General features: G+C 39.0%; 4 protein-coding genes and 1 long non-coding RNA gene across 7 annotated transcripts in view; 3 read left to right on the top strand and 2 right to left on the bottom strand.

The window, feature by feature from the left end:
* Positions 1 to 1819: 1819 nt before the first annotated feature.
* LOC112450244 lies at positions 1820 to 20523 on the bottom strand. Its single transcript, XR_003038794.2, has 3 exons — positions 20404 to 20523; positions 17542 to 17589; positions 1820 to 2271 (listed from the first exon to the last, which is right to left on the bottom strand). It is a non-coding gene; the product is annotated as an uncharacterized LOC112450244 (long non-coding RNA).
* wdr45 (WD repeat domain 45) lies at positions 20512 to 24958 on the top strand. Its single transcript, XM_017407540.3, has 10 exons — positions 20512 to 20634; positions 21344 to 21418; positions 21631 to 21735; positions 21954 to 22059; positions 22138 to 22232; positions 22315 to 22394; positions 22472 to 22680; positions 22766 to 22867; positions 22961 to 23106; positions 24568 to 24958. Exons 1-10 carry the CDS (start codon positions 20586 to 20588, stop codon positions 24675 to 24677), a joined length of 1077 nt encoding a protein of 358 aa, XP_017263029.1. The 5' UTR covers positions 20512 to 20585; the 3' UTR covers positions 24678 to 24958.
* A 4401-nt stretch (positions 24959 to 29359) lies between these two features.
* LOC108230954 (EKC/KEOPS complex subunit Lage3) lies at positions 29360 to 31420 on the bottom strand. 2 transcript variants are annotated; one of them, XR_001808390.3, is made up of 4 exons: positions 31325 to 31420; positions 30549 to 30677; positions 30135 to 30465; positions 29360 to 29594 (listed from the first exon to the last, which is right to left on the bottom strand). XR_001808390.3 is itself a non-coding variant. In XM_017407594.3 (3 exons), the coding sequence occupies exons 1-3, from the start codon at positions 31369 to 31371 to the stop codon at positions 30351 to 30353; spliced, it is 291 nt and encodes a 96-aa protein (XP_017263083.1). In that variant the 5' UTR covers positions 31372 to 31420; the 3' UTR covers positions 29360 to 30350. The 2 variants fall into 2 exon arrangements, 1 of the variants encoding a protein (XP_017263083.1); XM_017407594.3 differs by having other exon boundaries at positions 29360 to 30465.
* Positions 31421 to 33365: 1945 nt separating this feature from the next.
* Positions 33366 to 55602, top strand: LOC108230933 (cGMP-dependent protein kinase 1). Of its 2 annotated transcripts, XM_017407567.3 has the most exons (21): positions 33366 to 33554; positions 33989 to 34216; positions 35234 to 35369; positions 35485 to 35551; positions 35628 to 35727; positions 39791 to 39904; positions 46099 to 46204; positions 46300 to 46363; positions 46475 to 46552; positions 47393 to 47487; positions 49648 to 49713; positions 49803 to 49877; positions 50826 to 50922; positions 50995 to 51134; positions 53194 to 53283; positions 53609 to 53750; positions 53843 to 54006; positions 54183 to 54305; positions 54549 to 54611; positions 54686 to 54752; positions 54829 to 55602. In XM_017407567.3, the coding sequence occupies exons 2-21, from the start codon at positions 34012 to 34014 to the stop codon at positions 54925 to 54927; spliced, it is 2091 nt and encodes a 696-aa protein (XP_017263056.1). In that variant the 5' UTR covers positions 33366 to 33554; positions 33989 to 34011; the 3' UTR covers positions 54928 to 55602. The 2 variants fall into 2 exon arrangements, with proteins under 2 accessions (XP_017263056.1, XP_037835261.1); XM_037979333.1 differs by lacking the exon at positions 33366 to 33554 and having other exon boundaries at positions 33980 to 34216.
* Positions 55603 to 60428: 4826 nt separating this feature from the next.
* The window catches only part of stc1l (stanniocalcin 1, like), a 4031-nt gene continuing 2252 nt past the window's right edge, over positions 60429 to 62207 (top strand). Inside the window, exons 1-3 of the mRNA XM_017407588.3 lie at positions 60429 to 60648; positions 61785 to 61927; positions 62007 to 62114. Of these exons, the coding sequence (XP_017263077.1) occupies positions 60516 to 60648; positions 61785 to 61927; positions 62007 to 62114 (384 nt within the window). The 5' untranslated portion in view covers positions 60429 to 60515. The remainder of the gene's footprint in view (positions 60649 to 61784; positions 61928 to 62006; positions 62115 to 62207) is intronic.

The raw sequence follows: 62207 nt of genomic DNA, 5'->3' as shown, positions 1-62207 counted from the left end.
ATTAAATGAAATAAACATTTGAAATATATGAGTTTGTATGTAATGTATGAATATAATATACAAGTTTCACTTTTTAAATGGAATTACTGAAATCAATCTACTTTTTCATGATATTCTAATTTTATGACCAGCACCTGTATGTGCTGTTTCCTATCGCAATCAAAGACAATTTCCTGTTCTACATTCAAGCAGATTGACTGTGAGACACAAAGATAAAAAAAAGAAAAAGAAAACAGGAAATGAGGAGAAATTACTCCCTGCAATGCAAACAGAATCACATTTAGAAACAATTTACTGACAGCATTTTTTAAGAAAGACTTTGAATGCAGACTTGTGACCAGTCAATGCAGACATGATTGTGCAGTCAGGTTCGAACACTCGGATATAAAACTCATTGAACTTTCACTGTGTGAGGGTGTTCAGACCGTGTGAGAAAGGTGACTGGCGCGACCTCTCGTTTAGGAAATATTGATTGTTTAAACTTGAAAGCATGGGTAATGCAAGCAGCTGAAAGGAAAGGAGACATTTGGGTGCACTGAGTGCAATAACAGTGACAGAGAATAAAGTAAAATTATATCTTCAACCAAATATGCATGCTATAGTTCATACTCATTTTAAGCTAAATCTATTGTTTCTGTATTATTTCTTGTTTTTGTTTTTTAAAAATAAAAAAATAAGAAAAAAAACTGAGGAAATGATAATTGGACCATTCTGGCTGACATACTTTATAAATTATATTCATCCATTTGCTTATCCAAGGTTGAGTCACTGTGAGACCAGATTTAGCAGAGTATTTCAGTGGTCCTTTGGCACAGCAACAATTTCCAGTCTTGTCAGATGAATATTGAGGCATTCCCAAAGACAGTTAAGTTTAGTAAACCCCTGAATCTCCTCTCAGCTGGGAATGAAAACCCTAAAAGGAAGACTGGCAGTGTCCTAATCAGGATGTCTGAGCCCCTCACCCAATCTCTAAAAATAGATTAAAAGAAATATTTTTCTAAATTGTTGTGGTAGTTTTAATTCATTGGGTTATTATTTAGGGGGTTTTAATGACTCATTTGAACAGTTCTTTTCCAGGGTGGAATGATTCTGGAACAAACAACTTTAATGATTGGTTGTTGCAACAGGTCAACAATCGCAAACACACATCAGAGCTGGTTTCTGAGTAGATAAGGCAGTATAACATTAAGTTTCTTGAATGACCTTCTTAAATCCCTGACCTCAACCCTATTAAAAATGTATGGACTATACTTAAAATCCAGGTTTGTGCAAAAGAAACCAACCAATTTCAAGAAACTTTTCCAGTTCCTCCATGACGAGTGGTCAAATATTGAACCAGAATTATGCCAGAAGCTTGTTGGAGGCTACAAAAAGCAGGTGGTCGAGGTGCAGCTTGCTAAACGACATTTGACCAAAAATCAGTGGAGGTATATACTTGTGAGCCTGTGTGGATTAGAGAAAATCCACAATAAATTTAAACTTGTTCATCCAGTTCTTGTTTTTTTATTTATGATGCATAATCAAATCACCCTCAAAGAAGAACAGTCAAGCCCCAAATTAATAACCTCCATGTAAAGGAGTGTATGTAAACGTCTGACCACAGCTGCACTTTCACAGAGTTGCCACTTATAGCAGTTGTTTTTAGAAATATTTGGAACAGTCTGAACTATAAGATATTCTTTGTCATGTTGATGCTGACTGCTGGGGATAGGCACCAGCTCCCCGTGACCCAGAATGGAGAAGCAGGTAAAGAAAATGGTTTGGGTTTTTTTTGTGTGTCATGCCAAGACATGTCTTGTCATGGCATTTCAGGCATACCACATAGAGGAGATGGCTACGTGTGCCAGGGCAGATTTGCTCTACAAAAATTATATTTCAAGATGAAATCTTAAATGCATGCCTTTACTTTATTGACTCTATACTGAATCTAGCATCAGAGTAGGCAGGCCACATTGTTGTAATAGTAATCTGTTTGTATGACCTTCAACCATCAGGATTATTTGTGATTCGATACATGAAGGTGCGTGTGTGTGTGTGCATGTGTGGGTGGGTGAGCGTATGTGTAGCAGAAAGACTGAGTGTGTAGGAAAAAGAAGAAAGAGTGTGTTCATGTTGTGTAGGTGTATGCCACCTGGAGATGCACAGTTAACAGAGTGCCAAGAACAGTAGAAGGTCCTCTCTCTACAGCACCCTAGAGCACCAAAGGACAGCTGGATCCAGCGCCAGATGTCCCAGTGTTGATGCTGTTGCTGATCTTGTAGCTTTGCTTTGCTGTGGAAAAGACAGAAGTTATAACAAAGATCTGCTTTGTGAAACTAAGTGGTAAACATGATCAAGATTGTCCAGGAAGGCTGTTGTCTTTGTTTTTTTACTCATGTTTTTTTGTACTTTATATTTGTGTTAATGTTTGCTTTTTCATATGACACGATTGTTGTTACGGCCCCCGTTTCAGCACATATCAACTTTCCTTCGATCATCATTTCAGCAAGCAGTAGCAGCTGTACACTGACGGATTTTTGGGAGGACTGCATGCAAACCCATCATGGCTGGTTGAACACCCGTAGTCATTCACACTGCATGTGGTGCATTAGATGCAGACACCTACTCACAACTATGTCCCTTGCTGTGGAAGCTCAGTTCAGATAGTTGTACTTGCAAGTGTTTCAATAAATAAATAATAAATAATAAAAAACTGAATTCCTTTTGCCCTTAATAAATGACATGGGCTGAAATGATTTTATTAAGAAAAGTCCATTACAGTATGCACCTAACCACTGGGCAAAGCATTTTAAAGTTTAATCAGGTGCAGTCACATAGAAATATGGTCACTAGGGTGAGTACATTGAATCACAGCCAGCACAAAATAAAGAAACTCGGCCAAGAAAGACATTTTGAAGGCATTAATGCAGTCCCCCAGCAAGCCAGTAGTGTGACATCCCTGGGCACAGTATTAAGATTTACATGTAGAGTAAATTTGAACAAACCAGTATCTTATCAAAAGTAGACAGCAGTCAGAGAGATTTTGGTTTGGAGAATTGATGAATCAAGTACAGCTACTCAAATGATGTAACAGTGCATTTCCCCCCCATGTAAGGAAACTCAAACCACAAAATTGCCCTATAAGCAAACACTTTGTTGTGGATGTTCACACTGCATTACTTATACGGTTGAGAGCTGGGTAACAGTGCATTTGGCAACACATTTCACACGGAAAATATTGCAATGTTCACTTTAAGTAACTGTTGTCATTTGTATCCAAGTAAATAACAATCTGATGCAAAAGCGACAGTGTAAACTTTTACAATAGAACATTCACAAGAACCACTAGATAGAAGGAAAATGCCCTGGAATAGGTCTTCTGTTCTGGACATCACTGGACAAATACTTCCACAATTCATTGTCTGTTAACACAGTTGCTGTGTCATCCACTAATGCTGGTTAAAGCTCTATAATGCAAAGAAGAAGCCATATGTAAAGATCAACCAGAAGCACCATCTTCTCTTCTGGTCCGAAGCTCATTTAAAATAGACTGAGGCAAAGTGGTGAACTGTTCTGTGGTTAGATAAGTTGAGATTTGAAAGTCTTGTTTAAAACCACAAACACCACGTCCTTCATACTAAGGAGGAGAGGGACCATCCAGCCTGTTATTAGCACACTGTTCAAAAGCCTGCCTCTCTGATGGTATGGAGGCGCATAAATTACCTTATGTTTTCTAAAAATAAATTGTACAATTTCTTAGTTTCACCATTTGGTATGTTTACTGTTCTATTGTAAATTAAATATGGGTTTTACAAGATTTTCAGAACATTGCATTCTGGTTTTAATTTAAATCGTACACAATGTCCCAGTGCTTTTGAAATTGAGGTTATATGAGTGAGCATAAAAAAGATTTGCTTTAATCTCAGATGTCAAAACATTTTTCAACATACTGTTGTCTGATTTATTTAGTTCTTTTAATTAGAATTGTGTATATATTTATTTTATTTTGTGTATTTGTATTCTTTTGTAGCTTTTATGATCATATTAGTGCACGAGCATTGTTAGTTTTTGTCTGTTTGTGTATTTTATCTCACATTGTTTTACCATAAAACTGCCAGGGTGTACAGATGAAAATTAGAGCGCATGGCTAAATCTGGCACATTCACAGAGTAAATGAGTACATTCTCCCTTTTAAATAAAGAGAGAAAAAAAATAGTTGGGTAAAGAAATAGTTTGATATGGTATGATTTTTCAAGTTGGTTCTCCAGAAAAACAAGCAAATATAGAGCCTGCATTGTTTTGTTTTTTTTGTTTGTTTTTTTTTTCCTGTAATGCAGCATGACTTTAAGGACCCATCCACTCAACTGCAGATATTTTTAAAAAAAGACCTTTTCCGTTGCATTTGCGTCTCTCATAGGTGTGCAAATAGCATTTTTGATAAGGAAAACTGAGGCTTTTGTCTTTAAATGCTTTTTATAGTTGAGACTTCTCAAAACTTTGTTTTTGGTGTATTTGTGTGGCTTTGAGATATAAAGCTTTTAATAATCAAAGGTGTAGCAGCCTATTTTGTACATTCCTACAACCAATTTGTGCTCAAGAGATACAACAATGGAGCCATTTTTAAGGGACTTGGATATTTCAAAGTTTTTGATGGAACTGTTTGGATGGATTTGTATTTTTTATAAACCAATAAAAACATAACTGTTTAAAGTATGTGGAGTAAAGTAGATTGGCCTCGGATCAATATATTTCAGTGGACAGGAGGTTTGTGTGTTCAGCACGTTTTGTGCGTGCTGCAGAGGGGGCAGGACTTGGCAAGGAGAAAAGTGAATTTATTACACTGTCTGCTTTAGAGTAATCTATGTGCTTTCCATACACTAACTATTAGGTCCTCAGTCGTATCCATGTGTTTTAATTCCTAACATCAATTATATAGTTAGTACTTTGTAAAACATTGACATAAAATGAAGTAAAGTTACTTTTAAAAGCAGAGCAGTCCATAATTAAACTTAGTTCTGTTACTTGGCAACTAACCGCATATTGTGCCATTGTGTTGCATGTTATATGTGATGCAACACCTCGTAATGTTATGATAAGGAGTCAAATTTGTGAAAACAGAGGCAGAGAACTAAGTGCAAGTGAACATCTTTACTAATATTAAAGGCCTAGCATTCCTTGGAATGTATATCATCTGCCGCCTCTCATGCCAGAGTTTTAAATAAAGATGTTTTTATGATGAGAAATGACAGAGTTATTAGGCATTTTGGTCAAACCTTCTAACTTAAGTTTTGGATAATCTCACACAATCTTGCACAATCTTGTGAGATGTGTTAGTGCTTGGAGTATGTGTTGAGGATGAGTCTCAGCTACCGCACCAAATCTTAGCTCAATACGTCTAAAAGTACTTGAGTTATAGACATTTTTGTGTTGACTAAGGTTGATTAGCCACAGGAGCCCTCTTTAATTACAGTGACTAAAAAGCTAATCAGTTTTCAATGTGTATCCAAAAGTTCCTTTTTGGGAATTTTACAAATATCTGTCCAGTAGTTAATGAGACTTTTTGCAAACAGACAAACTGGGTTTGATGTTTGAAGGAAAGATATTCCATAAAGGGCAGTGCTCTGCATGTGTTGGAAATGACTCTCATCTACCAACTAAATTTTAGCTCAGTAGTTGTAAAATTGACTGAGCTGTAGCCATTTGAATCCCAAGGTTTCTCAACGGAGTTAGACGCTTAGAGGCTAACTGACAGTGTGCACACAAATGTCTGAAGTTAGATTACAAAGTCTACATACAAGAGACAAGGTTAAGCTTTAGGCGGGAATACAAAACGGCATTGTTGAAGTGTAGATGCATCTGACAGTGAAGCCCACATTGTGAGAGGACATTTCCTGCTTTATAAAGTGTGAGTGAGACTATGAGGAAAATCTGTCAGGAGTTGTAGTCTTCAAATAACCGACTAGAATTCTTAGAATAAATAATCAAACCATTACCATAAGTTAATTAGCATGCAGATCCCAGCTGTCCTTTGAAAAAGTGGCTGTGTAGGAAAAGTTTTTTTTAGTTTTTTTTAGTTTTTCTTTTTTAAATTAACCTTTAGCACTGAGGAGACCGTTAACACTGGAGACTGGCTCAGTGCCTCTCAGAGCGTAGGAGGGAAAATTCATCTTTTCAGAAGTAAGGTTCTTTTTTTTATTTCTGTTTCATCTAAAAGGATTATCAGAGATGTGTGAGAGTGTCTAGATAATTCTTAGGGAAATGTGTTCTTTGTTCTCCCTTCATCAGTGACCACAAGACAGTATCAATTTATCAACAGCTGCCCTCCTTCTGTTTCTTTTAGCTGTAATATTTTTTTTAGAAATGCAATTTCTTCTTTGCAAAGTTTTTTAAAGTTGAAACTCCTCATTTGTTTTTGCTATCACCCACCTCCGAAAGGCAATAAGCAGGGAATAAAGTTTTTGCATGTCTGTGAGTGTGAGTATGTGTTCATGTGTCTGTTAGCAAAATATTTCCTGAACCACTGGATGGATTTGATTGAAATTCTCAGAAAGTAATAGTTGATAATACATCTACAGCTGATTAACCTTTTGAGCTGCCCTTATTCACAATGGCCACCACAGCTAATCAGACTTAGCAAACACAGAAATAGCTATAACTCAGTCACTTGTACAGATATTGAGCTAAAACTCTCTGGTAGTAGCTGAGATTAATCCCCAATACATACTTTGAGTGTGAGACGTTGCATAAGGATCATACATAATGTTACTTTTAAAGTTTGACAAAAACGGCTTTAACTCTGTTATTTTTTTAACATAAGATGATCCTATTTTAAAATTCTGGCATGAAAGGTGGTGGGAAATATGCATTATTTTAAGACATACAAGTTATAGCTGTTAACACTTTTTCTGCAAGAGTTTGTGAGTTTTTTTGGCTCTGTGTGTTGGATGTTCGTCTTGTCAGAGGGGTTTAGGGGATTATATGATATTCATCATTACTCTGACATTATCTTAACCTATTTTGTCAAGTTTTGGACCTCAGAGTTTGGACACTAATTGCTGTCTTCATGTTCCTTTTCTGGTTTACAGTCTTCTGCCCAAAAGACAAAAGCATGAGGTCAAACAGCACAATTCATACAAAAGCAAATGAGCCTTCATATTTTAGCAACGCTGAAGTAGCTTTTCACAAAAAATTTTTTTCTTGTTTTTCAAATCCAGGAGCTTGATTTGTTGGCCACTCTTTGCTTTAGATCAAATTGTCAGAACATGCATCCACTTCTTCATGGGAGCTGTTATCACCTGTGACTACCATATTTGTCATCTTGTTTAGTTTCCCTGTCCAAAATGTCTGTACCATGATGGTTTGGTACAAATATATGCACCATTACATCCTGGATTAAAAATGTTAAGGTTAGCTAAGCAGTTTAAACCAATGTCATAAACACAGGCTCAAGTTGTGGCCAACTGAACTGAGATTTGCTGTGCTTTGTAGGGGATACTTATATTGAAGGTTGCCTCTATATCCTTAATGCTGTGTGCAAAACCCAAATTGATTGTGCCAAAATGAAATTGATTGGTATATTTCATCATTAGTCAATAATGTAGTCTGTCCAAGCAATTAAATTAGTTCTCAAGGGTTCGATCCTTCTAAAAGAGTTGGCAGCCAAACCTGTTTGAATATTTGAAGAGAAAGAGGCGTGTAGTACAGTTTGTGCTGGAACTGGTAAAAAGGCTTCACTTTAAAATGACTCAGATTTTTATATTGGCAGTAATTTTCTATCAGTGATTTATGTCAGGGCAACACCAGAATTTACCTCTCACTTTATGTCCCCGCCAATTCATGATAAGTAGTTGTTTTTTTTTTTTAATTTTAGTTTATGTGTAACATTTTCTATCATCCATCCATCATGTCAGCCATCCATTTTGTTTATATCTCCCCAGTGATACTCTCCAGCTCCTCCTGTGGGCTCCCAAGGCATTCCCAGGCCAGAGAGGCTACATAATGCCTCCAGTGAGTTCTGGGTCAGCTCTGAGGACTCCTCCCAGTAGAACATGCCTGGAAAACCACACATGTCTAACTCTGTTACTCCGGACAAGGTCCAGATCTATTGACCCATATCCCGCTCCGTCCTGCCATTGACTGTGGACAAGATTCCCAGATCTTTGAACTCCTCCATGAGAAGCAAAGATTCATCCTCAACCTGAAGAAAGCAGTGCACCCTTTTCCAGTTGAGAACCATGGCCTTAGTTTTCTCTCATCCCAGTCACTTCACACTCCGCTGTGTACACTGATGGTCATGGCTTGAAGTTGCAAACAGAGTCAGATCATCCTCAAAAAGCAGAGACTCTCAGTTTCCCAGGACTTGAGATCCTGTCCATGAACATCACAAACAAGATTGGTGACAAGGGCAGTCCTGGCTTAACTTTAAGTGAAGGCTGCAGACACAGCTCTTGCTTTGGTCATACAGGGTCCGAATAGTACGGTGAACCCAGCACCCTTTACTTCCACAGCTACCCCCACAGTATACATCGAAGAACACAATTTGAAGCCTTCTGTAAAACCTCAAAACATATATGTGGACTGGGCAGTTTTATAACCCCCTTAGCAACAACGTAAGAGTAAAGATCTGGTCCACTGTTCACTGATGAAAGCCAGACTGTTCCTTCTGAATCTGAGATTTGACAATCGGTCAGAGCCTCTCTTCCAACACTCTAAAGAAAAGTTTCCTGGGTATGTTGAGTGTTGTTCACACTTTCTACCCTTGAACCTCAGTTTAAATTTGTATTATTTAAGCATCAACTCTAATTCAGAATGTGTGGATGATTATTACTCTGAGATCAGGTTTGACAGAGAGGTCTAGAAAGATTTTCTGCTGCGTCTGTGCCTCCCAAAACAACAGTGTCATCATAATTTTTATTGTTAGCTGAAAAGGTTAATTAATGTTAACTAAAAAAGAGGAAACTGTAAAAGGTACTGAAAATGTGATTTAGGAGAATTTTTAACAAAGCTAAGCATATTCTTTCTTTCTATTCTGATTCCCAGTTAATGTGGATGTTAGCACCACCTAGTGGCATGGCACGGGTGTTTTAGCATTTTAGTTAAAATCACATGATTGGGCTGCAAACTTACCCAATAGTACCAAGTGGGATGAAAAGTACTACTACCTGATAAGAGGCCTGACGTAATAAATAGCCAGTGTAATAAAATGTAGTTTCATAAGTAAAACTATGAGTATGTACAAAGGTAAAAACAATGTACATCTAAGTTGCTGTGACATTGAAGGCAAGAACACAAGCCTGATATCTATTTTCATCTTGTGCCATAAATGAAAGCTGACACTTCTGCTCACTCATTTTCTGTACCTGATTAATCCTGTTCAGGGTCATGGAGGGGCTGGCACCTATCTTCAGGGGTCAAGGGGTGAGAGTTGGTGTTCACCTTGAACAGGTCACCAGTTTATTGCAGGGCGACACAGAGACACGTGAAGCAAACAGCCATACATGCACAACACTCACACCTAAGGGTAACTGCTAGTTAATTTCATGGATGTCTGTTCGTTAATTTAACACAAAACCAACTCATGCACAGGGAGAACTTGTAATTGGTACAGCAGAAAGGCTAATGCCAAGAATCAAACTTATGAGAGACAGCGAATCATACAGATACACCATAGATAACTGTAATTAGCCAAATCTCAGGCAATTTTACCAATAATGAGATAAAACCTGATGTGGTAGTGGCTGACAATCATTCAAAACAGTGATGAAAGGCAACAGGTGATTTACATTTCATCAAGGAATGCTACGTCTAATTTAATGTGTCCCAGTCTGTAAAGCTTTATAATAGATAGATAGATAGATAGATAGATAGATAGATAGATAGATAGATAGATAGATAGATAGATAGATAGATAGATAGATAGATAGATAGATAGATAGATAGATAGATAGATAGATAGATAGATACGCCTGCAAAATTATGAAAACAATATCCAATGACTAACGAGAAACAAAATGCCCGTACAAATCTGGAGAACTGGCAACTGAGATGCTTAAAATTATACTCGATTTATCATTGCCTGCTTCCAAAAGGACAAAGGCAAGCAATGATGTTGTTGCCAGTGTCTATGTGTGTTTGGGGGAGAGGGTGTGTGTGTATACGTGTTTATTTGCCATGTTAGCTAAATGTCTCTGAACCACTCCAAGAATTTTAATGAAACTTTCAGAAAGTAATCATAGGACATGGATCTACAGTACAACTGCTTAACTTCTGGAGTCAACCCAGTTCAAGATGGCTGCCACAGTTAATTGACTTTAACCAGCATAAAATGTCTCTAATTCAGTCAATTTTACAGATATTTAGCTAAACTTAATTATAGTTGTAGATGAAAGTCATTTGCAACATTCAAACAGATCATGTGAGGTCTCAGTATATTGAGTGAGATCATACATTTTAGATGTTTGACCAAAGCAGCTATAACTCAATTCTCTACATACAATGATCTCAGTTTGAAACTCTGACAAGAAAGGCAGTGGGAGGTATGTAGTCCTTCAAGGAGTGCTAGGCCTTTAATTTAATTTTACCTCAGCAGTGGGAAGTCCTAACATTTGTCACTCTGGGTTTTATTTTCCTTTTTTTTTTTAGTTAGAGAAAGTTTAAAAAAAAAAACAGAAATTTTTGATTATTACATGTTTACAGAAATTGCAGACTCTGCTATTAACACATACAACCTGCAGAAATTTCTGACTGATGGCAATAACAACAAAATTTTCCAAAGTTATCAAAAAAATCTTCAACATCAGCACAGCTTTCCGTCAAACACAAACAGAGAATCAATATGGACGCCTGGCAGGACTTTAAGGAACCTGTCGTTCATAGACAAATAAAGCACTGAGAGGAGCTTTATTATAAGCATCATAGCAAATACTGATGAAAATGTCAAGTCAATTTATTTAAAAAGCACATTTATAAACAACAGGTCATAACCAAAGTGCTGTGCAATGATAATTGTATAAAAGACCAATGCAAAGGTAAAAATAACAAGAAAACAAGTTAAAAATTAATTAAGAAAAAAATATAAAAAAAAAGTAACTAGTGAACATTGTACTATTAAAAGACTAAATCAACTTATAATAATCAATGAGAAAGAGGAAAGAGGTGCTGAATAAGACAGAAAATGTCCAACATGAACACAGAAACTTTTGTCACTCAAGTATGAACAGAACCAATCTAATGCTGCACCCGCGGCCCAACCCAGTATTTTTAATGAGAAATAAGAATACTGTGGTCAACAATGTCAAAAGCTGCAGTTAGATCTAACAGTATGAGGATCACAGAGTAGTCAGGGTAATTATCTAAAAGAATATAATTACAAACTCTTAACAAAGCTGTTTCAGTGCTGTGTGAATGTTTAAAACCAGGCTGGAGGACTTCCAGGTGCCATTTTTACTCAGGAAAGTATTTAATTGAATAGCAGCTATTCTCTCCAAAACTTTTAAGAGGAAGGGACGTTTTGAGATTGGTCTAAAATTTGTATAGACTGAAGGGTTGAGTCCAGGTTTTCTAATGAATAGATTTCCTTTTGCTTTTTTAAAAGCACCAGGGACCACATTGGAGGCAATTCTGCTATTTGTAACAGCAAGAACAGAAGGTCCAATCGAGGGTAAAACCTCTTTAAAGCAAGATGCAGGGACAGGGTCGGGCACAAGAACCTGAGTGTTTCATAACCACTTCTTTTAAAAAAAAACGTAAAAGAAATGGGCTCAAACTGATTAAAGACAGGGGAGCGGGGGACAAAGATGGAGGGGTGAAGTGCTGAAAGTGGGATCAATGACCTGGTCGACTCAATCTTATCAACAAAGTAATGGAAGAAATCATTACAAGCATGTGCAATTATATAAACAACAAATAAATAAAAGTAATGAGACAGCAGCTCAGCTCCAAAATTAGACTAAAGTAAAATTGATAGACGTCTTGTTTTATGTTTGCTGGCCTCAGCAGCTTTAGAGCTTTTCCTTCAACTGCTCAAATAAATGACACTAAAACTAATCTAAAAGTTTCTAAACATGTTCAATACTGATAATTACATAAATTAAATATGGCTGTCGTGAAAAGTAGTTTTCACATGACAAATATTTACCCATCCCTGTGAACTATTTCAGCTGTTTTTTTTAGTTTTTCATTTCAGAAAAAAAAAGCTTGAATAACATTGTTTCAGTTGCTGTTGCTGCATAATTCTGCCATGTACTACATCAGGGGTCTCCAATCCTGGTCCTCGAGGGCCACCATCCTGCATGTGTTACTTGTTTCTCTGCTCCAACACACCTGATTCAGTGGTTAAATCACCTCTTCATCTTCTGCAGAAGCCTGTTAATCACCCATTGATTCAAACCAGGTGTGTTGGAGCAGAGAAACAAGTAAAACATGCAGGATGGTGGCCCTCCAGGACCAGGATTGGAGACCACTGTACTACATGGTGATATTTACTGAGTTTATGAACTGTATGATTTTATGCTTTCAAAAGCAAAATGGTTGACATCTGTTGAGAACAGCAGGTACAGCTGATGGTCCGGTCTGTAGAATCCGAGCCACGGAGAAAAATAAGACCAGACATGGACTAGTTACCAGGATTAGATTGACTTTCAAGCTAAAACCTGACAGGCCGTTTTAGTATCTATGATCTCGCCCTTTAAATCTGATCGCAAGCTACTGCAGGGTGCTTTTTTTTTTTGACTGAGTGGATGCACTTTGCAATAGTTTCAAAGTCACAAATCCAATGAAGCTCGTGAAGAGTTTGCTGCGTGTGTGAGATAAGCTCATTAGCAAATCGGTGTTGTGCCAAATTACGATTCCCTGCCAAAATTCCACCCACATTCCTGGACCATTTAATAAATTAAATAAATCTTTCACATGCATCTTGTTATATGTGTGAGGGCTCTGAGGTTATCTTTGGTTGAGCGCTCCAGATTTTTGTTGGTTTTTAGCTGATTTCTGAAGTTGCTGACCTGTATTTTGTTTCCATATGTTTCCAGTCAGCCTATTTGTGCTTGACTTTGGTCAACTGTTTTCCTCGTGCACTTTGGTTGGCTGTCCTTTTTTATTTTGTGAAAACAAAAATATTAGGTAATATTAATAAAATAAGATGAGAACAATTCCAGCTGTTTATAGATGCAAAGCAGGAAAATGCATGTAAAACTTGTGCTGCAGCATAACATGAAACAAGGAACACTGAGCAGCACTGTTCTTTATTCAATAACACAGCCTGTTGGACTCTTATGAAAAACATTGTGGTGGGTCACACTGGGCTCCACCACAATCTGTGTGTTTCTGTTAGTCAGCTTGTGCCAGTTCACATTAATGTAGAAAATTTAAAAGTTACTCTGAGGATTGTCATTAAAAACCTCTCAGAGAAAAGCTCCAGGGGGCTCACTCAGACATGAAACTGTCACACTCGGTTTCTGTAAAACTAATGGCTCTAAAAGGAGCATTAGATAGTGCTTAGAACATGTTGTTTGGATGTTATTTCGCCATTTTATAATATGTGTTACTGAAGCAGCTTCAGATGCCATATTGTAGGGATGTTCGGGACCTTATGAAGCGACTCTGCGGAAGAGTTATGAACAATTAATATCTTACCTGTTGTAGATAGATTTTTGAACATCCTTAGTTTGGACCAACCCGACAGGACGGAATGTGTCGTGGCAGAGGAGATAAATGACACCCAGCTTGTTGTTTTTTAACCAGCAGAACATGTCTAACCTGAAAACTGTAAGGTATTTCCTTTTAAACAAAGCTTATCAGAAAAACAAAGGACAAGGCCACCAACAGTCCCATCTGTGCTGCAAAGCTGTTTCGCATGAAAGGCAGCATGACCTAACATTGAATTGTAAACTGACCTACTTCACACATGACCATTCTGTTGCAGCTAACAAGGAGATCTCAGAAGACCTATTATTGAATCTTCTTTTCCAAAACAGAATAGTGGACTCCTGGCTGGCGCCGTTATGTGTGGAGTTTGCATGTTCTCCTGGTACATGTGTGGGTTTTCTCCAATTACTCCGGTTTCCTCCCACAGTCCAGAAACATGCCAATTAGGTTAATTAACTACTCTAAATCATCCCTGTGTGTGAGTGTTTGGATGACTGTGTATCTCAGTCATCTCTGTGTGTCCCTGTGATGGACTTGCGACTTGTCCTGATAATACCCTGCCTCTCACCCAGTGACTGGAGATTGACACCAGCTACCACAACCCTAAATAGGAACAAGCAGGTGTAAAAAATAGATGGATGGATGGATGCTCATTCTAGCAGAAATATTATGAAATTCCTGCCAGACGTGCCCCCAGGCTGCACTGGACAGTGTGTTACAGCTAGTCACTGCTGCTTTATGCACTTGCAAATAACCATATGACAGAGTGAATTCTGAGTCAGTGTGCACACTGTTATTTTCCTGTTTAAAGTTTCTTTCCTTAAGTTTTTCTTGTTTTTTTGTTTTTTTTACTGTAACTTCTTCAGGATACTTTCTGCTTTATTAATCATTTATATCAAAAACATTCATTTAGGACATTGCAATTATGATTTTCTTTCATAACATTTATAGTTTTTGAAATATTTACCTTAATTCAATTTATTTATTCATTAAAAATGAATGGAGAACTCTTCAAATCCATGAAAAACATCATGCGTTTTGAAATCATGCTTTTTGAACTGACTTGCATCATTTTGCAATAGCTTTTAGATACTGTTTTGCTACTATTTTGACAGTCTCAGCTGTCAGCGACTGTTTTTGACAATTTTGGCTTTGTTTAGCTCATTTTAGTATTTATCCCGATAATTTAAATTTTAATAGTTCAGTTTCAGCTTCAACAAGTTTCAACAAAGTTTTCAGCAGTCAGTCAGAAAATGCTACCTGTCTAGTTCTGTTTAAATAATCATGTAAAACCTACTGCGGTGGAAAGGTTTATGAAATAGAGTTTGCATGAACCGCTATGAAACTTTGGAGATTGGAGTTGTTTTAAGATGGCAGTAGTTCACTTTAGTACTAGCTGCATTCAGGCTAGCCTTTAGCTAATCAATCCTTTTGGACCTAAACTCTATTTTTCTAAATTGAGGCCATTCAGAAAGCTATATTTACAGCTGGTCAGATAACAATTTTTCATAACTTTTCCACAGAACTCCACTTCAAAAATGTTGGACTATCTTGTAACATTTACTCAATAAAATGTGTTTATTTCAAGCACAGGTTCAGCCTTAAACTTGACACAACATTATTTTTTCAGTCATTTCTGTTTGGTTGAGAGCTTGTTTTGTCATTGATTTAGGTTGTCTCCTGTCTTCTGATTAAATATAGCCTTTACAGTCTGGAGTTGAGCCTTGTGCTTGTAAAAGGTTAGCAGAAAAGGCTGAGCACACTTTGTTGATACAGAAAACGTCTGGATATTTATTGTGGATTTCGATGAGTGCTGGGGGGCTTTTATGACCTGCAAGTCTTTTTATTTGCTCCGTTGCAAAGATGACAGAATCTGTAGCGGTGCTCAAACAGCAGTTCATTAAATTTTTCTGACACCATCTAATAGGGCCGCAGTGAAATAACGGAGCTGAGCAACCTGCAGTTCAACACAAAGGCCTCATCAATGCCAAACGATCTCTTCCGCTGTCAGTCAGCCGAGGAAAACAGGCTGGGAGGTTAAAAAGAGAGCTAACTCATTAAACTTGGAGGAGATATGAAGCAATTTAGCAGGTCTGGGCATCTGTAATAACTTATCTCTCACAAATGGGTCACATACACTGTATTCTTCTATTTTAATCTCTGCACTGCCCACACCATTATGTAAATCCAGTTAAAAATAAGCTCTGAGTGAGATAATACACACTGTATATTTATACTGTTGCCTTTGAAAAATGGATTAATGAGAAATTCATCACCTCTAGGTACTTTAATGTTTTCACATCTATCTATCTATCTATCTATCTATCTATCTATCTATCTATCTATCTATCTATCTATCTATCTATCTATCTATCTATCTATCTATCTATCCATGGTTCTCAACTGGAAAAGGGTGCACTGCTTTCTTCAGGTTGAGGATGAATCTTTGCTTCTCATGGAGGAGTTCAAGGATCTGGGAATCTTGTCCACAGTCAATGGCAGGACGGAGCGGGATATGGGTCAATAGATCTGGACCTTGTCCGGAGTAACAGAGTTAGACATGTGTGGTTTTCCAGGCATGTTCTACTGGGAGGAGTCCTCAGAGCTGACCCAGAACTCACTGGAGGCATTATGTAGCCTCTCTGGCCTGGGAATGCCTTGGGAGCCCACAGGAGGAGCTGGAGAGTATCACTGGTAAATCGATGATAAATCGAGTATAATTTTAAGCATCTCAGTTGCCAGTTCTCCAGATTTGTACGGGCATTTTGTTTCTCGTTAGTCATTGGATATTGTTTTCATAATTTTGCAGGCGTATCTATCTATCTATCTATCTATCTATCTATCTATCTATCTATCTATCTATCTATCTATCTATCTATCTATCTATCTATCGATCTATCTATCTATTATAAAGCTTTACAGACTGGGACACATTAAATTAGACGTAGCATTCCTTGATGAAATGTAAATCACCTGGTGCCTTTCATCACTGTTTTGAATGATTGTCAGCCACTACCACATCAGGTTTTATCTCATTATTGGTAAAATTGACTGAGATTTGGCTAATTACAGTTATCTATGGTGAACACAAAAATGGCTATAACACACCCAATCCCACAGACACTAAAGTAGAATTTAGTGTGGTAGTGGCTGAGCATTATCTCCAACTTTGACTGCAACACTTTGCACAGTTAAAACCTTGACATCAATCCTGTGTGCCTGTTATCAAAATACTTCATGAACCACTGGACGGCTTCAATGAAACATTTTAAACAGTCATCACTGGATGTACATCTCCAGTTGATTAACTTCAAGAGTCATCCCAGTTCAAGATGGCTGCCACAGCTATCAACCTTATCCAACACAAAAATGGCCATAACTCAGCTAGTTTTACAGATGCCAAGCTAAAAGCTGGTGTGGTTGTAGCTAATAGTCGTTCATAACACAGACTCTGAGCTCTAACAGATCATGCAATATTCAAGGTTTCAGCAAAATGGCTACAACTCCATTTCTTCACAACCTAAGATGATCTTAACTGAAAACACTGACATGAAAGGCGGTGGGCGGATATGCATTCCTTTAACGACTGCTAGGCTTTTAATTTAAAATTATGTTTTGATACATAAAACTTTACAGCTGAAAAAGAATGTACTTGCATTTTTTTTTCCCCCTTACCACGACAGTAATTATTCTTCTGTATCTGACAGACAGAATTTATTCTTCACACTCCATTCTGCATGTTCAGTCAAAGAGCTATCACACAAAAGCATGAAACACCATTGTCCACTTGTATTGTTAAGGTAAGCAGACAGTAATTAAAAGAATGTGCCATATTGTGCAGCCTCCTTTCTCTGAGCGGCTGACTCCGCTTTCAATTTCTGCTTTTAAATCACTTTAGCTAAGAAATGTGTTCTTTACCTGCCCTCGTCTTTGTGCCTCCGTCACCTCCTCAGAGCACAGATTGACCTGAAGTAACAAAAGAATGACATTTTAATATTTTTCTTCCTCATTTGTTTCCATCATATAAGTCTATGCAGCTGCAGAAAAAAAGGTAAATGAATTTCTGGAAACAAGTGGTACAAACAGCTTCAAACAGTGATCACCCGCAGAAGCCCAGAAATTGTGAGTATTTATCATCGACCACAGACAGGCAATAGGTGATAATGGCTTTGCCTGTGTGTGTATGTGCATGTGAGCATATGTTTGTGTGTCTTTCTGTTGGCAAAATATCTCATGAACCACTGGATGAATTTCAATGAAACTCTCAGAAATTAATCCCTGGATGCACATCTACAACTCATTAACTTTTGGAGTCAACCCAATTTGAGCTGGCCGCCATAACTAGTCGAACCTAGCCAACACAAAAATGGTTATAACTCAGTCAGTTTTGCAGCTATTGAGCTAAGTTTCCTGTAGCAGTGGCTGAGAGTCATCCTCAACACGTAGAGTACTTCAAGTGCCAACAAATCACACAAGATCTCACAATATTGCACGAGATTGCATATAATAAGTTCATTTACAAGGTTTGACCAAACTGGAGAGTTTCATTCAGATCTGCTGATTGCTTCATAAGATATTTTGCTAACAGTCAAACTGGGTTTGATGGCAACAGATGCTGCCAATGTCTTAGGTAAAAACATTACACACCGTGTAGTGCTGAAAGTATGTTGGGGATAACAGTCAGTTGATACCAAACCAAATTTTAGTTTTAGAGTTTTAGCCATCTCATAAGGTCAGTTATCTGTGGTGGCGATCTTGAGTTAGCAAAAACATAAGCCAATGTTTACTTTTCTGCAAATTTCATAAAAATTCCTCTAGTGGTTCATGGGATAGTTTGGTACCAGACAGACTCACGAACAGATACATGCACAGATGTAGACAAAAAACATTGTTGCCCACCTTTGCCTTTCAGTGGTGGACAATATTATCAAAGAAATGGTGTTCTCATCACTCATTTTCTAGCGAGGCAGACGTGGAAATGCAGTTCAACTGTCCACATATTCAAAGTGTTACTATCTTGTCTGAGCTACAAATGTAATATGATGATGACCGAACTGTGTAACTCTGTCCTAAATATATACATTCTTGTCACATTTAAACAATAATAGTGTGAATTAATTATAACTATGACCATGCATTTTTAATCCCTAATTGTTCCCAACTGAGAGCAAAGTGAGGAAGTGAGAGAACTGCAGGAAACGTGTGGGGAACACTGGGAGATCTCTGACTCAGGATCTGTTGCCCAGAAGTCTGCCTCCCACCACCCTCTGCTTCCTCCTTATGAGAGTCTGTGGTCACATAAGTTGTGTCAAATGAGAACATCATCATATTGTGGGGCATCTAGCGTGATGGATGGGTTCTAATTTGGCCACACAGTCGGAGATGAGCAGACTGAGCAGCATTAGGATGAGCAGGCAGCTTTTGGGAGGGTTAGAGGAAATGTCTGTTTTCTGTCTGATGTTTTACTGACACTGAACTCTGACTGTGATATTTCTGTCGGGAAGGAGTTGGTCATTTTCTGGCAATATTATAGTCACCCACCACAATGAATGGTGGGTGTTCATGTAAGTACTTGTGTGTGTAAGTCTGTAAGCAAAATATTCTCAGAAAGCGATTACTGGATGTAAATCTACATCTGTTAAACATTTGGCAATATGCATTGTTTCAGGGAATTCTAGTTTTAAAATTATTATTATTATTATTATTATTATTATTATTATTATTATTATTATTATTATTATTATAGTTGTTGTTCTTGTTGTTATTATTATTATCAAATTAGTGACAGCAAAAGAAATAATGCATTCAAAGAGTGTTATTGTTGCCTTATACACAAGACTTTGAGCTAAAGGCTAATTTGATGACAGCCCCTTGGCTTTTAAGAAAACTACATTTCCAAAACTACAGACTCAAAAGGCTAAAAATAGTATGTGTCTAAACATAAAATATTAGAGATCAGAACCAGAACCAAGAATGGATGAAGGACAAGTAAAGTATGAACTACTAGCTAATCTTGTTCTTGTTCATTTTTTCATCTGAAAATTAAAAACTTCAATTCTTTCATTTGCTGTTGGAGAAATATTTCAACTTGAGGATCTTGAAGTATTTTAGGACACTTTGACACTGACATGTCTGGGGATTAAAACTTTAATCTGGTTGGAAGACAACTGGGGCCCTCGTACTCCTGGCTTTTAAGATTATTTAAAATGCCTCTGGAACACTTGAAACCACGTAAAATCAGTTTTATGAAGAGAATTGTATCAAGGTATCTCAATGGAATAGATTGCACTTTTTATATATTTTACAGGCTTGTTCTGTACATCACAGGTTTCAGGATTAATTTAGTTACATGGTAAAGTGTGACAGAATCATAGCACACATTTATAACTGAGCGAACATGATTTTATAAAACAAAATAATACGAGATTAGTTTTGATAGTTCTACGCAATTTTGTAAGTCAGTAGTTTTAACACAGATTTACCACGTTTAGGCGTTTATTTGATTTTGTTCTGAAAATTTCAACAGGAAGCGGAACTAAACCGGAAGCACGTGCCAGTGACGTTATTTGTTGAAAAACCAAAACAACTCTTCGGTGTTTTGTTGCGACATCGCTGTCGGATCTATTCGTCCTGTTTTAAAAACAATTGTTTGAAAAGATTCTTGGCGTTTTGACTCCGTATTGATGGTGAGACTTCGGCGGATAAATTCAGCGGTTTGTTCGATGTTTGTGTGATGTTTATTTAAGTGGAAAAAAAAAAAAAAAACCTAAACAAACAAACCTGGTGTTAGCTAACCGCAGCTAACCTTACAGCGGCTGTTGCTCAAACTGGCAGCTGGGACATGAAGCTTTGTGTCTCTGAGCAGGGGCGGTGTGTTTGTCTCCTTTGTCTCAGGTTGTCCCCTGGTTCCCCCTGAAGCTGTAGTTCGGTGATAGCGGCTCGGTACCGGAGGCTCGGCAGCCATGGCTCAGCAGAGAGGAGTCAACAGCCTGCAGTTCAACCAGGACCAGAGTAAGCCTCAGGCTCACTTCATTTCACCGACGTTCAAATGGACACTGTATTTGTTACATAAATCTACCCCAAAAGTATTTATTAGTAGGCTGAATATTTAAAGTACTTATGACTATATAAGTTGTATTATGTGAAATATTAAGTGAAAAGTGGCGATGAACTGACTTGGCTGATAAGTGGATGTTTCTTTGTTTCTGCCTCACCTTGTTACTAAGATCTGTAATCTCAGTTAGTGTTATTAACACTGCCATGCAGGAATATTCTGCTATGGTTATTTAACCAGAGAGAAGCCTCTAACTGTTCATCATTACTTAATTTTTGCTTCTTGCTAACAAAAACAGCCTAAAAAGATGTAGATTTCACAATAAGTACAGGACTTTATGGGGCCTTGTGTTGACTGTGACGTGACATAAGTATGTGTTTTTTTTAAGTGTGATACATACGTAAAGATTTTGTTTCTTTATACTTTAGCCAAATCGACCCAACCAATGACTGAATCTAGTACTGAACAGTCAGAAGCAAAGACTTCCTCACTTCCAAGCTTTTGTTTGCGAAAAGATGCATTTTATCAGATGCTGTAAATCTGTTTTTACCTTAGTGTGTCTTCAGTATTTAGAAGATTTTTAGTTAAAACTGAAGGACTTCCTGGCAGATCAGATGTAGGACTAAAAAATAAAGCAAATAACGGTTTGCTTCTCGTCCTCGACAGGCTGTTTTTGTTGTGCGATGGAGACCGGGGTCAGGATTTACAATGTCGAGCCGCTGATGGAGAAAGGTCACCTGGGTGAGTCTGCTTCCTGCTGTCAGATGCTTTTAGACAGCACTTACTCCTCCAAGGGAGCTGGCTGTTTGCAGCAGCACCTCTCAGTTGTTTTGTTCACAATTTATCTTTTTGAACACCTGATGTATTTTAACAATCATATGAATCGTTTTTAAGATGGTAATTTTTCAAAACAAATTAGCATCTGAACGGATCTTGTTTGGCTGTTTTTGCAGACCATGAGCAGGTGGGCAGCGTGGCCCAGTGCTCCATGCTGCATCGCTCCAACCTGCTGGCCATAGTTGGAGGCGGAGTCAATCCCAAATTCTCTGAAATATCTGGTGCGTTGGATCACAGAGGAGCATCTCTTTAAATCTTACCTGGAAGCATTTCTCTCAGCAGAATCTTTCTCATTTACTTTCTTTCACCTCATAAATGTTGTGAAAGTCAAATGCACATTCTTTCTCTCTTTTGGTTTTTATTCTGCTGTCAGTATTTTTTTTCTGAAAGGTGACTTTGAGCTTTCATGTGTGCAAAACAAAACATCTGCTCATTTTAGTTCTGATCTGGGACGATGCGCGAGAGTCACGAGATCCGAAAGAGAAGCTGGTGCTGGAGTTCACCTTCACCAAACCTGTTCTGGCTGTGCGTATGAGGCATGACAAGTGAGTTTCCTCTGCTGCGAGTTTCGTTTCAGTCATAACAAACAGATGCATGATCATTAAAAACTATTTTTCTTTTAGGATCATTATTGTGTTGAAGAACAAGATCTACGTGTACAGTTTTCCAGACAACCCTGTCAAACTTTTTGAGTTTGACACCAGAGATAACCCCAAAGGTGACAACTGTCTTCTTCTGGAGATTAATTTCTCCTCTCTCACATTGCGCCGATTTAAACTACGTTGAACTCTTTCTTTCAGGTCTGTGTGATTTATGTCCCAGTCTGGAGAAACAGCTGTTGGTCTTTCCAGGTCACAAATGCGGCAGCCTGCAGCTGGTTGTAAGTTACAGATGCTCGGAAACAATTGCTCCTCTCATTCAAATGTTCAAGTAGTGACGAAACCCCATCTCTTTCAGGACCTGACCATCACCAAACCCGGCACATCGTCTGCCCCGTTCACCATCAACGCCCACCAGAGCGAGATCGCCTGTGTGGCGCTGAACCAGCCGGGGAGCGTCGCAGCTTCGGCTTCCCGCAAAGGGACCCTCATCCGGCTGTTCGACACCACCACCAGAGACAAACTGGTGGAGCTGCGCAGAGGAACCGACCCGGCCACCCTCTACTGGTACTCTCTGTTCACCGAGTGACAGCTACAACAAAGATGAGCTCAAATCTAACGTCTTCGTGTACTTCTGTTCTCGTACTTTCAGCATCAACTTCAGCCACGACTCGTCCTTCCTGTGTGCCTCCAGCGACAAAGGCACCGTCCACATCTTTGCTCTTAAAGACACCAAACTGAACCGCCGCTCAGCGTAAGACCTTCACCATCTGCTCACGACCTTTATAAGCCCTCAAACTGCTTGTGTAAACGAAACACATCTTTGTTGTTTTTCCTTTTCTCACAGCCTGGCACGTGTTGGGAAGGTGGGTCCTGTGATTGGTCAGTATGTGGACAGCCAGTGGTCGCTGGCCAGCTTCACGGTGCCTGCCGAGTGCGCCTGCATCTGCGCTTTTGGAAAGAACACATCCAAGAATGTCAACTCGGTCATCGGTGAGGAAACATATTCTAATCTATGTGTTGTTTTGTTTTGATCTGTGGTGATTGAAGTGCAGCCAATCTTTAAAAGGCGTTAATTACTACTGTCATCCACTCCTGCTCATTTACACTAAACATTACATGAAACAAGTTTTCAGATTTAAGGACTGCTGATGGCCTAATCTTGTCTAAATTATTACAAAACCTTTTAGAAATTCAGATAAGCTTTCACTATGTAGATATAAAAAAAACACCTGATAACGATCAAACACCATGTCATTTAGAAATGTGGAAAACAAAGGAAATATCACATAACTTATGGTTTGTATTTTTACTAAGACAAAAAATACATCATTATAAAAGTATCTGTATCCATAAAAGTGTTTACAGAGTGCTACATGCAGCAGCATCTTAGCCTTCCTATGTGGTGATGGATGTGATCATCGGAACTCACTAATTAAGCCACTATTTGCAGTACCACTGACAGCCACTAGGTGTTGACTCTAAAACACCTCCAGTAGAACTTCCCTTCAAACAGTGTCAACATTTTTCTTTGAACACTTAGTCAGTGCGTTTTGTTTTGTTTTCCCCATATGTCATAATGGTGTCATTAGGCTCCTTTCACTTTGACTGAAGACCCCACTACACGCTCCCAGGCTATCAGAATGTGATCACAGCACAGTAATCACGATACTGCGAGGCTCTTTGCACTAACCGAAAAGGTTTTTCCTCGCTGCTTTCTGCTTCTCCCAGGATCCCGATATGCTGCCAAGGTGATAAACCACCACAGCTTCTCTACAGAAGTTTTGTGCATCTTAAAAACCATTATGAACTTATCATCATCACACATAACGAGGAGCCCACTGCATTCTTAATATGCACCTCAAGACCTCCAATACCCCAATGCATCTAAAACAGGAAGAAGAGATCAAAGAGCACCAAACAGCAGCCTCCTATGAACTGAGAATGACTTGGAAAAAGTCTCATAGTTTGTCAAGTCAGAGTTGCTTAAGAAAGTTTTGTTAGGTTTATCTGATCAGGCCCCACATTCCATTTAGTTTTAGCTGCCATTTGCTGATCCACGTGAAAAACTTGATCGTTTAGCACTCTGCCAATTTAAGGAGGGTCTCTACAGTGATTTCTGCAAGCAGAGATAATGTGACATCCTCTGTGAAATATATGTCGGGGGTTTTAAAAAGTTCAGATGGCAGGGACAGTTGCGAATCAACCAAGTGCATAAAAAAAATATACTGGACTATAATACAGCTCAGCCTGTCTCTGCTGGTCAGAGGGAATGCAAATGTAATCCCCTCTGTACAAACAGTTTAAGATGAAGCTGTGGATGAAAATTATCTCAAAAACATTCACTTTTCAGTAAATTCCAGCCTGTGAACAAAATGTTGATTTGGTGTTTTTTTGTTGTGGTGTTGTCTGGAAACAGACTTTTATTGGAGTTTTCTGTCTCTTCTCCTGCAGCCATATGTGTGGACGGGACCTTCCATAAGTACGTCTTCACACCGGATGGAAACTGCAACAGAGAGGCGTTCGATGTGTATCTGGACATATGTGATGACGATGACTTCTGAAAGAGGAAAAAACGACGAGGAAGAAGAGAAAGTTTATATGACCCGAAGAGACTGTTGTGGTCTGGAGAGGCTGGGAAAACGGACTCAGCGCTGTGGCCTGTTTTATAAAGTATTGTATATGTAACCTGCTGTATCTATAGTGTGTAGCAATGTGATTACAGATACACTTTTCTATGAGCCTGAAACTCATCAGGCTGCCTGGTTGGTTAGAAATACACCAATAATGTGTTGTATTCATAAAAGTTGACAATTAAAGTCAGAATAAAATGAAAAAAAAAACATTATATACACACCCTTTAGTTTTTTTATTACATTCAATTATATTTTTGCAAGACTTTTAGGTTTGTCTTTTACCTTCCCAAGATTTAAAGACAAATGTACTGACTTTATAACGTGTCGGAAAGCTGCGTTTTTAAAAACTAAGTCCAGCCCTACTGCTTCCACAGGATTTGAATAGGGAAAGTAGCAGCCTGGAGCTTCTGATCAAATACACTTAATTAACTGATCATCATCAGTGTGAGCATCTCTATAAAACCAGGGCTTTTGTCAGTTTGCTGCTCTGGAGAGTGTGTGTGTGTGTGTGTGTGTGTGTGAACACGATGCCATGAAGGAAAGACATCAGCAACGACCTCAGAGAAGCAACTGCTGCTGCCCATCTATCTGGGAAAGGGTTAAAGGTAATTAATGAAACATTCTGGAGTTCATCGTTTTACAGCACTTGAAATCATCCACCAGCAGAACACAGTTAGGACAGTGGCCAATCTCCAAACAGAGCATGTTCACCCCCAAGGTCAGACTGTGCAATGCTCAGAAAAAAAACTTCAAACCTCTCAGACTTTACAGGCCTCGGGTAGCAGGTTAAAGCACTTTGGATCGCCTTGCTGCTGAAAAGTGCTTTATAAACAAATTTCACTTCACTTCACTAAATATTAACATTCATATGACGGTGCGATTAGAAATAAATAAAACTGAACAAGTATGGCTTGTTTGGAAGGGTTGCAGCAGAAAGCCTCTTCTCTTTAAAAAGAAAATGGCAGCACGGCTTACTGCAGGTTTGCAAAGTTGCATGAACCACAAGACCATCCCTTGGACATAATGAACAGCATTGGAGGAAACCAAACAGCATACCAGTGCAAACACCTCATACCAAGTGTCTAGCATGATGGTGGTGGTGGTGGTGTGTGTGTGTGTGTGTGTGTGGAGCAGTAAACACCTACACTTTGTATCGCCTTGTTGCTGAAAAGTGCTGTAGAAATAAATTTGACTTGACTTGCCGTGATCTAATGATGTTTGCAATCAGAAAACGGTCACCTCAGCTGTGCGTGTTGTAGTTTGAGCTTTCAGAATTGTGACTTCTCCTCCTAGTTGCCATTATAGTTTCCCATCTTAGACGCCCTAAGTGTAGACGTAATACCCTGTCAGTTTCAGAGCCTCCGGTTCTTAAATTTGTGTTTATGCAAAGAAAAACCGAGCTGTGGCCGCTCTTGTCACCCAGACTGAAACACTTGCATTGAAAACTAACACTCAGCTGCTGCCGTCCCATCCAGCTGACAGTCGTATTCATATGAAGTGGAGCTGAATGCCAATTATATACTCCTCCGTTTTGCTCAAACGCCAGATGTTAGCAGCTGTTGGGCGGCCTCGTTGAGTCAAGAGTGTGTGCTTCAGCCTGCTACTACAGCACAAACACGCAAGAGGTCAGAAACTCTCGGTTCAGCTGGGGTGGCCCAGTGACCCCTCAAGAGGGAGGGGAGGGAGAGGGATTTGCGTGTGAGTTATACAGCTCACGAGAGAATGAACAGTTCAGACAACACAGTTTAAAAGCCCGAAACTCCTCACTTTTTGGCTCAAACTCAGAAATCTCCTCGGGTGAGAAGCGAGGCGTCTTTAAAAATCCCCCCACCCCCCAAAAATCCAGTTGCCTTTGAACTTATTAAGATCTTCATCTCCTGGATGAGTGAGAACCTTCCCCAGCATAATCCTCTAAAATCCCTCAGCGCGTCCCGAATCAGAACCGGCTGCACTGAAAGGCTTTTTGTCTAACCTCTTATGCTCAGCCAGCTGCAGCTTTTCGGCAGCAACCAGGCTGCCATAATCACAAGCGTGTTTGTTTTCTTTTGAACATTAAACTGACTAATGTGGACTATGTGGAGAAGGTGTCACAATAAGAGAAGATTATGAGAGGATACTGTGTATGAGGGATTGCTTATACAACCCCAAGTCCAAAAAAAAAAAACTGTTGGGACACTATGCAAAATTTAAATAAAAACAGAATGAAATGATTTGAAAATTCACAATGGAACATGGTCAACATGTGATGTTAAACGTAATAAACTGTCCCATTTTATTGGAAAAATGAAAATAAAAAAATCTCAAAAAAAGTTGGGAGAGGTCTATGTTACCACTGTGAAACATCCCCTCTTCTTTTACCAACAGTCTGTAAACATCCAGGAACTGAGGAGAGAAGCTGCTGGAGGTTTTAGAAGGTAACATTGTCCCATTCTTGCCTGATGGAGGATTCTAGCTGTTCAACAGTCCTGAGTCTTCTTTGGCAGATATTTTATTTCATGTTGCATCATATGAGGTCTGGACTGCAGGCAGGTCAGCTCAGCACCTGGACTCTTCCACTGAGAAGCCATTCTGTTGTAATGGATACAGGAGGCAGTTTAGCATTGTCTTGCCGAAATATGTAAGGCCTTCCCTGAAAAATATGTCTGGATGGGAGCAGACGTTGTTGTAAAACCTCTGCATGGATGCCTTTCCAGATGTGTAAGATGCCCATGCCATAGCTACTAATGCACCTCCATGCCAGCAGAGGCAGGCTTTTGAATTGTGCACTGATCACAGACCACATGTTACCTCTCTTCTTTAGCATGGAGGACATTGTTTCTAAAAAATAACTACATATTTCAATTCATCTGACCACTTAACAGTTTTCCACTTCACTTCAGTCCATTTTAAATGAGCTTTGGCCCAGAGAAGATGGCAGCGTTTCTGGATGGTTCACATCTGGCTCCTTCTTTGCCTGATAGAGCTTTAAGCAGCTTTGATGGATGGTACAGTGAACTGTGTTTACAGGAAGTGTTCCTGACTCCATGCAGGGATGTCCAGAACAGAATCAGAGCTGTTTTAATGCAGGACCTGAAGATCACAGACATCCAGTCCTGACTTTCAGCCTCATCGTTTGAGCTCAGAGATTTCTCCAGATTTTAAACTCTTCTGATGATATTATGAACTCTAAATGATTAGATATTCAAAGCCTTTCTAATTTATGACTGAGGAACCTTATTCTGAAATTATTCCAGACAGTTTTTTTGCAGAGTGATGAACTTCTGCCCATCTTAACTTCTGAGAGATTCAGCCTCTAAAATGCTCTTTTCATACCCAGTCCTCTTACTGACCTGTTGCCAATAAACCTAATTAGCTGCAAAATGCTCCTCCAACTATTTCTTATTCATACCACTTACTTTTTAAGCATTTTGTTGCCCCTGTCCCATCTTTTTTGAGATGTGCTGCTGGATTAAAATTCAAACTTACCTTATGTTTTCCCCCAGAGAAGTAAAGTGTTTTAGTTTAAACATTTCATGTGTTTACTATGTTCCACTGTGGCTAAAATATGACTTTATGGGATCTGCAAATAGTAATTGGGGTTGTACCATGTGGGATGTTTAGAGTCAATATAAGAGGGTTCATTTTTATTAAAGTTGACAAGAACAACTCAGAACTGCACTGGAGGAAATAAGTGATTTTTATGTTAGAACCAGCCTGAAGAAATACCAACAACACATCCTTACTTCGCAGCACAAACCGCCAGTAATAACTCCCCAATGAGGCTTTGTTAGTCTGCAGATGTTGCGACAGATGTTGCACCCGTTACACCTCATTCATTAAACGTTTCTGAAACCCGTCGAACCTCCAGCTGCACGACCGCTCCCCCGTTCACATTTCGAAACATAACCTTGTCTCTGTCCTCATGCTGATGTTGATACATTCAAGGTTTAGTTTTAGCCGCTGTTGTCCCGTGACAGCGACCTCCCTCCAGCTTTTACAGGCCCTTGTTATTTGAGTAAGTGGGTAGATGTTTAAATGTCAGTGATGATGAGTCACTTGTTGAAAAATAAACCCAATAAAATGTACATTTCAGGATTTTTGGTGATAAAAATGTGTGTGTGTGTGTCCAAATTAAATACTTTACTCTTTGCTTTGCTTTTTCCTTAATCTGCCTTAAGATCACAGGGACTTGATCCAGTAAAACGGGATTTTTGAACTTTTCTCTTATATCTGATTTCTCAACCATTAAAGTACCAGGAAGGTGTATTATGCTAAAAATGTACTTTTAAGGACATAAATACATTACGAGCCATTCTTGCAAATCACAACATAACTTTTATTGTTGAATACTTCCATCATCACTCTCCAAAATGTGAAAAGAAAATGTCAAACTGTAAAATTAAAGATATGATTTGAAACACTTATAAAGAGCTGTTTTTATTGACATTTGATTCCACATAGGATGTGCTGTAACATCAGGTTGAGCTCAATTTTAGCTTGAAATATTGAGTTATCACTACTTTAAAGAACAGTCTGTTTGATAAAGAAAAAGAACCATAAATAAATAAAAAAAATAAATTTATCAGAGTCTCCTGAATGATTTAAGGCCTGGTATTTATTGAAGGAATGCATATCACCCACCGCTTTCATCTAAGATTTCATGTTGAGAAATGATGGAAATGTAGCCATTTTGATCAGACCTCGACAAGACTGATTTTCATTATATTTGGATATCTGCAGGAAGACATTTCACTTCATGTTAGGTTCCTTTTGCTCTGAAGCACAACGTTTTGCAGGCGAGCAGCGCCCTCTGCTGGCCTGTCCCCACACATTACAGCAATCAAGTTGTGTCTGGATGGCATCAATCTTACAGGAAAAAAAAGAAATTTTAAATCAATTTTTGGACTTAACTGGAAATGTGTTTAATTTCAACTAGATTATAACACAAACTGATTAGTTTCAAGCCATTTTAATAAATTACTTTTAATGATTTTAAACATCTGTTTCATTTTTTTACCTTTCTTTTATTTTAATATAACTCACAACACCAAGTCCTCATTTGTTATACCCGACACTACACCGTGCTTAGGAAGTAATCGTTCTTACATTCGTTCTATCAAAGTTTTATTTGTTTCTACTTTTTGAAATTTAAATCATGACAAAAAATTTCAGACATCAACTTCCTTTCTTTTTATTTTGAAAAAGACGGATGATTAAATGTTTGTCTGTGAAAACCATTTCTACACTAATAATATTACCCATCCCAACTGGAAGAACGTTACAGTGAAATTGGACATATTTTGTTTACAGCAAATCGAACTTTGAAATAAACATTTGTGTATTCTTTTGGGTTTCTGAAGAAAATAAATGTTATCAAACATAAATAATCAGTAAAAAACAACATACCACCCAATGAAGCATCTCTGGGGTGGATCTTTAAATGAAAACCAGTGTAGATCCACTTTTACCAGTGCTGTTTTATGGTTTTATCTTCCAGTTTCTTAGCACTTCAACACTTGCGCGAACTTGCGTTTTGTCGAAATGGTGTTCCAGAGTAATTTTCCTCAAGGGAAAGCTGACTGTCAGGATCTAAAATCAGAGTCCAAAGACTTGTGTGCTGCATCACAGGGCAACAGGGGGGCCGAACATTTCCATAGTCTCTATAACGAGCGACAGGTGATCGAGGAAAGAGTTGACGGACACTCGGAGGATTCGAGCTTCGTCTGCGCTCCACCTCCTGAAACACAGAGGCACGGGCTCAGTGACATGATCACACACTTTCAGACCGATTCGCAGCTGAAAGGAGAGACGGTCGCTCACACGGACAGCGTGCTGCCGGACACACTCAGGTGTTTGCTGATGCCGCCTCTCCTTGGCTCTCGATCGGGCGACAGGGACCGCAGGGCGATGGTGGCCTCACGGGACGATGGGAAGGGGACGTCCAGAGAGCTGCGGGGCAGTCAAGAAAGACTGAACTACAACACAAAAACCTAAAAAGTACTTTTATATACAATTACAACAAAATTACTATCACAGTGGGTTACAAAAGTAAAAAAAATTCCTAAAGAATAATAAAACTAAAGCAAAATAACTTAAACTGTTCAGCAGTATCAGGAAAAAAAACAGCCTTGAAGCCCACTTTTTTCATTTAAACTCATTAAATCACCTATATTTATACATATAAACATGCATATATGGGTACATTTTGAGCTGTATAATAATGTAGTAAAAAAAATGAATAGTCACAAGTTTACATATCATAAAGACTGAATGCACTGGAGTACATTAAGGTGCGGTGACAGATTCCGAGATTTACCTGCAAACCTGAGTAAAGATACTTTACTTTTCACCACTAAATGTTTTAGCTGTAAATAAGTTCAAACTATTGGCTCTAATATCACCAACACCAGAACCCAGCCTCTGTAAACCACACGGTGCTCTAAGCAGCACTCAGCCGACAGAAGCAGCTAAACGCCGCTTTGTTTCGGTTTTACCAGCTTTTTTTTCTTTAAATGTTGCTCATTTTAAAGAGCATAAAAAGCCACAGCTCTCCTGTGCCTTCGAGGTTAAAGACCTTCTGTGAAACTAAAGGATACAACTCCAGTTTGCCTGTTTCTGGATTCGTTTCTCCGTCCGCCGCCATCGCGGTTGTTGTGTTGAAGCGACTGAACCGGAAGCAGAAGTGTTTTAATGTTGTGTTGGAGTGCGCTGCTGCCCTCCAGCGGCGGTCTTCAGTATTACAACACGAACGTGAACTATACTGTTGGGGGAAAATATTAGAAATGATATTTACTGGTCAGAAAACACAAATAATTTATTTCCGGCTGGTGTGTCTCTCAGGTAGTATAGAACAAAATAATACAATATCACACAATAATGCATAATTACCAGTACTGCACAGTGCAAACAGTGTGCTTAGGATGAGTCTATAAGGAGCAGATATCATGCAGTATGAATAATTCAGATAGTCTGATATTACATGAAGTAATTTTACAGAGACTAGTTAGTTGTTTCAAAGGGGGATGGCTTGTGGGATGCAGTTAGTAAACAGAGTAATTAGCTCGGTGGTCAGTGTTGTAGACTTGTAATTCTGAGGCTGCAGGTTTGAGTCCAAGTTGCATCTGGTGTGAAACAATTGCCAAATTTTGCTTGTGAGTTCGCTCACTGTGAAGACTGAACAGATATGGCTTGTTGGGAAGGGCTGTCAGAAGAACACCTCTTCATGGAAGCACAGCTTAGGTTGACAAAGGTCAATTTAATAAACCACAAGCTTGTGATTTTTAACAGATGAGACCAAAAAGAAGATGTTTAGCTAACACAGCATATCAGCACAAACATCTCGCATCAACTGTCAAGCACAGTGGTGGAGGGGGTGATGCTTTGGGCTTGTTGTGAACAAAATACATAAACGTCTCTGCACATGTTATAAAGTCATCTATTTAACAGCTAAAGCTTGACACAGATTGGGTCATGAAACAGGAAGATGATCCCAAACCCAGCAATAGATCTACAACAGAATGTCAGAAAAAGAAAAGAGAGGTGAGGATAAACAGATTTCTGCAAAACTCATTGAACTGAAGCAATGCTGAAAAGGAAAACAGGTGAAAATGTCTCCACGGCAACACGAAGGACTGAAAGATCAGGCAGTAGATTAAGGTTTTCACTTCAAATGTGTTCCTATAAGTGAAAAACTTGCTTCTATGTTTTGACCTTGATTTTTGTCAAGCAAATTACACACCACATATTCATCTGAAGTTTATTTACTTGTTTGTTTTAATTAAAATTAGAGCTAAATTTTATTGTATCCTGTCACTGAAATATAGCAGTTTTATTTTAACAAACACTACTGTATATCATCAAAAGAATACACATTTTCTGTGTTGTTTTTTTTCAATCTTTTTGTACTAAATTTGCGAAAATTTGCGAGAGATTGTTGTATTTTCTGTTGTTGTGATCTTTACCAACAATCTCTTTGAGATAAAAAAGATAAATCTTACAAATTCTTCCTGACTAGCAGCATCAGCACAATTATCAAAATGAAGCTTGTTTATGCATAGACCTTCAACAGCTTTATAAAAGACACATAAACATCCCTCACTCTGACGGTAGTGGTGTTTTAAACCAGCGGTTCCCAAACGTTTCATCTTTTGACCAACAAAAACAGTTGCAGAAACTGACTGTTGCTGGCTGAAGTAAACAAACACAAATAAACTGTTTAACAAAGAGCCTCATCAACTCATTTATATTCATTTATGACTACTGTTTTGATTTTTTTATACCAGTTAAGACTAAATCAGACAATCTTTTTTAAAACTTAATTTGAATCCTGTAGACCTCCTCAAGACCCCAGAATTGGTGTTTCCTGACCCACACTGGGGTCCCAACTTTGGGAACCAGCGCTTTAAACAATCTCAAAACTTTTGTCACAAAGTCAATCCTTTCTTTATTTAATTTAGGGACATTTTTAACATGTAAGTACACATAAATGTTCAGTTAAGGATGATATTCATATCCCTTCCTTTTGAGGGGGGGCTAGGATACGCTTTTTGAAACTTAGGATTTTCAAAACAAAAGTGTGCTGTCGCTTTTATTTTGTAGGAGCGCTGTCAGGCTCAGCTGTGCGCGCGGCTCAGCTCGAGTCAGTCCCACTCCGGCTTCGCTGTTATTCAGCAGACGGCACTGGGGCCGTATTTATGAGCTTTGGAGATTTATTAATTTACTTTTTTTTTGTGCAAATAAAATAAATAAAAAATAAACCCCCTCCTCCCTCGGGACTCCTTCATAACCAGCAGCATTTTAAAGATCATCGAAGTTGGATCGAAACGAGTGAGTACAAACTGAGAGGAAAGTGTGCACAGGAGTGTGTTCGTGTTGCTTAGAGCGCGTGAGACTCGTGTAAGACGGGGCACGTGGAGGCAGCAGAAGTTCTGCACTTACTAAAGATGGATAACCTAATTTCATCAAGATCTGAAAAAAATAAAAAATGTGTCTTAGGAAGCAAATTGGCACGGCTCTTATTTTGAAATGTTATTATTTTAAACAGATAAAATTGCTGATTGGAATTAATTGCTGCTCGACGAAAAGATCAGCTCTTTATTTGCTAATGTCCGCTCCAGATTTAGTTAGAACTGTTCTCCAAACGTCCCAGGTCAGCATCTGAGTCTGCACACACACACACACACACACACACACACACACACACACACACACACACACACACACACCTACACACACCGCTCCATCCTCTGCGTCTCGCCCAGGATCCTCGCGGACGCACGCGCCCATGGCCGTGCCGAAGAGCGGCGGCACGCTGCGGGACCTGCAGCTGGCCCTGCAGCTGAAGATCGAGGAGCTCCGGCAGAGGGACGCGCTGATCGACGAGCTGGAGCTGGAGCTGGACGCCAAGGACGATCTGATCCGGCAGCTGCAGGTGGAGCTGGACAAGCACCGAGGCGCGTCGCAGCAGCGCGAGGACACGGCCACTACAGGTGTGTGTGTGTGTGTCCGACACACTCCTGGGAGACAAATCACAGGGCAAGGGTTAAATCAGTAACATGAGAACCAAAAAAACAAAGAAGTGTTAAAGACAGACTGTAAAAATTCAATTTAAAACCAAACCCTTTAGTCGTAAAAATAGTCCCTTTTTTAGAGCTTTTACGTTAAGATGTTGCTTTAAAAAAAACAACAAAAACAAAATGTGAAATTTTCTATATGTGAGATTTCAAATAACAACAGAGACTCAAAACAATACAATGAAATAAGTACAGGGAGTGATAAATATTTCCAACAGGGAAATGTAAAATAATCGCTGAGAGACACAAAAAATGAAAAATAGCAAAATAAATTCAAACAAAAACATATAATTACACTTTTCTAACTTAAAAAAAATCAATGCTGAGAATGGCTTACTTGTGATTGGCAGGTCTTTAAAGAAATTGTTATAGACAACAAAATTATATTAAACATATCTGTAAAAATAACACTAGAAGCAGTCAGAGAGTGCAATCCTCCGCCAAGGCCACAGTGTGATCAAAAAATAGTGCGACCCTGATCATAATCTGGATCAGCACCAGAATTTATCCTTTTGTTTTTTGTGACAATCCCAACATCCATCCATTTTCTTTACCCGCTTCTCCATTGGGGGTTGCGGGGAGCTGGTGCCTATCCCCAGCGACAACCCCAACATTTCCTATAAATTTCCTCCAAATCTCTTTTTTAGTTTTTACCTGATCTTTGCTAACAGACAGACAAACGAACCAACGAACACAACTTCCCTGGTGGACGGTACAAAAAGGGTCACATGTAGGAGCAGAGACAAGTTTTTAACTTGTTTTTGACCCCATGAACCCTGAAATCAACAGTGATCACCCTTGACCCATGAGGTGTCCAGCTGTGCAGTTTGACGTCCTTGTTATATAGCTGTAGAGTTAGAGCACGGGCTGATCTGTGATCTTGTGCGGCTGTTTAAGTTTGCATTGCCTGTTTCTTTGCTCGTGGCTTATAAGGCTCAGAGGTTCAGACTCCGGCAGCACCTGCTGAGCCTCAGCGCACCAAGAGACAGGCCATCTCTGCAGAGCCCACCGCGCTGGACCCCTCCCAGCTGCCTGACATCCCCCTCAGCAGCTACTGCAAGAGCAAAGAGTGAGTCTCACAAAGACAAAGCACATCACGTACGAGCCAAAGTGAGCCCTGACAATACGTACCGGACAGTTTGTGATCCACGTCAGCTAAGAATGATGATTTTGTGAACGTTCAGGTCATGTGAGCTGATCCACAGGGCTCTAATGAACAACGATTACATGAAGCACCTGGAAGGCGGGCAGGTAACTGTCACATCGATGCTGAAGTTTAGAAAATATTGTCTTGTTTTGGTGCTCATCTGTCACCTTACATGTGCAGATTCTCACCATCGTGGACTGTATGTACCCCACCAGCCTGGCCGAAGGCTGCTGTGTGATTCGAGAGGGAGACGTCGGCTCGACGGTCTACGTTCTGGAGGGTAAGGCTGCCTTAGTGAGGGTAAATGCTGTGGCGAGAAGTTTACATACACATATCTAATAAGGTCCATGTGTCAAACTCAAGGCCCGTGGACCAGATCTGGCTCTTGTTAGCATTTTATCTTCTTGGCAGAATTGGCACAGATCTTTAAATTTATTGATTTTGTTGTTCTGACTCATCTTTTAATCTCCGCCCACAAATTTTTAATCAGGTTAAGGTGAGGACTTCAAGGATTCCATTCCAGATGCTTAATATTAGCCTGCTTTATTCATAAAGAAACCATTTCTGATGTGTTTTTGGGATCACTGTCCAGTTGGAATGCCCAACTGTATCCACTGCATGATGCTGCCTCCACCATGCTTGACAGCTGGTACAGTGTTCTTAGGTTTAAATAACCTCACCTCAACTCCTCCAACCATATAATTCTTGTCATAACAGCCAAACGGCTCAACCTTTGTCTTGTTTGACCATATTTTGCATTTTCCAGAAGACATTTGGCTTGTCCACATGGGCGGTGGGAAACTTCAGTTGAGCATGAAGGAACAGTTTTGGTCAGAAATGGATTTAAGAAAATCCACAATAAATTCCAACTTGTGCAACCCAATTTGTGTCATTGAAGTTGTCTGCTGAGTAATCATTCGACCCTGGAAAAAGAGCAATTCAAAGAAATCCTTGGCCCAAAAATGAACGACATTCATGCCTATGATGGGTGGATGCAAACTTCTCTCTGTAACTGTTGGTCTGTGGCGACAACGATTTGCACTGACATAAACCTGAGAATAGCAGTAAAACTAAATGGCAAATGTAGATGTTTTGATTGCTTATGTTCCCTTTGTAAATTTAAGCCTGTTCTGCTCAAAGTTACTAAAGTGAAACATTGATTTGGACAGATATGGACTGACAGCCCTTTTGTCTCATGAGCTGCACAAGATAAAACAGCCACCCAGCATAAATGGAGGCTCTATCAGCTAAAAGAAAGGAGGAGAAAGCTTGGAGAAAATAAACTAGCAATTAAAGAGCCTACATTTTGCCACTAGGTGAGGTATTATCACAGTGAGGTCATTGTCTGGTTTGTGATTTGTGCGGGAAGTGATAAAATCTCGTGCACACACACGCACGCTGCAGGAGAATGCTGTTGCGTTGCAGCTTTACTGGACTTGCCTTATGTTTCTGACACATTCAGGGACAGCCAGCCTTTCAGGCGCTGCTCCTGTGTTGTTTCAGAATGCTGATTCAAAAGCCTCTGCCTAAAGTAATTAATGAAAAAATGCTTCTAGTTTCGATTATTTTATTAAAAAAAAGAAAGGATTTCTGTCTCCATCAAATCAAGAGAGGAATGTGATCACTGCTCTTTGTCATTCAGCAGGATTACACAGAATAAAGAACTAATAAAGAGCCAGTTTCATTTCTTGGAGCATTAATAGAGGAAAAAACATCTCTTTGTGGCTCAGGACAACTTTTATCAAAAGAGCGAAATAAAACAAGGGCCTTGACAGAAAATATACTGCTCTCTCACTCTCTTTCTCTGTCTTGTCGTTACATGTTTTTTTTTTGTTTTGTTTTGTTTTTCAGAAAATTACTGGAATATTTGAAATGACATTTAGTCCACACATTCATGATCCCCACAGACTAAACTATAATTACTTTGATCTCCCTTTCATAAAACAACAAAGTAGGACATAAGATAATTTATGTTTTAGGATTTTTTATTCATATTTTAGGAAATGCATTTAAAGACACAAAAGGCATTTCATGTCTTCAAACATTCATTAACTCTGTTTTGAAAACAGCAAACCCCTTAACGAAGCTTAAAATAATTTTTGCTAAATGTAAGAAGTTGTTTTTATTATTTTGCTTTTATCATCTTTTTCCTATATAACTGCATGTCAAAACTCATTAATGAAAATGTGCCAAATCATAGATTTCCATAAATCTGATCACACTTTATGTAAGTGTGATGAAATGCATGGTCATCTATTACTATATAGTACTTTGTGGAACTCATATCAGGCTAAAAAGGTGCTATAAATCTCATATACAGTAAGTATATGAGGTATATTCACCCACACTCACTCATAATACATACATATGTTTTCATTCTATCCATGAAACACTTATCGAGGTTAAAGACACTGACTTGTGGTAAAGATGAGGACGGATTTACTAATCTCCTGATTAAAATACAATCACTCCACTCAAAGAAAGAACTCCTGCACCAACTCAGAGTCCGGAGCCTGGCAAAGTCCTGAGACCATACCTCTCCCAGTATACGAGACAATGGAAGCTACAACCTCAACAACACACATTTACAAGGCTGGAAACCACCCTAGGAAATAGAAGGGATGGTAAAAATGAACTAGGACTTAAAATGGTCTATAGCTACAACTACCCAATGAATTATGGGGTGAATATCAAAACTCCCTCTTTGAAAACAACCACAGTAGGAATGCCAACAACAAAATACACGTGTTACTTGTAAGTCTTGAAACCTCTCTGGCAGTAGGCAGTTGAGCCTGAACATTGTGGAAATGTGCTGAAGGATACCTGAACTGGGTTTGGAGGAAGTATTTCTTACAGTTTTTTTCTGCTGAATCAGTATGCCACCATAATCATTAATAAGGACGTGGTAAGGGGGTGGAATGGTCCCACAAAAGTATTGGCAACCAAGTTGACTTTGGAACAAATAAGCAGTTCGCTGGACCATTACGTGTCTGAGCTTTGATGACAAGGTCTTCTGTGCAGAGATCCATGACAACAAAACAGCTGGCAGACAGGATGAGCTCAGCTTCTGTTAGCTTTTCTTTTCATGTAAATAAGACATCTGACTTCACATTACTTATGCCTGGAGAAGAGGTTAGAGTAATGCTCCCCTCGAGCTGGGATGCCATCTTACCCTTATATATACTGTACCAACACTATTGGCTCTGTGACTACCTCCTTTGGCGAAAGTGTTTTGTAAAAGGGCCTACAGAAAGCACTTGGCTAACACTTTCTCTTTAAGGATGGATCTTGATGATGTTTATCTATGAAGTCCTAACGAGACATCAGTGATTTTCACACGTACAGCTTTCCTTAATATTTCCAGGATGTAAGTTGTGCAGCAGTCAGAGTAGAAAGAAAAAGGCTAACGCTGCAGGTGAAAAGACTGACAGGAGCTGAAATCAATGGAGTAAAGCTTGTAATCATCAACAAAGAGTGGAACTGAGGACTGTTGAGGAAAATTGGGCAGAAGCAGGTTGTGAAGTGGATGAGTCAATCAGTTAGCAGAGAGCGGGGCAGGCAAATTTAGAAGTTGTGTAAGGTAAGAAGACAAAGCGGTGCAGAGCCTGAGTACTGTTATGCAAACCTTCGAGCAGCTGTTCATGATAGCCCATGAAAAAAAATTGCTTTTAGTCTTGTGTTCATAGTGGTGTCAGTCTCTAAATCTGTTGTGTTTATTTCTATCTCCAAAATGTCTTGAATGCTCATTTTCATAGCTGTACGCACAAAAAGTGAGACTGCCAGTGAAAATTCACCTATTTTCTCGCAATTTTGAGTCACCAACCAACAGTCACAGCCTAGGGAGATATTTGCTTAACTGATGGCAGTTTAGGATGGTTTATTGTGAACAGGCTTGGGTGGGAAAGTATCTTGAGAGTGGCTTTGCTTGAGGACTTTCTCCATAAACAGACAGAGAAACATTCGCTCGATTTGAGAATTTACGAACAGACTAGGTTGGCTAATTGCCTTTAGCAGTCTACAAGCGTCATCCAGGTATTTTTGAAGGTGGTGACCAATGAAAAGCAGGTGAAACTTGACTCCACATACCAGACACTTCTTCTCTAATTAAGCACAAAAAAGGTGAAAGAGGAAGAAAGGGAAGAAAGGGAAGAAATGGAAAACTGGTCAATTTGAGGCAGCTCTCATAAAATATTTACCATGAATCATGCGTGTGTCTCCTTTGGCTTCGTAGGTCTGTGATGTGCATGTGAAATTATTACCCATTAAATAAAAAATCAGTAAGAAATTACCTGCAAGAACAATGCTTCAATCACAAATTAATTAATATGTCTGTGTGTTCACAGAGGGAATGGTAGAGGTGACCAAACAAGGGAAGAAGGTGTGCATCATGGGCCCGGGAAAAGTGTTCGGCGAACTGGCCATCCTGTACAACTGTACCCGCACAGCAAGTGTTACAGGTGAACACAAACACGTATTACACACCTCAGCCAGTGAGCCAGCTGCCTGCACCAATGAGCCCATCACTCTGAACAAAAGGGCTTGCCTTTTTGGCACGACAATGTGATCATACACATGTGCTGAGGATCCAAATAAACACATCTTAATACTGGGCGCAGTTTATCGGATTTGCAGATATCGACAACACTGGTGAAGGCAACCTCATCCATTTGGGACAGAAAATTCAGACAAAAGCAAACTGCAACGGCGATCAAACAACTATCTGCTGCTGCCTCTGTTGAAAAGATTTAACAGTTTTAATGCCAAACACATCACAACATAACATGTGTAATTAAATATTTATCATCTGTGGTCCTGACTATAAAAGTAAACAATTCTGAATGTTTTTTTTTTTTTTCCTGGCTTTAAATGTTGTTGAAAGGAGAATTTGGTCGCTTTAGAATCAGCTTAAAAAATGACAAGAAATACAACTGAAGTCCCCAATCTGCTTTGCTTCAGCTCTGCCTCAAAACTCTCCCTCCTGCAGGCTTAAGATAGGATGGCAGCCATGACAGCTACAGAATCAACTGTAATGGTTATTTAATAGGAAACCATCAGTCTGACAAAGGCATACGCTCTCACTAGGCTGCAACCGTTTGCAACAAATTGCAAACAGCATTCACGAGGGAGTCTCCAAAATGTCTTGTAACCATTGCAAGGATTTTCTATTTCACAGTGCCTGGATGTTGTGTTTTGAACATGAGGCAACTTTTTTCTCAAACTAGTCGAAGAGTCTGGGACTTGTCTTGTCCCTTCTCAATTTAGTTTCTGTACCTGTGCTGTTTTTTTATGTTTGTTTTGCTTTTGCTTTGTTGATATAAATGCAAACTTCTTGTGAATTTTGGCCCAGATGTCACTGGGAGTTCCTGCAAATTTGTTGTCCACTGTGATACTAAGTGAAAATGTTCATAGTTTCCTGCAATTTTGTGTCTCCAACTAGTCCCTAACAGTCTCGGCCCTGTTCTTGCAAAACACATTCAGAGCCCTATGTGAAACTAAACAACTTAGATTTATTTTCAAAGATATCAGTGATATTTTTGGGTATCAGTGTCATTTATTGCAAACAAGGAAGTCTGACATGTTCAGCAAGTCTAACGTGAATTTTGTTTTGTTTTGTTTAAGACGGTATCTGACAGGGCTGCGACTAGTTGGCATTTATAAGAGAGTCTCCAAACTACCTCCAGAATGTCTAACAACTTTCGCAGGATTTTCAGTTTCCCTGTGTGAGTGGCAGTAACGTGCAGAAAAGTTATGTATTCTTCTGCAGTTTTGAGTCTCTTAACAGTTCTCTTAACAGTTCAGTGATCAAATTCTACCAAATTCTAGATTTGGTAGAATAATAATGTCAGTCAAAGGGTTGACTGACATTATTATTTGGCAAACAACATCAATGCAACTCTAAATTCATTCCTTTGTAACTTTTAGTTTGCTATTAATTGCGTGTAGTGTAGTTTAGGTTGGCATCCAGTAGAATAAAATGCCAAACATGACGTTTTATTGAAAAAAATCCAAAAAGTGCATATAATATGAACACACAGTCTATGAGTGGGAGGGCTTATATCTTAAATTTCTGCATTTGCTTTCACAGTTTACACCAACTGCTCTAACACCTCTGCATGTTTACTCTCCATCTCAGGTCTCTTTCGTTTCAGACTGACAGCATTGCTTTGGATGATGGATTGGCTTTGAATGCAGGTGTCTCATTGATTTCTGTTTGTGTGCATCACTTTGATGTGCTCAGGGGATGTCAGGCCCTAACTGATAAAACTCTATTTTTGGCATGTTTCACTAAAACCTTTAGCCCGCCACATTCACACCATTGACTTTGAGGGGTGTTTCAAAATGTTTGCCAGCTCTTTGCAGCCCAGTTATCTTTAAATTAAGTCCCTCTCCTCCCCTCGCTCCTCTGCTGTGTGCCGCTTTCATCGGTGTCCTTGTGCCGTTCAATGTCATTTAAGTGAGTGAAAGAAAAAGAGTGCGAGCACGTCGTGAGGCTCTAAAGAAATCAGCGGCGTCTAAGAAATTAAAATGTTAAGTTGAGGAGAAGAGCAAGTAAGTGAGTGAAATAAAATTGACAGGAAGAATGTAAACTAAATGGAACTTAGGAGCGAGAATCCACCAAAAGAAATTAGGTTTCTTTCCCTCAGTTTGCTCTTACTAAAGTATTCAAGCTGCATTGACAAATCCTTTTAGACGTGTGTTAACAGTGGAAAGTCACCTTTCAAGAGATTAGATTGTATTATTTTTGTTTATTTACTGTCAGGGGAATTTGAAGAAATTGTCAGACATGCCAGAAAATGTGCATAAGGCCTATGTCCAGCTTATGTCTATTTACATTTAATTACCAAATCTTTAGATTAAATAACCAACTCTTTGTTGTGTGTTCAGCAGGTGGTGGTGGGGGCTTTATTAGACAGGACAAAGTAGTGTTTGATACAGTGAAATAAAACATAAAGGGAGATAGAGCAAACAGGACCAATAGACGTGTGCTTATAAGAAAAAATGAACGATGTCTTCAGAAATTTATCTAAGCACTTGTAATTAGTTTTTTCTGTCAGTAAGTTTATTCTCTATGAGCAGAAACCACTGATCTCTCACTCATTGGCTGTAAAAAATACTGTTTGCATTTAACATTATGTAGTCAGCTCTTTGTTAAAAAAGACAAAACCTATTCCATGTAGTACTGGCAACGCATATGATCAGATTTTCTAATGTGTGAATGAAATGTCCTACATTAGCAGTATCACTAATCTTAAAAAAGATTCAGCGATCACAAAAGCATAAATTATGCGGTGAAGTCACAAAAGTGTGAAAATGTTGGACTTTTAGCCTTTTTGGTTAAATCTTGGCAATTAAGTTTTTGCACACAATATTGCAAGATCTCTTAACGTTTGGAGGACGTGTTGGGAATGAGTCTCAGCTGGTACGACTGATTAGCTGCGGTGGCCATCTTGAATGGGGCTGAATCCAAAATTTATACAAGTGCATCCAATGATTACTTTTTGAGTTACGTTAAAAATGTGTCCAGTGGTCCATGAGGGATTTTGCAGACAGACAGACAAACTAAAAAACACGCAACAATGTTTACATTATCACCCACCTTTCTGTAATGGACAATAGTTAGCATGTGGAACATGGCTTATACCTGTTTCCTTTGTGATTGTGGAACATTTTCAACATATTCATGTGATCACATGTGGTCTTGTTGTTTTCGACATGGGATCCCACCTAAAAACATGATAAATTTATGTTTTTTCCCTTTTTTTGTAAGGCTTATCTGTTGTTCTGCTGCATCTGCCTGTTTTTGTCTCTGCAACCCAGAGGACTGCTGAGTGCTGTTTAATATAGATAATCCACTGATTAGGTACATAAATGAACTTTGTACAGCTGCTAATTTGATGCGACTTTATAAAGTTATGTTCCCATTCACAGCTAAATGTGTGGTGATTTGGCTTTTTTTGGGGTTTTGTTTTTGTTTTATTTTGATTTTAGTTCTTTGGTTTTTGTTGTTTCTTTTGTTGTTATTTGGTTGTATTTGCTTTTCATTCTGTCTCATGTTCATGTTCATTTTCACTCTCCCTCAGTCATTCACTTCTCTGTCAGCCACACCCATCTTCACCTGTCCCGACTCAGTAATCAATCTACCTGTTCCCACTCACCTCATTATCCCCAGTCTTAAAAGCCCGGTCATTCTTCCCATACCTCACTGGTCCATTGTTTGATGTTTGTTTGCTGTTAGTCTGTTGTTTGTTACATGTTTCCGTCTTGTTCCTGGTTCCTGGTTCTGTTCCGGTTCCTGCGCTTGTTATGTTCACTTTCTACTTAGTTTTGATTTAGTTTGTTTCTATTTGTTTGCTGCCCCGTCAGCTTTTGGTTTTGGTTTGTTCTTTAGTTAAATAAATTAGTTTTCTTTAAGATGAGTCTGCACACCGGGTTTGTCTCCGTCATCTCCACCGATCGTGACAAAATGGGTGGTAACTTCATTACACAACAATTTCCAGCCTAATTTTAAAAAAACAACTATAGACTAGACACCTGCTACAGAGTGAATAATAAGATGACGTGTAAATGTAGCCAGTCTATTGACTTAAACAGACTGCAGTAACAATTATTAATTACAAATAGCATTGTTTTTATTTGTCTTCACTAAATTGGTGTTTAGCATTATTTTTAGCCAAGCAAGCTTTATTGATTTGACTTTGGAATATGTTGAGATGTGGGTTTGGAAATGAATGAGGCTGTTTTTGATCATGTCTGGTAACAGTATTAGCATAGTTAAAAGTTAGTTACCAGTGAAACGTTAAGCCCAACCCACATTAGTAGTGTAATTTTTGACAGTTTTAACAAAGCCACTTGTCAAATTACAAAAAACTGCTTAGTAAATTACAATGTGATACAGGTTTTTTTTTTTTTTTTTTACCCTGACCTCCACATACGTGTGTCCATTTGATGTGCGGTGAGAGTTTTGTCCTTCTGGGCTGACACAGCTTTCTCTGCATAATAAAGCAGGTGCTTTTACTGGGAGCCTTAAACACAGTCAGGAGTTCAATTCAATATTTGAGTTCAGCTTCACTACATTTTAATGGATTTTTAATGGCATGCATTTATGAATATTGGGTTCCCACAACAATAGAACGTGTGTTTCATGGCGCGGCACATGCACTAGAGAGGAAATATAGACTCATTGTTTTTCTGCACCAAAGAGCTAAGATTTGTCTCAAAAGTCTTTCTACTTATTGCACCTACACACTTTAAATGAATGTTCTTTACTGACACCAAAGGGAGTCATGCTCAGCTCACGTTTACCAGCTAAAAGTCAGTTGAAAGTAGACAAATGTTTTTAATTTGGGGATGTTTATGTGCAACATTGATCTCTGATGACTATGCAGCAAGATATGGAGGAATGTCTTGCTACATAGCCAGCAAGATGGTTTAGTATTTTCTAGCCACAAACAATGATCGTTCCAAATATTCCTTCTGTAAATTGGGAAAAATTGTTAAATTTAGAGAAATTTTTCCAATAAGTAAAGTTCTGGGTCTGAAGGAAAGGTAGCACCAATGGTTTTCTTTGAATTGTGATTAAAAACAACAAAAAAAGGGGTTTTACCTTTACACACAACCAAGTACAATAAAAATTTTAAAACGTAATTTCTACATCTCAGTTTTATTTTTTGATTCAGGTGTAGATCTGTGTAATTTTTAATGAGTGTGATACAATGTTCTGCTCAGAGTGTATGGATTATGGCAATTAGAATTTTAAAGTTATGATTATTTAAATTCAACCAGACTTGTTTTCCCAAGCTTCTTTTAAATCGGACTCCTGGATTATGCAAATTTCCCTTTAGGACCATGTGTTTACAATAAATAAATTTACATCTATGTTTTTTATAAAGCAACTTCTTTGCTTTTAGGACTGATTCTAACTGAAACTAACAATAAAAAAAAACCTCACTCAGATGTTGGTTGGACAAACTTGATGGATTTGGGTTTTTAGAGTCATACTTAATGATATGTTCAGAAAGGTCGTTTGTGGTTTCTATGACTTTAGCAGTGCATTTAGGGTCATTGTCCTGTTGGTAGGTGAACCTCTGTTCCTTCACCTCTGACCAGCTGTCAAGTCTCTGCCAAAGAAAAAACATCCCCACAGCACTGTACTGCCACTATTGTGCTTTGCTGTAGGGTTCTCAGCATGATGAGGTGTTGGATTTGAACCAGATGATGTTGTAAATGCAGTCTTAGGCTCATATGACTACATCATCTTCTTCTAGATGTTGGGGAGTCTACAATAAGCCTCACAGCTTTTTTTCTTGTCTTGAAGCAATGACTTTTAGCGGGCCACTCTTCCATGAAGCACAGCTCTGCGCAGCTTACAGTGCTCCTATGAACAGATACTTCCATCTCTGCAAAAGAGCTGCCCAGCTTCATTGAGGTTGTCTTTGGCATCTTGGTTACTTTTCTGATTAATGTTCCTTCTTGCTCAATCTGAGTTTTGGTGGTCAACTCTCTCTTGACAGGTTTGCTGTGGTGGAATATTTTTGGTAGAACTAAGCAAATTAAAATGAATTTGTAATGTATATTTTCAGCTATTTGAGTAAAACCTTGATTGATTGAATTGATTTCTACTTGTATAAGTTTTTTGTGTATTTGTCTTCAGCTCTGACTGACATCAAGCTGTGGGCAATCGATCGTCATGGTTTCCAAATCATCATGATGAGGACTGGTCTCATGAAACATTCCCAATACACAGACTTCCTCCGCAGGTAAATGGTTTAAATGGTGTTTAACACGACACTGTTTTTAGTTCCCATTTTACAAAGATGACTCACAGTTTTCTGTTTGTAAACTCTCCTCACAGTATTCCCTCATTTCAGTCTCTACCTGAGGACGTTGTCAGTAAACTGGCCGATGTTCTGGAGGAGGTGATCATTTTCAGACAATTTCTTTATCATTAGACACTCTGCCTCTCCCTCTGACAAACACAAAAGCCTCTGTCCAGTAATCAGACTCATCTCTTCTGTGGGTTTTCTCAGACTCTTTATAGAAATGGGGAGTACATTATCCGCCAGGGAGCCACAGGAGACACATTCTTTATCATCAGTGAAGGACAGGTGAGAAAGATGAGTTTATCAGGATTTGTGAAAAGGATATAATTAACTGTGAACAAAAGAACAAGAGGCAAGAGGTGGTTTCTTCATTTGAATTTGGCTTCTAAATTGGTGATAATGAAATGCAAAAGTCAGTGTTATTTAAAAAAAGCACAAATTGCGGGAAATTTATTAAATCTTTTTTTAAAAAAGTCTTGATGTAAAACATATGTGACATCGCATATGAAACCATGTAAGGTACACCTTTTGGGTTTTTAGTTTTAAGTATCAGGAAGAAAAATCTACCATTTATTAATAAATAATCAAATGAGGCAAACACAACCTCAAATGTAACACAACTGCAGCATGTTGACCCTAAATATCAGACCATGTAATATTCAGAAAATTTACCAAAACCCTAAGAGCTCCATCTCAAACTCTAAAAGCCCCAGTTAACATGTTAAATGCTAAGTTTAATGACAATAAAATTAGACACATGATTCAGTGGTTAAATTACCTCTTCATGTTCTGCAAAAGCCTGTTAATTACCCATTGATTCAAACCAGCTGTGTTGGAGCAGAGAAACAAGGAAACATGCAGGATAGTGGCCCTCCAAGGACCAGGGTTGCCTACCCCTGGTATAGAGTGTATTATATTCTGTCTTGTTCACTTGAGGGGCTACACAGCAACACAGCATTTGCTAAAACTAAAATAAAAGGCAGCTAATCCTTGTGTTTGAGAAATTATTGACACATGCAATATTTTGCTCTGAAATACTGTGAAATTAGAGGACAAAGGGCCATAAAATGAAAATGCAAGCGTGTCCAAATTGCACTTTAGATGTTTGTGTGACCACCCCCACAGGTGAAGGTTTCTCAGCAGCTCTCGACAAATGAAGAGGAGGTGACGGTGAAGACTCTTTGCAAAGGGGACTGGTTTGGCGAGCAGGCTTTGATAGGGTGAAATATACCCACACACACACACACACACACCTAGGTATGAAAGACACCCTCAGCACACTCTATAAATCAACAGCATGTTCCCACAAAGGTCCTTCCACAGCATCTCCCTGAACCCCGTCCTGGCACAACTCTCTTGGAACGCATCAGGATGCAGCTACACACCAGAAATCACTTCACTCTAGCAGAATACTGATGCAACCATTGCAACCACACTCCATCCAGGACCCCCTACACACTGCCAAAATAATAATAAACTACCATGACCTTGCTACAGAAGGTTAATGCCTGCTCAAAACTATCATGGACCTATCATTCTCTATTACATGTAATAGGAAACACACTGCATTCTTAATATAACCCTGAAGACTTATCTAAGACCCCACAGAAATCATCCAGCAGGGTCATCATCCAATACAAAATAGGGCTTTGGTACCAATTCTGAACAAAGTCTGAGTGAAATGGCAACAATTTGTTTTATCCCCTAATTTCCACCTATACCATTCTAGCTAAAGAGATGGCACATGTCCAACATCCACTTGAAGATCTACTCCCACAGACATTAACGGTCTGCTTTCAGACGAGCAGTAAATACTCCAGTGAAGAACAAACACGATGAAAACAGCAGCTTTGCCCACAGCAATCAGAATTTCTAATCCAGGACTGACGAATCAAAGCTATGAAGCTAGAATCATAGGTCAGGCAAGGTTTCATAAAGTGTATCAGAGTGTTTGTAGTTTTTTTAATGCATGAAGTGTAACATAGAGCAAATTTTTAACTGTCAGTTCTTAATAAAAGCATATAATCCCATTTTACATTTATTGTTAGAACCAGCTGCAGTACAGAAGGGGGATAAGGGAAAATCATGTTTTTATTTTTACTTTAGAGACAATAAACAGTAATTCTGGTAAATGTTAGTTTGAACCTTAGATCCATTTAAACACTTAAAGAGATAGTTCAGACCTTTTGAAGTTGGGCTGTGTGGAAAGGTTATGAACAGTTAATATCTTACCTGTTACAGATAGCTCTTTAAAGAACCTCAGTTTGGAGAAACAGTTTAAATCTGACTAAATGATGAGCTAATACCTGGAATCAACTTCAATCTAGTCCAAAAATTGAAGGAGCTGGTTTCATTAAACATATTGAAGGATATTTTGAAAGATTTTGTAAGAGTTTTATCTGATATGATAGATATATTTTTGGTCATGTATCGGTCCTATTTTAATTAAGATATTCGATGGTTTATTTTATTTAACAGTTACTTGTTATTGTTAATAAAGTTGTTTTATTAAAAGTTGTATCTGACATGAAAAGATATTCTTTGATCAGTTAAAGATGCACCCTATTTTCAGAAATTTTATTATATTTCTTTCAAAATAACACGCCTGTAGCGTGATGCAAAACTGGCAAGGGTGTGAGGCTTATAAAATTGTGTTCTTGTAAACTACTAATACATTTCTGAGATTAAAGTTGTTTTAAGCTTGGAGCAATCTAATTTAGTCTTGGTCTCATCCATCTGGTCAGAAATAAACTTTTTTTTATCCAAACTGAGGTCGTTCCGAGAGCTTTCTATAACAGGTAAGACATTAATTGTTCATAACCATTCCACAGAGCCCCACTTCAAAAGATCTGAGCCACTCGTTTAATGCTGCACAGTGAGTTATTGAACAGTCTCTGCTATCAAACTCTTACTGCATCCCTCCAGCAAGTTGCTCACTTCCCCAGACAAATGCATGTTTTTTTTTTCATATCTCACTGTGAAAACATCCCTGGCGTTCTTCCTCGCTGCTCTTAGCTTTGCTCCCACCAGCTGTTCTTAGAGAAAAACTGTGAAAAAAAAAAAAACTTTCATATGAAACCCACTCAGCAGCATACTCACAGACACATTCAGAGTTTAACTGAGAGCATAGTTTGAACATTTAGCAGTTGACGGTAGTAGAGACAAAAACTCTGAGCTAAAACAAAAGCATTAATCACGAGTTCAGTCTCATTTAGTGGATACACATGGGACTCGATACAGTGGGCACATTACTCCATTACTGCAGTGTGCAAAAAGGAGTGTTATTAGATCACCATATTGCTGTGACAACAGCTCTATAGTATATCTCTCCAAAAGCAGTTAAGAGTTGCACAAACAGCTTGTTTCTTCCTTTGTTGCAGCGAGGACATTCGTACCGCCAGTGTCACAGCCGTGGGAGACGTCACGTGTCTGGTCATCGACAGAGAGTGAGTCGAAGTCGTTGTTTCATGTGAACTTTGGCTTAAAAAGAGGTTGAAGGCTGTTTCTTTTTGACTGGAGCTTCTGTATGGCTCAGGTCCTTCAAACAGCTGATTGGAGGACTGGATGGAGGCAGCAGCAGGCAGCAGGACAACGAGGAGGTCAAGGCTTTGTGAGTTCAGCCGCACAGTTTGAGAAAATAATTTTAGCTTCAAATTGAAAGGTTACTGTAGTAAAAACTTCACATGTAAAAAAAAAAGGTTGTTTTTTTACTGAAAATGCTTTGGAAGTCTAACATTTTATTGCACCAAAATGTTGACTGCTACCTTTAAAAATAGTTTATTCTAATCAGCCGAAATATATATAACCTCCTGAAACTATAACTTTGAGCAGTCTGGAAAGTCGAAGGATCCTCCCACAAATGATATTATAATGATATTCACTGTCACTCATCTATGCTTGCTTCATTTTGTTCAGGGTCACCATAGGCTGCAGTTGACCGCAGTAGTCTACAGAGTGGAGCAACAATTTGTCACTTCCTTTTCCTTCAAACCGGCACGCCCTGTTTTATGGGAAGACAAGTTGTAAAACTGCCTAATAAAGATGAACGTAATGAGTGTGAGAAATGCATTCCCACAGGGAATGCATTTTTTAGGCTATTTGTCTGCATATGACTTATCAGGACACAGGGTGGCGTTGTGTGTCCAATCTGATGAGCTTCAGTTCATATTTGTGAAGGTTTTTCTGATATAAAGCTGGAGATTGTTGATCGGCAGAGACATTGAATAATTTTTTGGATTTCAGGCCTCAATATTTGGGTATTCAATAGCTTCAAATTGATGCTGTAGTCTTATTTACCCTCAAAAGGAGGCGGGAACATTGTGCATAAACTAAGTACCCAAATGTGTTGCTCCACTCTATGGGTGAGAGGAAGGGTTATGCTTTGGACAGGTCTCCAGGCCATCCAAGAGCCTGTTTGGGCAAGGGTTCTACTTTGCACCATTTCATCCATAACTCCAAGTGACTGGCCTAATGGTTATCATGATTTTATGAAACAGTCTATATGAACCTTCTTGACTGAAGGTAACATATTTTAAGTATTTCTTCTTGCTTCTTGCAGACAACAAGCAGAGGCTGACTTTTTCTCCATCATATCACTCACTGATCTCCAAATCATCTCCACCCTGGGGATGGGAGGCTTCAGTCGTGTAGAGCTGGTGAGCGTACATGTGTGGCTGTATAAAGATCCTATTAATTTATGACTTCAGCAGACACGCTTGTGTGTTCAGGTTCAGTTAAGGACTGATCCCAGTCGATTGTTTGCCCTGAAAGTCTTGAAGAAACGTCACATCCTGGATACCAGCCAGCAGGACCACATTCTGTCTGAGCGCCGCATCATGATGGAAGCTCATAACCCGTTTATTATCAGGTCAGAGTGCACACAGTGTTTATCCATGGCACGCCACAATAACTAAGAGGATGACCATTTTAGATTATTCTACATGCTGCTTTTTTAAATCAAAATCTATCTCTGCTCTTATGTGAAACTGTTATTTATTAATCCAAAACAAGCAAAAACAAAAAAAAAACTAACATCATCATAGCTGAGACACAAATATTTATGATGCACCTTTGTGCCATCAAGGTACGTAGTCACAGAACTGAGTTGGCTGGTATGTGTGAAGTAGAAGGAATTCATCCGCTATTCTAATCAACAATATTGCTGTCACCATGCTGTTCCCACAATGTGTGTAAGCACGTATTGTCATATTGGGGCTTAAAAAAGGGCTTGTCTTTACAGTCATGTTGTGAAACTACAGTGTGAAAGGGGCTATTGTTTCTGCGAGGACTGCTGTTGGAATCAAAAATATGCATTGATGTGTTTGAAGTTAATGGTGTGCTTTTGCTTTATTAATATGGCCGACAATTTCATAAAAAACAAACACTTTTCAAAGGTAACTCTTTACATCACAGCACTATTTGATGCATTTTATCTACACTGTGACTTTGTAGTTAATCTGATAGTGTTCAGGGCAGAGAAGCAACGTGATACAAGTGTAAGGCTGTAAAAACCAATAACATTTACTTTAATCACTATAATTTTTTTTGACACCACCTTACTTTTTCATCAATTACTCTGCCTGAAAGGCTTAAGATGCTCTGCTTTGTGGCACAGGTTTCACATGGACCATTACTGGACCATGTGACAGCAAACAACTGACAGGAATGCATAAAATAGCAGTTGCATGAACATCTTTGAGATTTTTCAGATTAAAGTTGCTCTAAAATGGCTTAAATTCTCAGCTCAGACTGTTCAGACTAGCTTTTACTTCAAATTCCCCAAGACCACTTCTGAATGACATTCCAAAGTGCTAATGCTCTGAGCCTCCACAGGAGCAAGCAAAAACGAAAAGGACATAAAGCACAAAAAGCATTATCATTCTATACGCGGCAGAAGTGTTTGAAAAAGTCAGAATTTTCTCCACACAACATCCCGATGAACTTTAAACAAAACATCTTCACACAAAAATGGGTTCATCCACAGGACAAAACTCTCAAACAGAAGCTGAGTCACATTCAGTGTACTGGGGAGTGCTTTGACCTTTTATATGTGGGAAACCAACAACACGAACACATGGCATGCCACAGTAAAGCTCAGCTGCCCCCCCCCCCCCGTATTATTCCATTAAGAAAAGGTGCCTTTAGTCAGTCAGCGTTTTCTGTTAAAGCTTCTCATTAATGGAATACCATCAGTTAGAGACCTTAACACATATAAATTATTTTACGTTCATCTTAAACAATGGCTGATCAGTAGTCAGATTTGTCAACATTAATCTCTTGCCACTGACATAATGTGTTTCACTCGTGAATATGCAATTTTTTTTTGACCCAGTGTAAACCACGTGTTTTTATGATTTTATCAGCATTGTTTGTTAAATTATCATGCATCTACTAAATGTTTTAATCAGTTTTATTAATGTTTGATACTCAGTGATGATTTTATGCTTTTTACGTTTTGCTACTGCTACATGTGCTTAAAGAATAGCTATGTTCATCCTTAGAACTACTCCCACTTGTATTTTACTGTTTGCTGCCATCATTGTTGCTGTTCTATTATGTACTAATACTGTCTTAATATGTTGTTCTTAATTGTTGATGATTTTATTGTTTAACATTCCATGTTTTCTTAGGGTGCCATTGTACAGCTGGCTACCAGGACTACAGATGAAAACGAGCCTCTGGCTAACTCTGGCATGTTATAGATGTACTGTTATTAATATGCACTGTCCTGTTAAAAATAAAATTGAATTGAATGGAATTGAATGGAACACCAGTGTTCAGTTATACAAAACTCTACCCGACCTTGTATATTAACACAATGTTTTTTTATTTGCCATGTTTTGTTAGGAAGGGACGATCAGGAAAATATCACCCTTAAATGAACAATCTACTGTTTAAATCCATTCATATTCTTTTTTTGCCTGCAGGTTGTATCGTACTTTCCGAGACTCCAAATGTCTCTACATGCTCCTGGAGGCTTGCCTTGGAGGTGAACTGTGGTCACTTCTTCAAGACAGGTGTGCGACTGAGTGTTCACCTACTGAAACATGTTGAAAAGCACAAGGAAACTCTTGGAGGGTTGTGGGACATTTTGCAAAGCTTGTTTTCTCACGATAACTAAAAATGACTTCCAAATCAACAAATGAGGTCATTCTCTGTGGTTCTTGAGATATTTTGCTAACAAACAAACACAGTTGACTTCAACAACGGTTTGAGCAAATATTTTACGTAATGAGTAGCACTTGTTGTATGTGTTGTGAAGGACTCTCAGCTACTACCACAATAAATTAGATGTTTTTTTAGGTGTACCAAAAAGTAATACTTTTATATTTCTTGTTTAAGGGGCTCCTTTGATGATGCCACCACTCGTTTCTACACAGGCTGTGTAATCGAAGCGCTAGTGTATCTTCACTCCAAAGGGCTCATCTACAGAGACCTCAAGCCTGAGAACATCATACTGGACCAAAGAGGATACGCCAAGCTGGTATGGATGCTATGTCTATATGTGTATCCATTAAAGATGGTGGAAACTCTCCAAAACTTAAAATTCTGAGATGGTTTTGTTCCTTGTTGAAGGGGGACTTTGGTTTTGCCAAGAAGGTGGGTCTAGGCAAGAAGACATGGACATTTTGTGGGACACCTGAGTACATTGCCCCTGAGATCATCCTGAACAAAGGTCACGACTGCTCAGCTGACTGCTGGTCGTTGGGGATACTGATGTTTGAGCAGCTCAGTGGGAGGTACAGCTGCAAAACCTCAGTGTCCCATATCATGATTCCAAAGTCTTCTTTTTGGAACTTTTCCTTTTATGTTTTTGTTACATTTGATTGATGTGATTTGTGAACTTCAGTCAGCTCTGTTTTTGTAACACTGAAAAAAAAAATTATTCCAACTGCCTCGCTCTGTTTGTCTCCAGTCCTCCTTTCTCCGGCTCTGATCCAATGAAGACCTACATCATCATCCTGAGAGGTGTCGACATGGTCGAGTTTCCCAAGAAGATCACCAAGAGCGCAGCTAACCTCATCAAACGGCTCTGCAGGTTCTCTCAAGCTTACCAGATTTGTTAAATTATGACGGCTGCTTCTCCCTTTCTAAGGGTAGTACTTCACTGCAACTATTAGAAACTAGTTGGCAACAAAAACCGCAAGAAATCTGAGCGTTTGCGACCAGCGAGACACATTTTGCCAAGCTAATTTTTGAAAATCACTGTTTATTTTCATGTGTACAGCTTGCTACAGTATCTGCTACAGTGCACTTTTGAACCAATTTTTTTGTCCGACAGGGACAATCCTTCAGAGAGGCTGGGCAATCAGAAAAACGGAGTGAAGGACATCCAGAAACACAAGTAAGCTACTAAACTTCATTCTCCGTGTGTTCTTGCTGCAGACGAGTTCGTAAAAAAATGTTCTTGTCCTTCAGGTGGTTTGAGGGCTTCAACTGGAGTGGCCTGAGGCAGGGAAGCATAAAGCCTCCGTTCACACCCACCGTGGGTATACAACAGAGTTTTAGCAGGGTAAGAAGATGCTGAAGGAGCGCTTTAACTGACTGCATTTGTCCTTCAGGTGGATGGGCCACTGGACAGCAGCAACTTTGACTATTTCCCAGATGATGCAGAGGAGCCTCCTCCTGATGAAGAGTCTGGCTGGGACACAGAGTTTTAATAGGATGGAGCATTCTGACAACTGAAAGCCAAGATGAAATAAAACAAAAATCTCCTGTAAAACAGGAAATGGAGCCATATTAACATATTAAAGCTTTTTTTTTTGTTGTTTAATTTATCATTGATATTTAATGTGCAGAATACAACAAACATGAATAAAAACAAAGCTTATTACAAAGGCTATTATTATGTCAATAATGAAAACTAGAAAGGTTCCTAGAGAAACTTTGAAGGGGCCTTCTACTTGGTGTGTGATTTTGTTTCTTCATCTTAAATCATAATGACTCTATAAGTACATGTAGATGTGCATATAATGATTACTTTCTCAGAGTTTCTCTAAACTCTGTTCAGTGGTTCATTAGATACTTTGCTAACAGACTTTCTCTTCAATAGTTTTTAGGAACATTTCAACAAAAAAAAAAAAAACTGAACAATTTCTTAGAATGACTCTAATAGTTAATCAGTTATAGAGGTGCATCCACCGATAGATACGTTCTGTTGTTCATGAGATATTTTGCTAACAGACATTTTTACCTGTAATTTACAGCCATTTTTTTTTCAACAAGAAACTAAAGAATCTTTTAGTAGTCACAGTGTGTCACTCACAGCTACTGTCACACCAAATATTGATTCAGTAACTCTAAAAATGAGAAGTTATAGCCGATCTTGTGCTTTCTAAAGCAGCTGTGGCAGCCATCTTGAATCAGAATGAGTCCAAAAGTCAATCAGTTGTAGATGTGCATCCACTGAGATTTTTATTAAAATCTGCCAAGTTGTTTTCAAGATATTTTGCTAACAAACATTATTCACAACAGTGTATAGGAACATTTCAGACAAAAACCTAAAGGACCTGTTCGCAGTCACAGTATGTCTAGGGTATCACTGACAGCTGCTGTCAAACAAAAGTTTCGATCAGTATTTTAGTATTTTTGTGACCTTCCTGTGGCTGTTGGGACACCAGAGTGAAGAGCTGGGTGTGATCCACAGAGACAGCTAGACTCTTTAATCCCAGGATGAGACATTCATGAGGGGAAACCTTGCAGTCTTCTCACCCAGACCCCTGTAGCTGATTGTGTTTCCCAGTGAATTCTGTTCTCTTTTTTCTCATCAGAGTTTATCAGAATGTTTAACCCCCTCCACCGCCAGGCAGAAACCTACAAATCACAGTTTAATAAAAGTAACTCAGCTCCGCACGCACTGTAACAAACACAGACGAGATTTAAAGCACGTTGAAACTCACGCCAGTATTTTGCTTACAGCGGTCACGGAGCGTGACCTTTAACCCTCTGACCCCGGGGCAGTTTATCTCACATTTACCCTGCCTGTAGGCTCGTTTCTATTTACAATTTAATGTCCTGGATCACTTTTACAACAGTTGATTCTAACTTGTGCTGAGAAATGTAGCTTTTTTGTGTTATTCGTTATTATTTGCTTTTTATAACATCTAATAAAGTCTTGATTTTGACATCATATGGTGTTTGTTCTGCAATAAAGAGTTTGTTTCTTTTCTTTAACACAGCAGGACTTTAAATGATGTTCCGGGTTAAAGAAGCTTAAATTCGCCTGTCCGTTTTCATTTGATTCCCCCATCAGGGTTGGGCTTCGTGTTTTGTAATGCTTTCTGCTCAAGAATTGTGTCTCTGTTTCATTACTCGCCATGGTTTCTCAAAAGCTGCTGCACTGGGCGTTCACGACGGCCCGTTTCACTGTGTTCACTGTCAATATTTGTTGTCATCATGCTGTGTTCCACATCAGGGCATAAATAAAGACGAAAACAGAAACAAACTGAGCTGTGTTGGCTTAAAATGAGTTTCTTTAAGATTAATTTCCTTTGAGATGTTTACAGTTTTCCATATTTGTCAGATTCATCTTAAAATTAGTTTTGTTTTGTTTTTTAAAGTTGCACATAATTACAATTAATAAGTATATTTCTGAATAGTTTCGTAATTTTTTAGAGATAAAGCACTGGAATATTCTATTAACAGAATAACTTGCTGTGGCAGCAGTGATGGTTTACCTTCTCCAGAGGAATGAGTGAATTAACTTGGCTAACTTTTTCCTCTGGCATTTCTCTCATTCTCTCTCAGCACAAAGCTGCAGTGAGGCACACAGCCCTGTTCAGGTCTCTGAAGAGATGTTTTGTCTGGTTCGGCTCCAAATTATGGCTATAGATGTCACCGTTCTTGTGTTTTCTTGGGTGTGCTGAAACGTAAACGACTGAAATACCCCAAGATTCTTCTCATCCCAATTTCATTTCAGAAGTGTAGTAACTACTTTGTCCACAGCAAATAAATGTCACTTTTTTGTAGCTTTTAAGGTAAATTTGCTTCATCGACATAGCTATTGCACATTTTGGATAGACACGGTACAGATGATGATACTGCCACCACCGTTTTTGACCGCAGTGGTGGAGTAATGATGGAGGATCCACAGAACTGGATTTTCTTCATATAAGTAGTTTTAGTGAGAATGAGGTTTTTTGTCTCACAACTGATGTTTGGCCTTCTGAAAAGTTCTTCCATCTCAAAAGATCTCATTCACCGTGATTCCTGACCACTGACTTACTGATTACATACCTATTTACCAAGGCCCTTACTCACTATTGTTATAGTTTAATATTGAGGTAACTGGTCTGCATCTGTGTTCAGGCCTGAGCTCCCATGTTGAGAGACACTGTCTTCAGCCACAAATGCCTTTTTAGGAAAGTGAACCGTGAGCTCTTACGCTGCACGTTGCTGAAAACGTGCAGATGTGGACACATAGCTGTTGCTCGTTTGAAGACCCTAGTATATCCCCATGAATGGAATTGAGTGTATTGTTCAGGTCCGTCCCAGTAGGATGCGGGTGTCTTTTTACTGTTCGGGGTGTGGTAACATAATTATAAAAACAAGCAGCCCCTGAGAAACGGGGGATCTTCACAAGATTGGCCAGAAGTCCTGTTTGGCACAGACTGTTGTTTTGAATAAAATCTCACTGTTCAAAATAACTTCTGTCTGTCAAGTCATTTCCATGATCGACAAAAGCGTCGCTGAAGGCCCAGAAGAAACGTCCACCTTTTGAAGACACTTCAATATTTAATATGTAGAAAGTCTGTTGGTGATTTCAGACGCCCTCTGTTTCAGACAAATACAGTCTGCTGTAATTTTAAACCCTTAAAGGAATTTTCATGTTTAATTTTTTGTTTGCAGCCTTCTATCAACATCTGTTCTTTTTCTTTTCATCTGTTCTTTTTCTTGTCAGTCCACTGTTGCTCTGCTTTGGCGTATCTCAGACTAACAATTTGTCTTCTGTTCTCCTCATCTTCAAGTAAAGTCCAAACCAAACGCACAACAGCAACTTGGACATCAATTTCTTCCAAGTTCATGTTTATGGAAGGAATGATCCCATATATGTAGGTACACATCATGCGACCTGAAACAGCATGCGTCTGGATAATGTTATACTCCCAACAATGGAATAAACACCCAGCGACAACCACATTGTAAATGATTTATTTAAAAATGCCTAGAGCACAATAGAATATGCAGTTATAATGAGATGGATAAGAAAAACAATCTATAGCAACCCATATTAAAAGCACCACAAAGCTGTGGCAGTGCAGGCAGAGTGTTTGCATTGCGTAGCATGAGATTGTAAAACATTGTTGGGTGACTGTTAAAGAACTTTTATTATTATGGTGTGTATGTCAGGCTTCGGATGTGCTATTTTCACGTTGCTGAATGTTTCAACGTCAGCAATAAGTCCATCGCTACCTAAGCTAGAGTATCAGATATTTAAAGAGTTTCTCATACCTACATATCTCAGTCCATCCCAGAAACCCAAGACAAATACATCAAAATGAAATGGGGTATAAGAAATTCTTGGTCTTAGTTCAGTATGGGCTCTTCTGTCAAACCAAATCAATTCTAATGACACTCATTAGTTTAATAAATTTAGTTCCAAATTTGTTTAAAATTTTGCACCATTCCTTACCTTAATTTGTTTTTTTAAAACATTCAATTGTAATTACTGGCACACAGGGTTTCAGACAAGTCTCTCGACCTTATAGATGCTTTTCACTTTGACTTTTACTATCAAATGCCAAACCCTGTACAGGTCCGTTTCATTGTTATGTCCTATATACAGTCTTTATATAGGCCCATGTGGACTTGCGTTTTGTTCTAGAAGCACCTCCAGGAGAACCAAGGTGAAAGGTTACAGCAGAGGTTTAGGTAACACCTAAATCATGTTACTTAAATGGGTTTTTTAGTCTTTCATTCGTACAAAACAACAAATGTGTTTTCCTTCTGATGTACGGTCAGAATTGTGTGGAGCTGATGACCAGAGTTAAACGGCCCTGAAAGTTCAGGTGGTATTTTTCCACATGGCTTGACAGGAGGAGGTGGAGTGAAATAATGTGCAAGGGTGGGTGATGCTTAATGGCGCTGGCTGGCCCCCGGGGCTCTGAGGTTCACTGCTTCCCGTGGTCAGCCGGGCCGAGAGGGAAAGGCAGCCGCCTCCATTAACGACTCTCCCACACGGCTGGTGACCGACCCTCAGATAGGACACACACAGTTTTCCACATCTCCCACACGAAAAACAGCAACTCTGCATCTAAAGCATGGACGTGGCACAACGAGAGCAAAGTCAGAATCACTTAAAGAATGCACACACAGAAACACACACACACACACACACACACACAATGGAAATCATCACAAAACTATAGAAGCATATTGCTGCAAACCCTGACAAATTTTCAATGTGAAAGGTTTTTTTTTTTTTTGTTAAAACTAAATCTTTTCCATGTTATAATCTGGCATTTTATGTTCCTGCACATTACGTAACCTACCTGCAGCTTTTAGAGAGCGTTTTGCTACTTTTGGCCTTTAACTAGCATTTAGCATTCTTTAGCTTTTAACTAGTGTTTTGCTCATTTTAGCTTTTAGTGTGTGTGTTCAGTTTCTTGTGGCTTCAGCAACTCAGTTTCAGCTTCGTCCTGCCAATTTCAGCAGTCATTCAGCTCTCAGAGATCACACATTTTTTCAGAAGATGCAACTCCTCAAGCTATTTTGTTCTATTCTGACAAACGATTAATGTTCATAAACCCACTAGCAATTCAGATTTTTAAGGCTTTCTTCAGACCTAACTGGTTGTGACTGTTCCAGATTATTTTTAATTGCAAAGTAATCGAGATTTTACTTTGCAGCAGAAAGAAATGAGCTCATTAGTCCTTTCAGCTGTGAAACTAGAGGAAGCCATAATCTTGTGGTGGGCTCCTAATAGTTTAAGCAGTGATTGGGAAGTGGTCCTGTGAGCAGTGAGCTGTGACGGGAAACAAATGAAAGTCTAAAATTAGCCCCAGAGTTGACTGCCGCTCGGAAATTCCACCTCGTGTGTGTGGCAATATCCAATTAGCTGCGTGTGGTTAATTACACGTGTGTATAACGCGTTAACTGTGGGAGCGGCGCGCCCTGATTGGTCAGTTAGCCGGAGGCTCGCTATAAATACAGGCTGTGGACGCTTGGACCTGCAGACCGAAGCAGGAAGAGTCCGAACGGATCAGTACACCTTCTCCTCATCTGTAAGCTGACCCCCCTGACAGGCACGATGCTGCGCGGCTCCGCTCTGCTCCCCCTCCTGCTCCTCCTCCTCCTCCTCGCCTTCAGCTCCGGCACGTCCTTCGAGCTGCTGCCGGCGGAGGCCGCTCCCCGCCGGGCACGCTTCTCTGCAAACAGCCCGAGTGAGTCCCGGTTCCACACCCGCAGACACTCGTTCTGTCATTTCCTGCATCTGTCTAAACTTACATGACATGCAGTTTATTGTTGTTTTTGTTTTACGGAAGCTGATAGAGGACATGACTAGACATTTGTTTTCGTGACGTTATCTTGACAAAAAAAAAAAAAAACATTAAGTGAAACTCTGTTTGTTTGTTTGTTTTTGAACATTTTTTAATGCTCACAGAATTTCCCACACATGATTACATGTGAGAAACAGCAAATTCATGTGGATTTGGTGGACAATATTAAGTCTATCTGCTGTATTGTAGGGTTTTCCTAATGTAATATTTAAAAATGACTACATTGCAAATATCAATTTTAAATTCTAACAGTTTTTTAAAATTATTTGTTTTAGCTTCTGCATTCATTTAGCTTTTCTCAGGTGCTTCTCATGCATCACAGCTCACATCCCTTCTTTTTGACAGACTCCATCTTATTTTTTTATTCTGATACTAGACTGATTGAAAGTCAAATTTGCTGTTGGACAATGTGACAGAACATTTCATTTACGTAACCAGACATTGGGTTATACTGTTGAATTAAACATCAATAACATCAGAATTGCAATATAAATTTTTGGTCATATCACCCAACCCTAGTTTTTATGTAAAGGTAACTTGTGTCATTATAACAGGGCTTGTTTTCTCTAGGTAAGATTATATTTATTTAAATCTCATTTTCTCAATTATTTCAAAACCACAATTCAACACAAGTCATGCTAGCAACTTATTCAAGGTGATGCTGCTCAGCTGTCCTGTTACAGATCATCTCCAAATTCCATGGCAGAGATACTAAATGAAGAAACTCAGAAGTACACCTTATTTTTGCACTATAAAGATATTCTGAGACCAAAAGCTAGTTTTTATTAGATAGCTGATATCTTGTTATCTTGAGAAAGCAAATCTCATGACAACAAAATCGCTCTAACTTAAACTCAAGAACGTCTCAGTAAAGTTAATTACAGCTGGTAGAACCACTGTTGGCTCCTATTTACTACATGTCTGATCCTCTCTCCAGTAAACACTGGAGAGAGGAGAGTTCGAGGTGGAATTATATGTAAATTTAAAAAAATCTGCCTGTATTTAATGTGTTTTTACAGCTGAGGTGGCCAAATGTTTGAATGAAGCCGTGGCTGTAGGCTGCGAATTCTTCTCCTGCCTTGAAAACTCCACCTGTGACACCGACGGGATGCACGACATCTGCGAGCTGTTCCTCCAGTCCGCTGCCAGCTTCAACACTGAGGTGAGCGTACGCCTGTTTGCGTCAGCTCTTCCCCGGCTCGCCGCCCACTGACCGCCTGACCTCTGTGTTTGTTCTCCAGGGAAAAACCTTCGTGAAGAAGAGTCTGCACTGCATTTCCCAGGGAATCTCAACCAAAGTCTTCCAGACAATCCGCCACTGTAGCACCTTTCAGAAAATGATTGCAGAGGTTTGTAGAGGCAAAGAAATGCTGATGTCTCTTTTAACAACCTCAGTTTGAAGAAATTGGAGCTTATAGCTAGGATCTTATTTTGCTGAGATT

This window comes from Kryptolebias marmoratus, linkage group LG14 (assembly GCF_001649575.2).
Source record: "Kryptolebias marmoratus isolate JLee-2015 linkage group LG14, ASM164957v2, whole genome shotgun sequence".
In the NCBI taxonomy this organism is placed as follows: Eukaryota; Metazoa; Chordata; class Actinopteri; order Cyprinodontiformes; family Rivulidae; genus Kryptolebias; species Kryptolebias marmoratus.
This window is presented reverse-complemented; position numbering and strand designations above follow the sequence as displayed.

What these genes read in the sequence shown, in the direction of transcription:
- LOC108230954 (XM_017407594.3), bottom strand. Translation starts at nt 31,371, where the DNA reads ATGGCGGCGGACGGAGAAACGAATCCAGAAACAGGCAAACTGGAGTT. An exon ending in GAAACAGGCAAACTGGAGTT is followed by an intron (nt 30,678 to 31,324) that starts GTATCCTTTAGT and finishes ACTGCCCCGCAG; the next exon opens with CTCTCTGGACGTCCCCTTCC. An exon ending in TCCGGCAGCACGCTGTCCGT is followed by an intron (nt 30,466 to 30,548) that starts GTGAGCGACCGT and finishes TCTGTGTTTCAG; the next exon opens with GAGGTGGAGCGCAGACGAAG.
- wdr45 (XM_017407540.3), top strand. Translation starts at nt 20,586, where the DNA reads ATGGCTCAGCAGAGAGGAGTCAACAGCCTGCAGTTCAACCAGGACCAG. An exon ending in CACCAGAGATAACCCCAAAG is followed by an intron (nt 22,233 to 22,314) that starts GTGACAACTGTC and finishes TCTTTCTTTCAG; the next exon opens with GTCTGTGTGATTTATGTCCC. An exon ending in GAATGTCAACTCGGTCATCG is followed by an intron (nt 23,107 to 24,567) that starts GTGAGGAAACAT and finishes CTTCTCCTGCAG; the next exon opens with CCATATGTGTGGACGGGACC.
- LOC108230933 (XM_017407567.3), top strand. Translation starts at nt 34,012, where the DNA reads ATGGCCGTGCCGAAGAGCGGCGGCACGCTGCGGGACCTGCAGCTGGCC. An exon ending in TGTCTGGTCATCGACAGAGA is followed by an intron (nt 49,714 to 49,802) that starts GTGAGTCGAAGT and finishes TGTATGGCTCAG; the next exon opens with GTCCTTCAAACAGCTGATTG. An exon ending in TGGTCACTTCTTCAAGACAG is followed by an intron (nt 53,284 to 53,608) that starts GTGTGCGACTGA and finishes TTCTTGTTTAAG; the next exon opens with GGGCTCCTTTGATGATGCCA.